This window comes from Brachycentrus maculatus, unplaced genomic scaffold (genome assembly GCF_059751285.1).
Source record: "Brachycentrus maculatus isolate JH-2025_06_01 unplaced genomic scaffold, ASM5975128v1 h1tg000261l, whole genome shotgun sequence".
In the NCBI taxonomy this organism is placed as follows: domain Eukaryota; kingdom Metazoa; phylum Arthropoda; class Insecta; order Trichoptera; family Brachycentridae; genus Brachycentrus; species Brachycentrus maculatus.
The window spans coordinates 1,505,543-1,568,862 of record NW_028281012.1 but is presented as its reverse complement, the minus strand read 5'-3'; the positions used below and the strand labels follow the sequence as shown (position 1 = coordinate 1,568,862).

At 32.6% G+C, this 63,320-nt stretch overlaps 3 protein-coding genes across 3 annotated transcripts; 2 read left to right on the top strand and 1 right to left on the bottom strand.

Moving 5' to 3' along the window:
* Nucleotides 1-8,804: 8,804 nt before the first annotated feature.
* On the top strand, nt 8,805-59,534 carry LOC148305818 (sodium-coupled monocarboxylate transporter 1). The gene is made up of 14 exons (XM_088266075.1): nt 8,805-9,192; nt 9,697-10,146; nt 24,117-24,282; nt 26,795-26,906; nt 29,495-29,562; nt 31,069-31,223; nt 32,319-32,459; nt 48,117-48,219; nt 52,045-52,160; nt 53,181-53,280; nt 54,001-54,171; nt 56,312-56,487; nt 58,050-58,239; nt 59,146-59,534. Exons 2-14 carry the CDS (start codon nt 9,764-9,766, stop codon nt 59,383-59,385), a joined length of 2,121 nt encoding a protein of 706 aa, XP_088122201.1. The 5' UTR covers nt 8,805-9,192; nt 9,697-9,763; the 3' UTR covers nt 59,386-59,534.
* On the bottom strand, nt 36,443-37,896 carry LOC148305820 (uncharacterized). The gene is made up of 2 exons (XM_088266076.1): nt 37,408-37,896; nt 36,443-36,917 (listed from the first exon to the last, which is right to left on the bottom strand). Exons 1-2 carry the CDS (start codon nt 37,888-37,890, stop codon nt 36,582-36,584), a joined length of 819 nt encoding a protein of 272 aa, XP_088122202.1. The 5' UTR covers nt 37,891-37,896; the 3' UTR covers nt 36,443-36,581.
* LOC148305819 (uncharacterized) lies at nt 41,202-42,809 on the top strand. The gene is made up of 2 exons (XM_088266077.1): nt 41,202-41,735; nt 42,332-42,809. Exons 1-2 carry the CDS (start codon nt 41,268-41,270, stop codon nt 42,656-42,658), a joined length of 795 nt encoding a protein of 264 aa, XP_088122203.1. The 5' UTR covers nt 41,202-41,267; the 3' UTR covers nt 42,659-42,809.
* Nucleotides 59,535-63,320: the final 3,786 nt, after the last annotated feature.

The following is a 63,320-nucleotide window of genomic DNA, read 5'->3' as shown; positions in this document are numbered from 1 at the left end:
GGGACTTGCTTTTTGACCCATATCGGTCAATCAGAGAGCTAGAATAGGTAAAAAATTAAGATGACGTCATTATCGGTTTGCGTCTCGTGTTTTTTTTTTTCAAATACTGAATTATTTTCTAAAAAATGGGAAAATTCTCTATTTCATAATATGTTATCAAAAGATAGACAAATATGAAATTGTAAACATTAATGTTACCCGGAGAATTTTGCATTTTTTTTGTAAAATCGACTAACGTGGATCTGGCGGATTTTGAAAGTAGGCGACACATATGTTCACGATAATTCATGTGAAAAATGGCATTTTATGAAAATGTTGCCTATTTGAATTGGAATGCGTTCCTAGCCCACAATTCCTTTATGGACTCACACAGCTAAGCAATATTAAGCAATTCATACACATTTATATTATTGTTATATTTTAAAAAGAAATAAAGAGTGTCATTCATAAAAAAAGTATTTTATTTAAATATTTTTCCCCTACATATTGACGGGTTAAAGGACCTTCTACTCGTCCTGTTGATGAGATTTTGTAAGCTTTTGGTAGTTAATGTGTTGAAACGGATCTTGATAAGAAAGGACTAAAATTTAAAAACATAAAGTTATTCACTTCTTTGCAGGGGAGGTACAAATGGTACAAAACAAAGCACACGTCAAAGACTCAAGGTGGGGACTGACCGGAACATTTCGTCGTAACGTAACGTCGCTAGCGGCGAGCGCTCCGACTATGGATGGAGCGCTCGGCTCGCAGTACTGACTATAAGAACGCTCGCATGACGAAATGGCTGCGGTCAGTCCCTACCATTAGAGTACGCTCATCGCATTCTAACGTCATTAAAAAAGAAACGTGCGTGTAAACAATTTACTTGAACAATGCAGTAAATACTATGCAAATAGAAGTACGATACAGAATATCGCAGGGTCGAAATCAAATTCAAGAGTACTTAAAGGTGGAGACTGACGGGAGCATTTCGTCGTAACATAACGTCGTAACATCGCTCGCGGCGAGCATCACTGAGCATCCAAAACTATGGATGGAGCGCTCGGCTCGGTGTACTGACTGCCTGAATGCTCTCATCGTAACGTGTTACGTTACGACGAAATGCTCCGGTCAGTCTCCACCTTAAAAAATAACTTTGGTGCCTACTTTTTCTGATATAGAATCTTTGTAACTGTATGTAATCTTTGAATCTCTGCAGCGTATCGTCCTGAACGTTCAGGGCAATAGCAAGTTCAACGAGCTAGAATGTTCGACTATCAGAAAAAGTAGGCGCTGAAGCTAAATTTTTAAGTACTCTTGAATTTGATTTCGACCGTGCGATATTCTTTATCGTACTTCTATTTGTATAGTATTTGTTGAATTAAATTGATTACACACACACGTTTCTTTTTTACTAACATCATCTTCTTCGCCCAGTAGTTGGACGCAAAATTGTTTTCATTTTAACGCTTCTCAATTCATTTTCCATAGCGATTTGTTTGAGTAACCAGTAAAATGTTAAAAATATAAATACGACCACACTGCGAAAAATGCGGACTATAACTGAAATCGCCTCATACGATTCAATTTGTATGAAAATTTGAATGTTTTTGTTTGTGATTCCTTCAATATTTTCGAATATTTGTTTCCAGAGATTTGTCTAATATTAGAGTACCTACGTGAACGCGTACCTATTTGAAAATTAATATCCAACGTACTTAGCGGGAGTGTGTAGTATAAAGTAAACAGAAAAAATACAATAAATTCCCTTATCCAAGTGGTATTTTGTAAAATTTTAAACAATTTACTAATACATATGTACTCTCAATGACAATACAAGTCAAGTAAATAAACAACTATAATTGGCACCCGTTATATATATTCGATATAGCTTATATGATACATTGACAATTTTAAGCTGTCAGGGAGTGAATTTCTGCCGAGTTCTTAAAATTTAATTTAATTGAATTATTATAATTAAATATGCTAAATAATTTCTTGAATAAAAAAAATACACTGGTCAACATGATTTATTTCAAAAGTATTTATGTTTTAGCCCTAGGGTTTTCTTTGACAGCGTCATTAGGATGAAGTCACACAGACTTTGTTGTAAAATGTGGGTAAAATAAAAATGCAGTCTAAAGTATGGTTCGGTATGAATACAACCACAGATGGCAGTACAAGTGCCATTTTAAAAATACATGTCCACGGGCTTTATGAGCGCGGCCGTTCATGTGCACCTCTTGAGAAAACTTTTGTTTGGAGGATCATGTACGGCCATACTTCTGAAAAGGTTAGCGGCAGCGTCCCCCGAGTGATTACCAGCTAGAGCTAAATAAGTAAACAAACTCGATACGAAGATCGTATGTATCGAAAGGGACAAGGTGCTGATATGGTGGGTTAATATGAATATCTTTTCTAGTCCCTTTTTGCAATATACCATCAACAATAGTTCAACTGGGCTGGTCACAGAATTAGGTACAAGAGATTTTTTCCCCTAATACCTAATTCCTAATCCTGAACGGGAATGGAGAACCTTTTTGAGCCTGAGTGCCATTTTTAAAAAAATATAATAATATTACATGTCGCGTGCCACATGCCACGGAAATAAAAATGCATCAAATGTTTGTTCGATTCAGATTTTTAGTGTAAACAAAGCATTAATACATCGAAAAAAGTAGCTAAGTAATAATTAATGGTAAAAAGTATGACTTAATCAAAGAAATGTAAAACCCTTAAAATTTCATAATTATTAAGATTTTGGTTGTTGGGTGCAAGATGCCAATTTTTTTTTATTATATGGGGTTCATAGCCGGTAGCTTTTAATGGAATACAAGCAGTAGTAGGTAGTTTCGTCTGAATAATAATAATAATAAAATTGGATAACTTATATAGCGCCATTTTCGTAAAAAAATACCACAATCAAACGTGCAGCCAATCGAAACGCATGATTTTATTACCACATTTACATGCTTGCATATGACACAAATGAAAAAAAGTGTTAGTTTGGAAAGGTTTTCAGGCGACCAGTCTACCTGCACAGTATAATACAGATCCTTATAACAATATTTCTCATTTCGTATCATACTGGTGTTACTTTGTTTAGACACACACATACACATGCACACACACACACACACACACACACACACACACACACACGTGGCTATATTTGACGAACACGTGTATAAGCTATAATTGGCCACTTTTTTTAAGCCTAGCAACTCCTTACAAATTCCGCTGAACGGAGCAATTAGAGCGAAATCATAATTTCACCAGGTAGCCATACATTCCTTTAGGAAGATTCTACGGCTTAAGAAGTTGCTTTACTGTATTTGACGAACACGAGTATGACGATGTTATTATCCAGCTAATCCTTACACATTCCGCTGAAGGGAGTCAATTACAGCCGCCGAGGGTTGGGACCCGTTAGTTTTGACTGGTAATATTGAAAGGTTCTCCTTTCTGACTATAGCCAGATCTAACCGGTTGAATTCGGTACACGAATTTTGGGTATAATCCGGTTCAACGTGCTCGCATTTTATATTTCAACAATTGACAGCCCTTTATACAAAATCAACCCTGATATTAATGCCTTAACAATAAATTCAATCTACTCGCTTTTAAACTAAACGCATCATCAAGGTTAAACATGTCCTAATGAAAATAATATACCAGTAAGAAAGTGGTTAGTAAAAAAGTTGTTTTATTTTAAGAAAATTATAAAATGTTCCACAAAGTATCTGCGATAAAAGTTCAACAAAAAATACATGTTTTTTTTCAAATCGAGCATCGCTAATGTTTGATTAATGTACCTGAAACACAGGACATAGTTCATGATAAGTTAACACTGCATAGAGACATCCTCTATTGACCTTGCTCACTATTTCTAGTCGTCCTTTGGTTGCTTCATGCATAAGGTCTGCCAATTTACATTAATTTTCAGTTTAAGAAATTGCATCAATAATTTCGAAACGATAAATGTCTTTAGTTGTTTAAAACATAATGTTGTTTTTACTCTTTCCGGTAAAATAAGCCCGGATAAACCGCTTGTGCACTACACCGGTTTTCAAAAATTAAAGCGACTACGACAATCGAATTTACGACGTGTTACGCACCGATCAAGAGCACCGATCCGAAGAAAGATGGACAAAAGCGCTGTTGGCGCTTGTCCACTACCCGTAATTCCGTGTAATTTTACCGTCCGGCACGTCAGTTAACGTTTTAAAACGACGATGGGCTTGGATTGGCTTGTGCTTTTGTCCATCTTTCTTCGGATCGGTGCGTGAACACGTTGTGCGTAAATTCGATCACGCTAAACTGTCGTAGTCGTTTTCATTTTTCCAAACCGGACTGCCGGACGGTGAAAACCTATGGGCGTTTGTCCACTACACGGAATTACACCCGACTGAGGTTTGGTGCTTAATGGTCGATTTTCGGGTGGCGGTCTATTTAAGAGCGCGCGGAGGAAAGAGGAACATTACCCTAAAGCGCGCACCGTGTAATCATCAATGTCATTTTATTGGAGATCGAAATGCCGAACGATTGACTCAATTATTAAATTGCGTCAATATTTTCTATCTTAAAAAGATTGTTAACTTTGTAAAAACGTAGTAAAACACTCACCTTATCATTTTTTATTATATTTATTAGTTGCCTAAGAAAATTCTCCTTGCCTATAAGGATTTATAGTTTATCCAGTTTATATATCTTTAACAAAACAATTTTGTAAACATGGGAAGAAAATTTTCGTGATTTTACCCTGGTTTGCTTCTTTATGTCAACTATTCCAAATAAAAGGCCATATAAAAAGTATGTGCGGTTTTTGCCACTAGATGAAGTTGATGCCCATATATCAGGCAACACTCACCCGATTGCTTTCAATGAACATGTGCTTAAAAGGGGACATTTTAGTCTACATTAAAAAAAAGATTTCCAATTCATTGTTTTTGTAAAATGTTATATTAATTTGAAAATGATTGAAATATCTAAAGAAAAACGCTATGTGATGGTTTTTTACTATAAAAAGGGTAAAAACGTTTCAAAAATTGCCGAAAACTTTGTGAAGTGTACGATGAGAATGCTTTGAGTAACTGAAAGAACCAGGAGTTATTTGCTAGATCCCGTTACTGAAATTTCGATGTCAAAGATGCATCTTCTTCTGGTCGGCTAGTCATAGAAAAAGTCGATGAAATTTTGAAACTGGTGGAGCAAGACTGACGTGCAAGCTGTCAAGAAATAGCGGAGACACTAAACATCAACAATATGACAGGTTGAAATCATTTGAAAAGAGCAAGCTACAAAAAAGTGGAATGTTTGGGTGCTACGTGAGTTAACGCAAATAAATTTTATTGACCGAATTACCATTAGTGAAGTGCTGCTGAAACACAACGAAACCGAACCATTTTTGAAGCAAATCATTAAAGACCGTTACAAAGTGGGTGAAATACGAGAATATCAAATGCCAACGAAAAGAAAAGAATTGGCCAACAGAATGGTAGTTGTGTTCCATCGTGACAATGCCCGGCCACACACATCTTTGATGACTCTGAACTAATTAATGGTACTTGGTTGGAAAGTTTTGATGCATCCAGCATCTATATGCTGGATGCATCATGCTGGACAGTGCAAGATCAGGATTATTCCTGATCTTGCACTGTCTGATTACCATTTTCTTAGGTCTCTGTAAAAATTTGGTCGACCGAAGAGCCGCTGAAAATCACTTGGCCAAGTTTTTCGGTGATAAACCACAGAAGTTCTATTCCGATAAAATTATGAAGTTATAAAAAATGGCAAAAGGTCAAAAATAATAGTGGTCAATACTTTACAATAATAGTGATTTCTTGCCTCTATCCTTTTTTAATCAATGCCTTCTTTCCATTATTTCAAGATTTACTAATCTACAATTGTAATAAAATATAAAATATTTTTTGACATATCATGAAAGATGAAGAAGAATATGGAAGTCTGGGCATTTACTTAACTCATATAATTTCATTTCATAACTCCTGTAATTGGAGATAATCCAGATTTTGTGAACAAGTATTTGGACACACTCAAAATGTTGTAAATATTATTTTCAAAAACCTTTAGAATATATTTGAATGACATTCTTGCAATTATTTCAGCTTGAAACACGGAAGAAAAGCCATCCAATTTTATATTTCGGGTTGATAAGACAATATTTTTGTAAATAGGCACTTACATTTGAATTCCGCGCGTACATTTTAATTCCGCACGTACATTTTAATCAGAAATAGTGCCATCTGTTTATGTTTTAAATTCCTCCGGGTCTGGTTTTGGGTCAATTTTATCGAAACAAACAAAGTAATGGTGAGGCAACAATCAACTCTATTATATTCAGTTCATATCCCAGCTCTATGCGTCAAGTTATTGATATCACCAATACGTGAAAATTAAATTTCATGTAATGATACAAATATTTACTCACATTCATGGGGGGAGTAACACGAATTATTTACAAAGCAAAATGGAGGGTAAAAGCAGCACAGGAAGAAGGCGCATATGTTGGCTCGACATCTTGAGAGAGTGGTTATACTGTAGCACTTAGTCACTGTTTAAGGCGGCTGCAGACATAGTAAAAATTGTCAGCCTCCAGCGGTTACTTTATTTTTTATTATTTAATAATTGCTTTTTTTTCTTCTTTTTTCTTGGAATTACTCTTTCATTTTAATTTTAATATTACATGTATCCAACTTAATTAATTTTATGTCTACTAATTACTCTAACTAACGAATTATATTTACAATCCAGTTGTAAACAAATGAACTCACTCCCTAAGCACGCTGCTTTAGAGAGTTTATTTCAAAATACTGTCAAATATATTTAAGCATGTATCATGAAATAAATAGACAATCAAATTTATTTCAAAAAATTGTTTCTGTTAATGTGTTCATTTAGACAATTTGAGAGTTGGCTGGTGCGATTCCCGCCAATTGCAAAATAAATTCAGGAAATATTTATTTTCTGAATCCTTTCGTCTGGGTGTTTGTCAGGTATTTTCAAGTCTTTCTTCGTTATCCTTTCCTATCCTATCTGCAGACAAGCTTTAAATATGAACGAATTTGAACTACTTTTTCGACATTTTTTTGTTAAAACCTAATAAGACGACACGTAGGTATTTGTCTGGTTTTCTGGATTTCAGAAACCGTTAATGGAGAAAATTCGTCGGCAGCTAATGATTGTTGAACACTGCCATAGTACTTAATAGATATCCATTCTAGTTTATCCGAAAACTATATCTGCATTTAAGTACGTATAACCGGTATTTTCATTGTCGCCAATAAGATAAATATATTTATATTTTTGTGATAGGTCATGATCAATGTTCTTCCTTATGAAATGTAACCATTCTTCTAGAAGAGTATCAGCTAAGGACAAAATTTAAAAATAAAAAGATTTGTAATTTTAAATTCATCATTAATATTATCGGCTTAATCCGCAAAGTTTCTAACTCTATGGGCGTTTGTGCACTACCCGTAATTTTACCATCCGGCAGTCTGGTTTTGAAATTGAAAGCGACTACGACAGTTTAGCGTGATCGAATTTAAAATTTCGTGTAGTGCACAAACGCCCTATGAAAACGACTACGACAGTTTAGCATGATCGAATTTACACGCAACGTGTTCATGCACCGATCAAGAGCACCGATGCGAAGAAATATGGACAAAAGCACAAGCCAATCCAAGCCAATCATCTTTTTAAAACGCTAACTGACGTGCCGGACGGGAGAATTCCGTGTAATTCCGGGTCGTGGACAAGACTAAGGTAATGGTTGTCTATTAAGTGGAGACTGACCGGAGCATTTCGTCGTAACATAACGTCGTATCATCGCTCGCGGCGAGCATCACCGAGCATCCGAAACTATGGATGGAGCGCTCGGCTCGCTGTACTGACTGCCTGAATGCTCGCATCGTAACGTGTTACATTACGACGAAATGTTCCGGTCAGCTTCCACCTTTAAGTTTCTGAAATTAAGAAAACCAGACAAACACCTGCATGTCGTCTTATTAGGTTTTGACAAAAAAAAACAATTTAACTAAAAAAAATTATCGACTTTTTTTATGACTAGCCGACCAGAGAAAGATGCATATTTGACATCGAAATTTCAGGAACGGGATCGAGCAAATAACCCCTGGTTCTTTTGTTTACTCAAAGCATTCTCACCGTACACTTCACAAAATTTTCGGCAATTTTCGCAACGTTTTTACCCTTTTTATAGTAAAAAAAACCATCACATAGCGTATTTCTTTAGATATTTCATTAATTTTCAAATCAATATAACTTTTTACAAAAACAATGAATTAAATATTTTTTTAAGGTAGACTAAAATGTCCCCTTGTAAGCACATGTTCATTTAAAACAATCGGGTGAGTGCTGCCTGATATATGGGCATCAACATCATCTAGTGGCAAAAACCGCACAGACTTTTTATATGACCTATTATTTGGAATAGTTGACATAAAGAAGCAAAACAGGGGACAATCACGAAAATATCCTTCCTAAGTTTACAAAATTGATTTGTTAAAGATATATAAACTGGATAAACTATAAATCCTTATAGGCAAGGAGAATTTTCTAAGGCAACTAATAAATATTATAATGATAAGGTGAGTGTTTTACTACTCTTTTACAAAGTTAACAGTGCTTTTAAGATAGAAAATATTGACGCAATTTAATAATTGAGTCAATCGTTCGGCATTTTGATCGCCAACGAAATGACATTGATGATTACACGGCGCGTGCTTTAGGGTAATGTTCCATTTTCCTCCGCGCGCTCTTAAATAGACCGCCACCTGAAAAGCGACCACTAAGCACCAAACCTCAGTCGGGTGAACACGCGCGAGCGTCGCTTTTTACTTTCGGAAATATTTCGTCAAGATTCGAGTGCACACTGCAGTTAGAGTTAAAGCCTAGTTTACACTAAGGTCCAGAGAACTAGAAGTCTCAGAACTTCGTTCTAAAGTCGCATTACGCGAATGAAATACTTAAATAGATCTAACCGACAAATTTTAGAAATTCAATTCAGAACGTTTTTATATATGAAAAACGATTTGGATAGACCGTAGAGTGTAAACCTACAAATACTCGGTACAAAATAAAGGGATAATTATTTATTTTAATTTTGATCGTATCGATCGAATTGGCTCTTTTTAAAAAATAATCTGTGATACTACTCTAACTAAGAAAAAGGTAAGATATTTGTATTTTTAATAAAGTAACCATTTTGTATTTTTTTAACGCCTTCCTTTAATAAGTGTAATTTTACATATATCTTTAATTGCAATATATTTCTTCCTGAAAATCATTTGAAAGATTAAAATAAAATCGATGCTGTAAGGTACAAATTAAACTGTCCCTAACATTAAATATTATTACTGAAAACAATAATAATAAATTACAGTATGATATAAATAAATGACTACTCGATATAAATTTATTTGATATATTTTTAATTTAATTTTTATTTTATTTTATTTATTATATTTTTTTATTTTTTATTAAGGAATTGTACAAGTTTACATTTAGTAAAAGTATATAATAAAAAAATAGTTACATTAATAAAAATAAAGCCAATTACACATTTCCACATATATACCACGTTTATAACCATCGCATCATTTTGGATGGACAGATTTCTTTAGAATAATTATTACGTTTTCAATTTCACGTTTGTAACGAAGCCTCCCTTTTCAGGTTGTCGTTGTTGATCGAACGGAGCGATTGCGACGGACGAGAGGCGAACATATAAAAAAACTAAAAAATGACTATCCCAAGCCCCCGCTTCATTATAAAACTTTGTATATTCATCTGTCTGGTCGCTGTTCGGGAATCCCAAGCGATCGGGATCCACCGAGACTCTCCGGGTAGCCTTTATAAGTCTACCGAGAAGTTGGATTACGTATCCATAGCCGCGCACTCCAAACCGGCGCCTGAATCTGTTCTTCGTTCCTGCGATCCTGGTAGTAGAGTTCAGAACGCCTTCACCTGGGCGGACTACGCCATCCTCGGGACGGTCCTTGCAGTATCCTGTGGGGTCGGCATCTTCTACGGGTTCTTCGGAGAGAAGCAGACCACCAGTGACGATTTCCTGCTCGGCGGCTCCTCCATGGGCACGTTCCCGATGGCAATGAGCTTGGCGGCGAGGTAAGATACCTTTTTTAATTTTATCCGTAGTCGAACAAAAGGTCTAATATTATTGTCAGAATGCTAAACGTGATTTGTTTTATCAATTATTCGCAATGCCACGGTAATGCTGAATGAAATTCGTATTTGTACCGTACCGTATTGATATGTACTGATACTCACCATACTCATACAATTATTTCAATTTCTCGTATGGAATAATTATAAGGCTAAGCCTTATTATTTTGTCATTTATAGAGGTTTGTAATAATAATATCTACTACCTTGACCATTGGATTGTAATGAACATGATATGTTCGTTTTTTTTAAAGATTTCCATATAAAAGTCAACGCAAATGTATGCAATAATTTAAAATATAGATAATATTCAGAAAATAATTGTAAATATTATTTATTATGAATGATACATTATATATATATATATATATATATATATATATATATATATATATATATATATATATATATATATATATATATATACATATTTATTTGCAATAAGGAGGGAATGCAAAGCTGAGACAAGCATTATCGAAAGGTGTATTGATATGGTTTGGACATGTAGAACGAATGAGTGAGGAAAGAACGGTAAAACAAAAATGAGGCAAATGTAATTGGAAAAAGGAGTAGAGGAAGACCGAAAAAACTTGGCTCCATCAGGTATGCCAAATACTTGAAAGCGGTCAGGTTAGGAGTCGAAACAATCGGTGGGTGTGTATGAGGAGATGCATGAACGTGGAAGAGGCGAGGAATGTTTGCAAAGACAGAGTGGTGTGGCGTTCTATTCTCTCTGCCTACCCCTGTGGGGAAGCGGCGTGTTGGTTAGTTAGTTAGTTAGAAATTGTCATCTTAAGATAGAATTGGGAGCTGGGATTGTTGGTGGGCTAATTTGTTATTAAAATTTTAAAGGAGCATTCAAACAATTTTAAATATGTATCTTTTAATATCTGTTGAATATGGAGAATAGAGAGTACATGTTATTAGTTTCAGTAATTTCGGAAACGTTTAGAAATGAAAATTACTGGTTTATTAATGCGCGTAATTTTATTTTAATAGAAAGAATGCCTTTACTATACAAGTACGTAAAAAAACAACGGTTTGATTGTTGAGTTTTGTTTGCTGACGATTCTATAATACCTGCTAAGGCGCTGTTGTCAAAGGTGTATAATATCTGCAAAGAAAGTGATTTCCTGATGAATGTTGACGTATCCGAAGTCATCGTTTTTCTGAAGAATGTTGGCATATCCAAAGTCATCGTTTTTTAAATAAAAGAATGTAGATCTAGGTGTAAAATAGTTGTACATGTGAAAATTTTCAAACAGGTATATGATTTCGTATATTTGGAAAGTATGTTTTCTAGGGATGGAAAGATAGATAAAAATATAGAAAGGAATGTGAAGGCTGCTAACAGTGAGAATTGTACACTAAAATCAGTTGAAACAGTAAATAAAAACCACTGTGTACACAATGAAGAATAAAAGTACTGGTACCAACCCTAATGTATAGTAAAGAGCAGAGTAGATATAAAAAGGATGAAGAATGGGTTTGTGTTTATTATATATATATATATATATATATATATATATATATATATATATATATATATATATATATATATATATATATATATATATATACACACATACAAGTATAATTGTGTAAGTACATATGTACGTGTATAAGTAGCATAAAAGTGCTTAAATGCATAAACCTTCAAATACTTTTATTTATTCACCTTTTTTATTAAATAAATAATTAGAAAAACATTTATGCGAGATATTTACCATTTTACGGACAACTCCTGATAATGTCGATACATTTTGTCTTTATTTGAATCCTTAGAATATGTGTATTATAGTAAGAAAACTATCATTTTACTTTTAATCAGAATTTCAAGCCATATAATCGTAATAGTAGCGCTTTAAGGACTATCGCAAAACCACTTCTTTTTTCGATCTAGAAGTAAAAGTTTAATCGTGACGTACAAAACATGCTCAGACAATTCCGAGAAAACACGCTTTGCTTTGATCGAATTCCAGTTATCGGTGGTATGATGCACACGATTGTTTATGCTATCATAATTTGATGTTATTTGAATAACATCCGTCATCTGTATCGGGATAATCCACTTACTTTTTGGAAGTGAGATTTGAGATTTGAGATTTCACACCGTAACTGGATACAACCAATCGTGGCCCGTACAAACTAGTATGCGTCGGACGAATCGTCGTCCGATGATTGCCTTGTTGTTCATGGGATATACCATAACATGTATAGTATATGTTTTGTTCTTACATCGATTAATTGACATCGTTAACTTACCGACACGAGAGAGAAAGAGCGGCTCCATCATTTGACGATTCCTACAATTCAATACATTTAATACAATTCTTGATTTGCGATTTATAAAATAAATAAACAAGTTCGCTGTTTTCGTTACAATTCTATTCCGGAAGATTATTTTTATCACCTTTACATCCCTTATTATGTTCAATATGTGCCTGCACTATGTCCTTGTCTTATACACACACACACATATATATATATATATATATATATATATATATATATATATATATATATATATATATATATATATATATATATATATTGTATATATAAATATCAGTGGCGTGCCTAGGGTTTACCAGTAAGGCAAGCCCATTATTTTTCACATTCGTGAATACATGATGTACCTATAATTTCTTCACCTCATATTATTCCCAGAATAGTAAGCACCCAGAAAGTATTATAAATATAAACAATGTATTGTAATCATTATAAAAATATGCACACATGTAACTTTTGTAAGGTATAGCCATCACCTTTCAATAAAGAAAATGTTCACTGTAACAAAATATCTTCCTCAGATATCAATCATCACCATATAATGGCATGCATAGTGTTTAATAATCATATAAGCGCGCGATAATTTAAAAATAGTCACACATTAATTATGTATTTTTTAATCATTTGGTCTAGATTTAGTCATTTTTTATTTGAAGTTGTTAGACAAGCCGGGCTTTTGGGCTTCTAGGGAAGTACCGCCCCTCATATATATTTATATAAATATATATATATATATATATATATATATATATATATATATATATATATATATATATATATATATATATATATATATATATATATATATATATATAAAATGCTTCTCATTACCTCTTTCATTAAAAATAAGTCGTCCAATTATGTAATTGAATTATTTAATGTTTTTAATTGCTTGTCAACTATTATAAATTAGTCGTAATTAGCACCCACCGACTGTTAGTCAGTAAAAACATATCAGCTCATAAAATAGTCAATTACTTTTAAATTAATTAAACGTGTGCAGTTATTGTTGAAGTCAATAATGGTTAATTGAATACATATTTTCCTATAGGTCCAAATGACACATGGAAGAGATGAATCAATTGTATTTGTTGTTGAACATGAAAACTCATGACAGTCCTCCCAGTTATTGAAAGTTGTGATTTCAAATACGAATATTATCTGATATCACGCATAATGAAGTTTGGGGAATCATATTTTATGACTTAAAAACACTGCATACATTCGTAGCCAATATTGCTATCCAAACGTTTCTTATGTTTGAGGTTACATGTATACTGTTTTTAAATATTATTTTGCCAAATATATTTTTTATATCATTTATTAAAAGAAATCAAGATATCAACATTAAATTATTTTATTATTATTGTTTTTTTTAATTTATTTTTTATTTTTTGACATCTCATAAAAGATGAAGAAGAATATGGAAGTCTGGGCATTTACGGGGCTGACGACCGTCATCGGCTGGTTTAAGTGATCACTTTACACACGTGTAACATTCACCAATTCTACCCATTATTGACAACCACACTACTCAAATTCTTGGAAGTTCTTTATACATGAACCAATTTAGAAACCTTGTTCTTGAATCACTAGAACTTCACTTGAGACATCTATTGGTGAGATGTAAAGAAGCTTTTTACTAAGCAGAAACTCTTATATTAGTATGTGAGATCCGAATCCTGGATTATAATCATACACATGAGAAACGCCAGAAAATACCATTTTCATTTTTATTATTTAAGCTTATAATTTGACCAGATAATTTATTTACAACATTTTGAGTGTGTCCAAATACTTGTTCACAAAATCTTTATTATCTCCAATTACAGGAGTTATTTTCATATTATTTTTTGACATCTCATCAAAGATGAAGAAGAATATGTGAAGAATATTAAATTATTACGTGAATATAACTAAATAAGAAAAACGACCTTCTTCACTGTGTTGGACATAATATTTTTTTTACTATTTTGGTATGGATAAACATTATGCTTTATAAAACTAGACTTAATTGCCTGCAATTTTTATAATTATTGTAAAATATACAGAAATAGCCCTAAGTGTAAATTGCACAAGCCACTTCAGAAGTGTCTCGCTTTTCTTTTTGGAACTTCAAGGAAGTTTGTTTGAGATTAACATTTTAGGGACAGCTTTTTCGCGTAGTATACTTACCCTACTGGACCTTTACCCAGTAACCGGTCCTCCGACAGTTAGTACCCTGAAGCAAGTCCCTGCAAGAGTGCCGGAACGTTGGTAGAGATTATATTATTCCACGTTTTAATCCTAAAAATCTCACATATATTGTGCTTATAAATCTGTTAAAAGCGTCTCACAATTATCTCAGCATGTCATATAGTTATATTAAATTGTAAAGTTTAGATTTTTTATCATTTAACGTTATATAAACGAGTATAATTATGATCCTAGTCTAATTAGCTATCCCACTAAATCGAATGTTAGAAAGCGCTCTTGTTTAAAAAATGTTTTTCTTGGTCTTAATAACTGCATCAAAGACAATCCCCCTGACTTAGAATGCATATTTACGGTCAATACGTCTTATAAATAAGCTTAGTGTTTTTTTGTTATTTTAGAAATAGGGATTAACAACTTTGTCTCATTATCTCATGTCATCCTATAATTGCGGTAATTTTTAGCAGAGGGACAAGGTTAAATTATACATTGATATTAACGGATATTTCTGAATACCGCCATGTGCACAAGTGTGTTTTGATTAAATGGTATCAATTTAAATTTACTTCACGCGTCACTCTGTCTGTAATTGTCGGCATTTATAGGAGCGTAAGACGGAGCTGGTCGCAGATCGCGAATCAATATTACTCCGTTGGGAAATATACCCCCTCTCCGGTGAGCAGACTTTCGAACAAACTGTAAGCTCCATCGCCTTAGTGCCTTTATGTTATCCAGAATCAACCAGAACGAACTGAACTGCGTCTGCATGTACCAGAAACAAACAGGATCTCGTATCCCACTCTTTTAGTTTTATACAAAACGCCTTCAAAATTATAATATCCACGTAGCGGATCCAATCCTAAGTACGTGTGTGCGTAACACTTTTAAATCTCATTCATGAATAACATTTCATAATTTTCTAATGTAAATTATAAAATCGCTCGCGACATTAGACACGGAGTTGAGATGTCAAGTAGTAAGGTAATATAAAGAGAATTTATTTTTCCATGCTTTCAAATTGTCGCCAAATACATCGATCTGTTTAATATTCCCGATATAATATAAAGCGCGTTTTGTTCGCTACAATATTTAATTTATGATTTCTTACACAAATATATTCCTAATCCATTTTAGTTTTGTTTTATAATTTAGTTTAGGCAAATTTTGCAAAAGAGTTATATTGATGTTTAATGAGATTCTCGAGACCATTGCAAATAGTATTTTTTTAAAATCATGTTCTAGTATTCGCTTTCGTAAATTTTTTGCATTGTAATTTGCAATATTTATTATTTTTTAAGTAAGATGATTTATTTCGCATATTGTCAAGCTAGTCATCTAACCTACAAACATATGCAGACGTTTTAATATAATAACTGCCAAAGTTCATACCATAATGTACAAAAGCGTTGGTTCATTTGTTCGATGCCTATAATCTCGGAGGCTACATGCTTAATTGACACCAGATTTAAGATGTGTGTTGTAGGGCTGTAATCGGGTTTCTGTAAATTTTGGACCCAGTAGGTAGCGCTGTAGTCGAAATATGAAAAAACCGTTATTACTCTGGAACAAACGGACTAAAAGACATAAAATTTCAGTCTGACTCAAATTTTATATTTGTCAGTTATACTTGTATTTATCAGAACTGACTGATAAGACATATTACATATTATATATATATATATATATATATATATATATATATATATATATATATATATATATATATATATATATATATATATATATATATACATATATATACATATATATATATTTATATACAAATATATATATATATATATATATATATATATATATATATATATATATATATATATATATATATATACATATATATATATATATATATATATATATATATATATATATATATATATATATATATACATATATATATATGTATATAAATAAATATATATATATATATATATATACATATATATATATATATATATATATATATATATATATATATATATATATATATATATATATATATATATATATATATATAATACCTGTCAGAGACGTAAACACACACGTTTTATATGTTCGTTGAGTCAAAGTACCAAAGCAATCAGTGAATAACTTTAGGAGATTTAAGATTTTTAACAAACGAACATTTAACCTTTTCCACTCTGACCATTTTTTCACTTAACTGATCAGCTACTCTGATAAAGGAAATTCGACGTTTTTCTACCATTAAAATAAATATTTTGGTTCCCTAATTTTGGGACACTCTATCTGGCAATTCAAATGACCATGTTAATTAAGATTAACTCTATTTATCTGAAATATTTTTTGGTAGAATATACTTGGGTGATAGAGAAATCAGTGATTAAAGTTATACCTGCGCTGGGCCAGACATTGTGGCCCACGGAGCTGCCTACTAGAATCATACGGGTCAGAATGTCTGGCCTACAGAGTGGTAAGAGTTAAATAACGTTAGTGATGTTAGTATATAGCCACTCACCTAAATTTAGTCTACCGGTTTCGAGATATAACCGTCTCTTCGTCAGAACAATCACTCCATCAGTATTCAAACAATACTACACGTCACTTACATTCCGTTCGAGTACTAAAGGTCGAGTGCATGTTACGCCTTGGCCAATACCAAAAACGCATGTGATTAGTATTTTGTGTAGTTGTAAGAGTGTGAATAGTGCCATCCGAGCCATGATAGTGACATGCAGTATTATTTGTATGCTGAAATCAGCATACAAATATTGGTGTCTTCGTCAGAACAATCACTAAATAGTGAATGTTCTGACGAAGATACCAATATTTTAGTCTCGAAACCGGTAGACTAATGAGAGGTATACCAACATTTTGTAAAAATAACCGACCACAAGTTTAATTTTATAAATATTAATAATAGAATAGTTATATATTTATTTGTATAAATAAAGCGAAGGAGATCTGCCTCCATAGTTGTGTGTGTTTTTGCCTAGAATTTTCACTCATGAATTACATGAAATTATAGTAACAATGATGAAAACACTTGTTTTTTTAGTTAATGCCGAAACAATAAATAAAATTATAGTAACTTCAAACATAGAGAGTAAATCACGAGTAGGCATAGGCTATGAAACTTATAAAGTTGAAGCCTGAGTAGGGACATGGTAAGCGGTGTTGCATAAGCCGTAGCTAGATTTCAGAGTCACTTGGACGTTAGGTAATTCAAAAAAAAATATTCCTCCACAGTACAGTGAATAGATAAACGCTTTGGCTATTGTGCGTGATGTTTTAGACACAAAGTGCCATCAGGAAAATAACTACTAATTTCCTTTCATTGAGGATTTTTGCAAATAAATAATACCTTGAAATCCATCCTTAAACTTAAAGCATATGCAGACTCCTATCACATGTCGCTCACTCCTTTCAAGAACGTCATAAATCAAAAATCGTCAATTTTCAATTTTGCGTCTTTTCGGAATGCCCAGAAAATGAACTATATCCCAGCAAAAGAGGCATATTTTTAACTTAATATTTACCCGCTACAGGGCAGAAAGTGTTGTTTTTGCATTTTGAAGAAATGGTATTTTTTAATTATTATTTTAAATATACTTCATGTTTTTCAAATGGAGAAAAAACTTTCCCGTTTTACCTAAAAAGATCTGATGCACAGTAAAAAGTTCAATAAGTGGCTTGATATTTATTTTTAATACATTTCATTATATTCTTAAACTTTAAAAACGATCTCCTGAAAAATCAAGTTTTTTGATTTATGACGTTCTTGAAAGGAGTGAGCGATGTACGTACCCTTTAAAAACCAGTTTTTGTAAAAATGTTAAAAGTATTAAAAAAAAAGTCGTGTAATGGTTGAAATATTTATTTATATTATTTTATATTATAACTGGCTCAGACGAGAAATAGCAGTATAAACTAGACAGATACTTAGTAAACAACTTGCTGACAATGCTTGAACATAAAATGTTTTCGTTTCCCGAAAATTAGGCGAAAATAATTAAAATAATAAGTCTGAAGGAATCTCTGTTGCAATTACGTGTGAATTTATTTATTCATGAAAATAACTTGGATCAATTTTATGATATCTTGATTCGGCATTAATTTTGTGAAATTACATGTTGATTATCGATTTGTTGACATAAGATTGTCATCATGGGTAGAATTGGTGAATGTTACACTCGTGTAAAATGATCACTTAAATCATTCTATGACAGCCGCAAGCTCTGTAAATGCCCAGACTTAGCCCGTATTCATCTTCATCTATGTTGAGATGTCAACAAATAATGTTAAAACTTACTAATTTCAAGCACATATGTCACCGACGATTTAACATGCAGTTGGTCTAGTTTGAATGGAACCATAATAGGTTGCTACAACTTGAAATTCGAGTAGTGTGGTTGTCAATCATTATGTCAAGCATTATGTAAAACATAGGCATTATTTATAAAACAAAATTTATCATTATTTAAAGAAAGTTTTTCTACAAGAACATTGACCGTTGGTTTAGTAATTGCGAAATAATTCATTGTTATTTTATTAAAATTTAGTTATTAGTTTTAATTTGTACCAGAAGATGAAAACATCTGTCGTTATTATTTTTATTAATTATAATCCTTACACAGGTAAACAATACAAAATTTTAGTAAGCATTTACTTATTATTGTTATTTTCATTTCAAAACTATTTTATACAAACGTAAAGTTCATATTCTTCTTCTTCTTCTTCTTGGTGTAGGCCTTGTGGCCTGTTTTTAAGAGGGATTAGCCTCTTGCGATGTCGATTCCCAGCTATCGATCCATCTCTTTGGTGGTCTGCCCGGGAGTCGCTTACCATGGGGTTTGCCGTACAGTGCGATGAGGGGGAGTCTCGATAGTTCCATTCTCCTCACATGCGCATACCATTGTCTCCTTCGTTTCCTTCCCCACCTTACGACATCTTCGATCTCGCATATTTCCCTGATCCTGGCGTTTCTTATTCTATCTCGAAGACTCTTGCCTGATATGCTTCTTAGAGTATTCATTTCTGATAATCTAAGCGCATTTTTTGCGCCAACGGTGTCCGCTCTACTACCGATCACGTACGTCATATTATTTAAAGAAAAAAAAATATTTGTTTCTCATATTTGACTCCAATCTACGTATAAAAAAAATCATTATAAATTTCCAAGAGTATAAACATATACACCCTTTAATGTAGCATCAATACATTCTTCATTATTTTGCTAAGTGATTTGCTCTTCTGGAATGTCCGGCTCTCGGTGCGAAATTCCTCTCCTCTCACCTTGGAAGTCCCAGTCTTCCCGGGGAATGTTTATTGAGGCATTATCAGGTCTATCCAACTTCTTCAACTCGTCCACTTGCTAGTTTAGTCTATGCTGTTCTATAACTCTACTCGTCTTTTCCTGGCAATATGCCTAACGTATTTTTTTTGCATATTGTAGAGAGTCTTTCCATTACTAGTTTCTGGAGGATGCAGAGGTTTATACGTTTTGTACCAAAGTATACATAGTAAACCCTCCAATAACACACTCAGAACATAGTTTTTTTTTATTAATTCATGTCATTCATGAATAAATATCTTTTTTACTCACATCACATCTGATAGCGAACAATTTGTTTGTTTTTTTACATAGCTATTTGGAATGAGTAAAAAAGAATTAGATCAATAATTCGCAACACCATAGAGAGGCACTCAAGGTTGAATAACCGTAATTAAACTAGGTTTATCACTAAACACAATGCTATTTGTAATGAGTTCCTTAAAAAAAAGTACTCCATTGGTTAAAATTATTTTATCTCCACACATCATAGAGAACTAAAGTGTTTTTAATTAATTTAGCTTGTTTCGTGTAATTTAATGGGCAAAAAGACATTTTAGTAACCATCTTAGGGGTTCTGAAGGGTATATATTAAAAAAATGTTATCATAGATCTTTAATGCAAGATTTTTTTAGAGCTGAAGTAACTCATTTCTATCTGGGACATACTTTTTTTACCGGATTTAATACCAGCATAAACCAGTAATAGTTGTAGTAGGTATGGTTTCCTTTCTATGACAGAATATTTCGTGCCGAAATAATTCGCGATATTAAATATATGTAATATACATATGTTATCCCCCCCACAATGCATGTCATTTATTGTATAACATAGATATTCCAATTACATAACTTAAAAATGAAATATACGGTACATACCAAGAATTATTTCATTGCATACTGGTTTAAGAGTTTATTAACCATTATATTTGATAAATAAGCATTAAAGGAAATACATTTTGAAATATTTTATTTGACTAAAAATTTAATGATGTAATTACTAGCTTTACCTTCGTAGTAAAATGATATATATCGCTCACTCCTTTCAAGAACGTCATAAATCAAAAATCATCAGTTTTCAGTTGTGCATGTTTTCAGAATGCCCAGAAAATGTACTATATCGCAGCAAAAGACGCATATTTTTAATTTAATATTTACCTGCTACAGGGTAGAAAGTGTTGTTTTTGCATTTTGAAGAAAAGGTATTGTTTAATTATTTTTTTAAATATCCTAAATATTTTTCAAATAGAGAAAAAAATGTTTTATCTAAAAAGATCTGTTGTAAAGTGAAAAGTTCAATAAATGGCTTAATTTTTTTATGCATTTCATTATATTTTTAAACATTAAAAAGATCTCCTGAAAAATCAAATTTTTTGATGTATGACGTTGTTATGACCTATGAATGTAGTGAGCGATATATCGAAGAAGAAATAAAAAGCAAACTAACGAATATAATCATTATCATTCTAAACCTCATTATACAACACTATCATTCTAAATCTCGTGGTTCAAAAACGGCTTGGACACCTAAACACATTTTGAAACTGATCACAATGATCACACTGAACTATCAGGGTCATAGTCACATTACGCGGACAATAGCTATTTCATTCGGAAAAATACAATTGATTTATTTAATCACATATTCATTATAAAATAAGTAACAAATGTAACAAATCCGATCCCTTTCGGGATGTGGCACACTTTTCAAAATTTCTTATTTTGATAACTGTGGTGATATATTATATCCTATAATTTCTTATGCGGCAATTCGATAAACGATAAATGGACAAGAATTAAGAGTTTCACAACTTCAAGGATGCGTCACGTTTATTAGGGACATTTCGTTACATGAGAGAGAAAAAAATATATTTGAATAAGTCTGTCAAAAAATTATAAGAATTTGTAAAAAATATGGATATTACTAAAAATACATTTTAATAATTATTATTGTTTTGGTCGTAGAAGACTATCAATGTTCTCACCTTTTTCGATCCTAAGAATCCGACGACGACAATTTAATCCAATCCGACGAAAATAAGACGGAAAAAAACACATGACAGAAAACAACATGAAATACATTGACGTTTTCTTAATTAAAGATTTTAGTTGGTCTGACTAGTCTGAAGACGTCGGTAACAACGAAACCCGGTCACTGGTCAAATGAAAGATATCGCTCACTCCTTTCAAGAACGTCATGAATCAAAAAACTTGATTTTTCAGGAGAACGTTTTTAAAGTTTAAAAATATAATACAATGTATTAAAAATAAATATCAAGCCGCTTAATAAACTTTTTACTGTGCAACAGATCTTTTTATGTAAAACCTGAAGGTTTTTTCTCCATTCGAAACATATTATGGTAAGTATATTTAAAAAAAAATTAAACAATACCTTTTCTTCAAATGCAAAAACAACACTTTCTGCCCTGTAGCTTGTAAATATTAAGTTAAAAATATGCATCTTTTGCTGGGATATAGTACATTTTCTGGGCATTTCGAAAACATGCACAACTGAAAATTGACGATTTGTGATATATGACGTTCTTGAAATGAGTTAGCGATATTTGGAAAAAACTATATAGTTATTATTTTATCATAAAAATGAGCATTTGTACGTTATTTTAATAAAATAAGAAGTAGAGTTTAAAGACCCGATGACATTGAATGATTTAAAATGTCATCTTCTATGATAGGCATAACATACATTTGTAAGATGATTTAGTGCACCATATTAATTATCCTTGGCAAAAGCGGCGCTACATCTAAGAATTCGTTAAAAATTGGTTTCATTGTCATGTTAAATGCCCACGACAATAGTCACTTCTTACGGGTGTTAATGCATCTAATCGTATCCCACGCTTATTTATGAATATTTTTGCCATATCACTCACTCCTTTCAAGAACGTCAAAATCAAAAATCGGCTATTTTCAGTTGTGCATGTTTTCGGAATGCCTAGAAAACGAATGAATCAAATGCCCCAGCAAAAGAGGCATATTTTTAACTTAATATTTACCCGCTACTGGGCAGAAAATGTTGTTTTTGCTTTTTGAAGAAAAGGTTTTGTTTAATTATTTTTTTTAAAAATAAACTAAATATTTTATAAATGGAGAAAAAACCTTCAGGTTTTACCTAAAAAAATCTGTTATACAGTAAAAAGTTCAAGTGGCTTGATATTTATTTTTAGTACATTGTGATATATTTTTAAACATAAAAAAACGTTCTCCTGAAAAATCAAGTTTTTTGATTTATGACGTTCTTGAAAGGAGTGCGTGATATATGAAAAATATAAGAAATTTCAGTATAAATAATAATAATATTTAATAATTTGTGTTATGCATATCAATTGAAATTTTATGTCAAAGTACATATTTGAAACCTTATACTGTTAATTTTTTCATTTTTTCACTGGAATTATTACTATCCATCATTAGAATCCTATCTTTCCATCAAGCCTCCTCCCTTAATCTTTCCCTCTACCTCCTTCCCTAAACTCTCTTTTTCCTTTGTCTTCCTTACTATCATCAATTTGTAATATATAGCTCACTCCTTTCAAGAACGTCATAAATCAAAAATCTTGATTTTTCAGGAGAACATTTTTAAAGTTAAAAAATATAATACCATGTATTAAAAAAAAGATATCAAGCCACTTATTGAACTTTTTACTGTGCAACAGATCTTTTTAGGTAAAAATTTAAGGTTTTTTCTCCATTTGAAAAATGCTTAGTATATTTTAAAAAAATACCTCTTTTGCTGGGATATAGTACATTTTCTGGGCATTTCGAAAACATGCACAACTGAAAATTGACGATTTTTTATTTATTTATTTTAAATGTTCAAGTACTATTTACGTTTTGACCAATCTCACTGTGTCTGTTTTTGGTTGGTGGGAAAACATTGCTTTTTAGCAATAAGCCCGCCAATGTACTTGATTATTTTCTTAACATGAAGTTAAAAAAAAAAACAATGATAAGATTTTGAAATTTATGTAAAATTCAATTCAGGTAAAAAAAATGCGTTACTCGGGGAATTATTTTCCCAGAGTAGACAATTACTGATTTTATGTTACATCTTTGCAGCTTCATTCGTTATGGGAAATTCCTAATCGTGCTTGTTATTTCAGCTTCATTACCGCTATCGAGCTCTTGGGGAACCCAGCTGAGATGTATTCGCACGGCTCCCAGTTCTGGGTGATCTGCTTGACATTTTTCTTTATCGTGCCCATAACCAGCCATCTCTACCTTCCCGTATACATGAAACTTCGGCTCACGTCATCCTTCGAATATTTAGTAAGTATTAAACAACATTTCTTGAGGATTATTTTTTCGGACCCACTGCTTTGGGTTTTGGTCCAAGCCATTAAACTACACAAACCAACTTCTCGTAGAGAATTTAATATAACTTTTTATATAAAATATCTTTTTTTATTTAAAAAAAATATATTTGCGATTTTATTATTTACAAAAATTCTTGAATTTCATACTATTTTATTTCGTGAGCCTGAGCGGCTCATAATTAGAAATAGGAATTAATGGTCTTTTCATCTCACCAATAGATGTCTCTAGTGAAGTTCTACTGATTCAAGAATAATGTTTTAAAATTGGTTCATATATATATATATAGAACTTCCAAGAGTTTGAATAGTGTTGTTGTCAATAATGGGTAGAATTGGTGAATGTTACACGTGTGTAAAGTGATGACTTAAACCAGCCTATGAAGGTCGTCAGCCCCGTAAATGCTTAGACTTCTATATTCTTCTTCATATTTGATGAGATGTCAAAAAATAATTAGAAATAGGTATCAAATTGTGGTAGAGCGGGTTTGAATCGGTAAACTCTGACTCAAGAGTCCCCGACATACACCACGGGACCAAAACTTGACACATCTATAGATGTAGAAGTGTGTTAGTGTAAAAATAATAACTATTTTTATGACAATCAAATCCAGCATATCTCGCATCGTTAGGCAGCAGTGCTATTATTACACTGTGGATTAACCTACACCGTTTAATTGGACGTGCTCATGGAATATTACTGTCCAGTATCATTGTATTAATATGTGGTTGTCGGGGCAGTTAAATAATTGCCAATGAATGAAATAATTAAATGTCTCTGAATGTCATATTGCAATGTAACTGGCAGAATTATAATATTTTGTATTGATGACTCGGCAACATGAGTCAATATATCAATTTGACGACTAAATAACTATATGTTAGACATTAATTATCAAGATTTGTTTCGATTTAAAATTTTGCTTAAATTATTTATAAAAAAAACAGATCTCAGAACCTTCTTTTTATAACTCATATAATAATAATAATAACAATTTGGATAACTCGTATAGCGCCATTTTCGTAAAATATTACCTCAAGGGCGCTTATAAAGACATGGATAATAATACTAATAATAGGATAATGATGATAATGATGTACAAAAAATTAATGGATTAAAACGTTGTCAATCGTTCTCGGGCCGTCGAGTCTGGAGCGGGGAATAGATGAGCCGACAAATTAAAACGCCTTCCTCTTGATCCAATGGACAAGGTGTTGGGCAGGACGCCTTCCTGAGAGATGGTTGTCACGTTGGAGGGTAGCTTGTTGAGCTCCTCGTCATTGTGGATGGCCAACATTTAGTACATAATTGCTAATTTTTTCATTTTCATCTTTTTGATTTTGTGTTTTCTGTTAAAGTTTTTTTTTATATTGGCACTTTTAATCTAATTTTATTTCTGGTAATATCTTTTGTATTCTTGACAGCGCGTTTTATTATAGCCTAAAATATAATGTGTACATACACACAGGCCATGCCTTTGTGGTATCTTTTTTTGTATCAATATTTAATATATATTATTGTAGTTGAAATTATAATGTAATGCAAAAGAATGTAATGTAATGTAATGTCTGCTCAATAAATAGCTTCTTTTCATCTCACCAATAGATATCTCTAGTGAAGTTCTAGTGATTTAAGAACAATGTTTCTAATTTGGTTCCTATATATAGAACTTCCAAGAATTTGAGTAGTGTGGTTGTCAATAATGGGTAGAATTGGTGAATGTTACACGTGTATAAAGTGATCACTTAAACCAGCCTATGACGGTCGTCAGCCCCGTAAATACCCTGACATCCATATTCTTCTTCATCTGTGATGAGATGTCAAAAGATAATGATGCAAAAGAATAGAAAATATACATTTTTTCTTCATGATTTATATGATATTTTGCGTATTTATGCACTGAATATCTGTTCATTTCAAGAGCATCTACATGTTTTTTCCTTGACTTTTCGGTCCGTCCTCTCGAAGGCCTCGACCGGAACCTCCTTCAAAGTTCGTTACGCCCGGTTGAAGAGTGCCAATTCTGCCAAAACGTCGTCCTTTGAGTGGCCGTCCAGATAAAAATGTTCATCCACTGTTTCCGAGCACACCCTGAACTTCTCCACACATATTAAAACTTATTCATACGATTGAAAAGACTGCTCGAGTTTCGACAGTTTTTTCGTCAAATTTTGTGAAAACTATGATAGCCCAACATTATTTCGCAATCTCGAAACAAGGGTGCACAAAATCAATCTTGATTCTATTGATATTCACAGTAGCTGAATTTTCGAAAGCTTGGAATCTCCCCCATTTCTTACAATCAGTTCGAACATGCTTAAAACAGTAGGGTTGCGGCAAAAAAATATATTTAATGACTTGTAGAACGGACACACTTATAGAACTGAAACCAAAGAGTTCTCATCACGATATTTGACGGAGTGATGGTACATTTAAGTTGTATTAAAAATACCTTTCATTGTTTCAGGAACTGAGGTTTTCAAGCAAAGTACGCATATTTGCTAGCTTTCTATATATCGTGCAGATGGTCATCTACACGTCAGTGGCCGTTTACGCACCTGCCTTAGCACTTAGTAACGGTAAATATAATTTTGACACTTTCACAATATTAAACAAAAATGGATGGTTGCATTAATAAATCTCCTTGAGCAATGAAAATGATGTTAAATTATACTGGTAGTTACTTTTATTTTATTTTATGTGATATATTATATATATCTGCACAAAAAAATGCATTTCTTCGTTGTGGTGTATTATTTTACCTTATTTATTGATTTGGCGTTTAATTTGTAGAACTCCATTTTAATTTATATATTAATTGTTAAATCAAATACAGATTTTATGAGTATACTTAGTTGTATTTGATTAAAAAAAAATACAAAAAATGTAAATTGTGACAATTGTTTCGCCTAGTTATGGTTTTTGAAAATGCCATAACTAGGGGAAACAATTGTCACAATAGTAATTTTTATATGTTTTTAACATTAAAATGCAACTAAGTTTTTAACATTAAAATGCAATTAAGAGTCTTCTTAAAATGTGTTTTTGATTTAACAAGTAATACGTAAATTATTTTACCTTTATAAAAAAATACTAATGTTACGTACTGTACATTGCGAATTGAACACTTTAGCGATCTATTAAATAATGTTCTTTTGAAAGAATTTTTATTTTTATATATTTCTTTTCATTTACTGTAAATAATGAATTAAAATTGACCATTTTTTGAACACATTTTTGATGAAAGAAATCGTTTTACACTCTAACCATGTTTAAAAAATGCTGCGAATATTTGGTATTTTTACACCACTCGAAGGTTTTTATGCTGCATTATTGATTATTGGATCGTTTAGTGATAGGAGGTACCGGTCATTTAGCGGGAAGGAAAAACCCTCCATGCGAATGTCTTGAAGGAACTCAAAGTAGGAATAGGGGTACAGTTATAATGTACCTGATCGGCAGTTGGATCCTCCACTTCACACGCGCATAACGAACAAGTTAATTTTTTGAGGTGGGATGCTAGTACCTACAGTATGTCTTATCCTCAACCTGCATAGAAGGGATACATTTAGTTTTGGTATTTTATTTTTATTGCAGAGCAAGAAGATGAAGGTATCACGGGTTGAATTCATTTAATGTAAGATATTTATAAAAATATTTTAGTTCACTCATTGCCCAGTTTTGAGATTGCTTAATATCATTTTAATCAGGTATCTAATCTCAATTTAAAATGTCGCATCTTTGTTCTCGGGTTTGCACTTTTTTTTTTAACAGAGCGCGAGTTTTGTGCTTAACCACACGACCATTTATCATTTATAATATTACCAGCTTATCATTAATTGACTCAGTGCTTAACGTAAACAATAATAATAAATATTTATTAACCCTCCCATCGTTTCCTAACGAAAATTAAAACAAGACACGTTTTTTATCGTTCGGCATTCACTTTGTGGTAAGAAATTATTAAATAAGATATAAGACACATGTTATTTACCACTTGAGTATTATATTGTAACGTAGATGACTCTATCTACGGGTTTGAATATTTAGTTATTCAATCCCGTAGTTGGAATAATTTGAAGCTTCAGAAACTAGTCGTAATAATATAATACTCAAGGGGTAACAAAACAAGTGTTTTCTTTATAATTTTATGTAGTAATAAAAACTTATCTAGAATAAACAAAAGTTCAATTAATGATCTATAAACCTTGTACATACTATGCGAGGTTATTAATAAATGTAATACCAATCTTAATAAACACTTCTGATTGTTTTGACTTACTTATGTGTATGTAAATATATTAACGAGCGTCATGTCAAGGTTGAGTATGTTCCTAAATGCGATGTGACATAGTTGGTTTATCTCTATTCACAATTATCTACACAAAAATATATAACTCTGATCCCTACCAGCTGTATCCTACCCTTATACCCATGTGCCAAAAACCTAAAGCGAATGCAATCACCACCCGTTTGACGAGGTTTCCAACAACAATTTATATCCGTTTCATATTCAGTAAACAACTGATTTTTCTATAACGAAATTCTATCAAACGCACCTATGATGTTGTCATTCCAAAGCCAGCTGATATATCGCTCACTCCTTTCAAGAACGTCATAAATCAAAAATGGTCAATTTTAAGTTGTTTCATGTTTTAGGAATGCCCAGAAAATGTACCTACTGTATCCAAGCAAGAGCGGCATATTTTTAACTTAATATTTACCCGCTACAGGGCAGAAAGTGTTGTTTTTGCAATTTGAAGAAAGGGTATTGTTTATTTCTTTTTTAAATATATTTAATATTTTTCAAATGGAGAAAAAACCTTCAAGTTTTACGTAAAAAGATCTGTTGCACAGTAAAAAGTTCAATAAGTGGCTTGATATTGTATTATATTGTTAAACTTTAAAAATATTCCTCCTCATTAACTCCTGAAAAATCAAGTTTTTTTTATTTATGACGTTCTTGAAAGCAGTGAGCGATTTGTCATTTTGTTTGATCGCTATCAATGTACGATGTGTTGAGAGAATAAAATAACTCAAAAAACGTAAAATAGGGGATTTTCTGAAATTATACTTTGTGATCAAATCCAAATAACTGCGAAAAAAATAAAATTTTACACATGGGTCCCAAAGTCTGTATGATTTAATTGGTTTGTATCTGTTTCAGTTACTGGATTGAACACATATATAGCTGTTACCCTGGTTTACATCGTTTGCATATTCTACGCTTCTTTTGTAAGTTGAATCTTTCCATATTAATAAATTGTCTCTCTCTCGAATGCGTATCTCCCGATTTCTGCGACCAGCTCTTGGTCTTCCTCCAGATTTCTAGGTATGCGGACCGCCCGTTCCCATTTTCCATGGTTAATTAACTTCATCTGCAAACCCTTCATACAAATGCAATGTTATCTTGATCGTTAAAACATGAAGGAAAGGTGATCAGTCCCCGCTCCAGGTACCAGTCCAGGGTAGTATTGAATAAATATTAGAGTGGAAAAAATCACTTCTATTTATTTGACCCTCCCTGTGAATCGGGACCCGGGACCTCCAATACAGTAGCCGAGCGTGCTGACCATTACACTACGGAGGCGGACACTCGAATTAACTACTTGCACATATTATGTTTTCTCATCTCAACATAGATTGAGAAGAATATAGAAGTCTGGGCATTTACGGGGCTTACAACCGTTATTTACAACAGTCTGGTTTAAGTGATCACTTTACACACGTGTAACATTCACCAATTCTACCCATGATTGACAACCACACTTCTATATACATGGTTTAATTTAGAAACATAGTGCTTGAATCTATGCACCATCACATGCGGATAAAGATTAAGGTTATAACAAATCCAATATCATCTACAAATACATCTGTATAGAGATCATTGCGTGGGTTTTCAGAATACCGATTGCCGAGTTAAAGTGGCGTCGTGAAGTATATATTTTTTTAATTAACGGCAACCGCTATTCCTCCCTCATTTCCTTTAGACAGTAACGTTCTTCATCCTAAACTCATTTACTTATCATCAGTATCCTACCAAATATATGCCACTCCCAGATTCGAGAATTCGGAACTCAGCATTGATCACCTTACCTTCGTGTAAACATAAAATTTAATTTCTTGAATGTTTTTCGCAGATACTTTGTGGCACATTTTATAAACTTTATAAAATAAATTAATTTTTTTTTAACCACTTTTTTATTGGTACAGTTTTTCTCCAGCCGGTTTCGACAAGAACCTCAGGGTTTATGAACTAATTCTGAAGCATTGAAATACTCATAGTTAGGTGAGTGGGCGGATTTAACCCTTCCCTTACGATGCCAAAAATGTAAATACTCCTAAATGTTGCGTTTATTGAGCATTGTTGAAGTTGAAATCCATCAATTTTGTAGTGTTAGCTCTGGTAAATATCTAAAAAAGAGGAAATACATATCTATTTCCGTCGAATTTTTCCCGTTTTTTAAATAACATTTTCATATGGTGTACAGAGCGCGCGGAAGTTTTTGGCATCGTTACAAGGGAAGGGTTAAACCCACCCACTCACCTAACTATGAGTATTTCAATGTTTTAGGATTAGTAGATAAACCCTGATCATGACAAAGTTCTTGTCGCGAACCGGTTGGAGAAAAAGTGTACCAATAAAAAGTGGTTAAAAACAAAGTTGTTTAATTTTATAAAGAAAATTTAATGTTAAAAAATATGAGTAAATTGTACAATTATTATTATCTTTCGTAGGGTGGTATGAAGGCTGTTATAATGACGGATATGTTCCAAGCACTCGTACTTATTGGATCGATAATAACCATCCTCGCACTGGGTGAATACATGGTCGCAGGAGCTACTACAGTATGGAATTTGTCATATGAAACCGAGAGACTGGAAATTTTCAAGTAATTATTTACACTTAACTATCTCTCACATAAAAGAATGTGTGTGTGATGTTTTGATAAATATTCCCGAGATCGACGGTCAAATCCATCGATACTTGATCTAATGGTCGAACGGTCCTTGTCATCTTGTGCTATTTATGTTTACGTGAGATATTTTATTTCACTCTAACAAATGTGTGGAAGCGAGACAGCAATCATGAACTGCATTTTTCGATCATTCACGCCACGATTAAAAAAATCGTTCTGTGAACTGACTGTCCCACTGACTGCATTTTCGTATTAATAAAATATACAATAATTCTATGACCGAAAATGACCGTAATGAATATGACCGAAGTTTTGAATCTATTCGGAGCAAGCGTAATTTTTATATATTATACAATCAATCAAGAAAACATACACCACGCCTCGCTGAAATTGTGAATATCAATGACTGTATAACTAGTTTAAAATTTTGTACTGACATTTTTTGATAAAACTGGACTTTGTGTAAAACAACAATTACATAGTTTTTTCACTTTTATTTTATTTGACCAGTGACCGGTTTTCATTGTTATCGACATCATAAGACTAGTCTGACAATATAGGATCATTGGTCCGATGTCAGATCAGTCTGATGATGTCGGTCACGATGCGAAAACCATATGGTTGTTGCTTTATATATTCTGTATCCGTGCTTACATTTTGGAATAAATATAGCCATTTATAAAATAAAATAACAAGTATGAAATTTTTTCTCAACACGAATTTTATTTGACCAGCAACCGGGTTTCGTCGTAACCGACTTATCAGACTGGATGTCGGTTACGACGAAACCCGGTTGCTGGTTGAATAAAATTCATGTGGAAAAATTACATGGTTCTAATTTAATTTTATAAAATGCAGTTCTACCAAGAAATGTCAGTACACAACTTTAATCTAATGGCCATTAATGATTTCTAGTACAAGAAAAAATACAAGTAAAGTGAAACTTTTTGTTATGCGTTAAATCATTTTAAGACTGAATTAAGGAATTTGTGGTCGAAATGAGCTTGATTTTAGCACTGCTAGGTGTCGCCACTAAATTTAATATTTTTTTATTATTTTTATATTTAGCATGGACCCAGATCCCACTGTGCGTCATAGCTTTTGGACTGTTGTGATTGGTGGATCGTTTTACTGGACATCCATGTTTTGCGCTAATCAGGCGTCTATTCAAAAATACTTATCCGTGGAAAGAATCTGCCAAGCCAGGAAGTAAGTGATAAAATACTATTCATTCATATTCCGTTATTAATTTACAACATTTTCAGTATATCCAAATACTTGTTTACAAATCTGGATTATCTCCAATTATAGGAGTTTTTTTTTCATATTTCTATTTTCAGACTTCCATATTTTTTGTAGAGAAATAGTTTTCATAAAATCACAGGCGAAACCAGTTAAAAAGACTACTTGTCACAAATTTATGTCCGTTCTTATTTGAGTCAACGGCTTTAGTCCAGACAATACTGATTTAGGTATCTATTGGAATACAATACTCTTGTAGCAATGCTGGTGTTAAGGTGGAAACTGACCTCCACATTTGGTCAGTTGAGTTTCAATGAGATACTTCAATAGCGTATAGTCGTTTCGATAAATGCTCTATTACATCAGCGATGACAAACCATGAAATATTAAGCGTATCAAATGATATTTATGCCAGTATATAAATATATAACAAATAAGTACTCTCATCCGAATACCATATTTTGTTCCAGTTAAAGGACATTAAATTCATTATTTAAAAAAAATCTTTGAAGTAAAACCTCCCCTAGACAGTCAGGTAAACGGGACATTTAGGATCTTTATTCATACAATGATCCTTGTCAGACGGGAGAAATATCTAATTTAACATACTCAACCCATAAAGAATTGTATTAGACTAGTGAAGTGTTTATAATAGCCGATATAATTAATATTTTCATTCATCATTTTCTTTTGGAAATTTTGCTTTCGAAAAAACGTTATTTTCGTAAGTTGGCAATGAACGACGTCATAGAAACGATGGAGTTATATTAATATTGGTGGCATTGCTAAATTATTAGCGGCTCTATTTGTTGATGTCTATGGTCATCCCTCCCACCCCCTCTCCCCTCATATTTGCATAACACAAATGGTAGTGTAGTGGTAAACAAACAATCCACACTACTACTACATATAACAGCTCTTTAAACCATAGACAATAAACCATATGACGTCATAAAACGTTCGATGACGGAAATTTGATGACGAATGTGAACGCACGTTTTTTAAAAATATCTTAAGTTTGAACCTTCATATATCCCTTATTTCTTTACATATTTCAATAGAATGTTATCGATAGTTTTGTGATTTTTATATTAATTTATTAGCCAATAATCACACATCGTGATATTTATCCATTGTGTCGCGGACTTTTAAGTCAGAGTTTCTCGGTTCGAGCCTACTCTACCACAATTTGATACCTATTTATAATAATCAGTCGCTTAGGCTCACAGAAATAGTTTGAAATTGAATTATTTATGTAAATAATAAAAACACATCATTTTCCCTTTTAAAAAATATATATTAATAATTACCAAAAATGAATGAAGTGGTATAATCACCATTATTGTTACAATGAGTCCTGGGGTCGTTTTGACATTTGACAAATTTACGCAATTCGAAACTGTCTTAATTCATTATCAATGAAAGGTCACAAACGATAATCGCTTTAATTGCCCCTCTTAACTATCAATCAGTCAAGTGTACTGACGTAAAACTGACATAAAAAATAAATATTTCCGATTTTATTATGACCGGTAGGTAACCTTAAACCACCAGAAATGTTTTTTACAAAAAAAGAGAATGGTATTATGTATTGTTTAAATTAAAAAAAATACAGTTATCTATGTTTTCTTTGGATGGGTGTTTGTTTTAGATTTAGCGTTGTAGTTCATTTAAAAAAAATACCATTTATTCGAATTGCACATATTTTATAAAATTAATTAACTTTGTGTAAACCACTTTTTTTTATTAATACAATTTAACCTAGCGGTTTCGACAAGAACCTTGTCATCATCGGGTTTTATTTTATTTCTAAAACATTAAAAACATTAAAATACTCTCACCAAAAATTTCCACACACTCCGTAAAAATCCTAATTTAGGATAATAATGATTATAATGTTTATAAAATGTGCCACAAAGTATCTGCGGAAAACATGCAAGAAATGAACATATTTTGTTGATATAAGCTTTTATTCCAGACCAAGATTCATATTGGTCATTTGCTAGGCAATCAATTGAAGTATGACGTAAATCAAAAACATTTCGAAACGATTTTGACGTAGGTATGTATATTACGCTCGTATAAATAATGAGATCTGTCCAGACAATAAATTGGGCATAAATCATTTACATTGGACTTGTAAATAGCGAATTCTGAGTTTCATTATACCAAATTGATGCTGAACTTTGTCGCTGTATCAGTCGTCATTAAAAAAAAACAAGATTCCTGAGATTAAAAAAACCCTATCGCCTCATTTTTTGACAAATCCAACGTTTATGTTTGCACAGCACCTATTTATCTTGACTGTCGAAAGTCCAGGCTTCATCACACTTAAAAGAAAAAATATCCTCTTATTTGTAATCACTGGTGCTTTTATCGAAAACCTGAGACATCTTATTCTCACTTTCAATTAAATGGTTGATAAGAAAACTCTTTACTAGTTTTTCATTTTCCTAGAGCATTTTTTACTTGCAAATCCAAAGATTGTGGGTTTCTTGGATTGACTGTTCTCATATCGCTCACTCCTTTCAAGAACGTCATAAATAAATAAAAAAAAAAGATTTTTCAGGAGAACGTTTTAAAGTTTTAAAATATAATACAATGTATTAAAAATAAATATCAAGCCGCTTATTGACTTTTTTACCGTGTAACAGATCTTTTTTGGTTAAACCTGAAGGTTTCCTCCATTTGAAAAATATTTAGTATATTTCAAAAAATAATTGAACAATACCTTTTCTCCAAAATGCAAAAACAACACTTTCTGCCCTGTAGTGGGTAAATATTAAGTAAAAAATATGCCTCTTTAGCTGGGATATAGTACATTTTCTGGGCATTCGGAAAACATGCACAACTGAAAATTGACGATTTTGATTTATGATGTTCTTGAAAGGAGTGAGCGATATGACAAAATGTACTAATTTTGTGAAGAAACTAGGTCCCTTCGTGCCATGCTAAAAATAAATTTATATCTCTGATATAATTAAAAAGGACCTTTGTTTTAAAATCACTATAAATATTTTATTATAACTTAATTATTATATCTACCGGTTTCAAACCTAACCGCTTCTTTATCAAGACTGATTAATACTATAATTATAATAAAATATTTATAGTAATTTAAAAAAAATTACATTTCAATTATAAAATAGAAAATCACAAAGTTAGTGTTTCAAATATAAATTAAAATATGACTGATTTTATGAAAATGGGACACAGAATAAGAAGAACTCACGGTTATGTAAACTTGTAATGTGAAATATATTATAAACAAAAACATCAAATTAATTAATGATTACATACAGGGTCATTAATTTTTCGGTTTCGAAAGAAAAGCTAAAAAAACGCACACAGCGATACATTTTTTATGAAATTTTTATTTCATTATAAAGTTTGGACTTTACGATTAAGTGTGAAAAACAATATTATTCAAATGGCACCCCGGGAAGATTTGATGCATGCGATTCTTTTGAGGTAATTTTTTAACCACTTTTTTGCACATTTCGGGCGGTATCTTGGTCATAACTTGAGTAATGTTGGTTTTGAATGTGTTTAGAGCTCGGAGATTATTCGCATAAACACGATCTTTTGCGTAGCCTCACAGAAAAAAATCAAACGGTGTCAAATCGCACGATCTTGGTGGCCATTTGATATCGCCAAAAAGTGAAATTACGCGACCAGGAAACTTTTCACGCAACAAAGTCATAATTGGTCGTGTTGTGTGGTTTTGTTGGAACTACATACATATATGTGGAGCACAGATGGGGGCTGGACATGTGGCGGCATTGGAGCACAGTGCTGCGTTTGCCAGCGAGCTAATGTTTATCTACATCTCTTCAAATTTATTATCATTATTATTATTTTCTTTCACTCTCTTATTTGTTTATTATTTTTAGTTTCATTGTAAAAAAATGTTGTAAAACATATATGGCTGGCTAAGTATTACACCCACCACTTAGTCAAGCTGGAATAAAGAGTTATTATTATTATATCATCCAAGTCATGATCTTCAATCACCGGCCAAAAAAAAATCGGTTATTATTTGGCCATATCGCACCGAATTGACTGTAACCGTATTGAAAGTCGGGAAGATTAGGATCCCTTGGATACGATATAGACCCAAAGGATCAAGCCGTAGAACACACTCAGCACTGACAAGACGGTCGCTACCAGCATGAGGCTGAACACGTTGTACTCGTTGAGGGCAAAGTGCCGCGGGGTAGAGCGGTCGGTGGTGGAGCTGACGGGGGTGGGTCTCGGCCGGGGGCGGGGGCTGTGGAGGAGCCGGTAGCGGGTGGTGGTGGTCTCGGACTTGCTCGGACCAAACAGCTTGATGTAGAACAAGTGCAGGCACTCCAAGTTCTCCGGGTACTTGACCACGTCGCATTCTGGACTTTCTATCAATCCGCAGCGAACTTTCAATTTAACCTTAAAACGAAACAAGGCAATTCATGATATATAATAAAAATAACAACTATGTAGTTTTTTCCACATTCCTTTTATTTTATCAGCAACCGAGTTTCGTCGTAACCGACACCACAAGACTGGTAATGTCATAACGTTATTTTATTCTGTAAAATGCAGTTCCATCAGTTAATGTTAGTACAAAACATTTCATGACATGTGGAATATAATTTCAACATTATTTTTTTTCATTTTCTTTAAAGGAATAACCAGAGAAATATTTTCCAGAAGCTTGTCTGCTTGTGGTTGAAATAGAATTGGGAAGAGAATATGACATAATATGTCTCTACACATCGCAACATTTTATATCGATATCGATTTCTAAATTCAGTCACATCATTCCACTACTTCACGAACTGTACTGGTTTTGCTTTGCCAAAATGTAGAGTATAAACTCATGGCTATTACTAGCCATATTACTATCTATAGCATATCATACTGAACCAATAATTACCCTCGATTTCATTAACGTCGTAAAGTTAAAGTAAGCGAAGTCACTGAGTAGACTATACCACTTTAACTTTTCACCGTCTGGCTCCACTCCAAAGTAATTGGTGTGAATGCAGGAGCCATTCCGCATCCAATATTGACCTTCCTCTATTGGAGGTATCAGTGTTTGCTGAAAGTTGAATTGGCTCACATCTCGACCCTTTTTTAGCTTTACGTGTAATTCCACGTGCGAGAAGACGCCACTGGTATTAAACAGGAAACAGCTGGAATTCAGCACATTCCAATTGTAATTTAACTTGTTTCTCTCAGGTCCTTTATAAACTTGGTGGCTCAAATTGACGTAGTAACATTCCTCGTCAATTTGCGCCGGGAAATGTGGTCCTACACAAGCCGATGCAAGCATTTTCAAGTTGGCGGTGAAGACCTCCATGTAAAATAATGTGCATAATAATACCAATTCCTTAAACATTTCTACTGAAAGTAACATAAACAATCCAAAATCCAAAATGATTGTCAGAATGCATAGATATTTTCAAATTAATATAATACTTTCCACAAAGGAATTTCTGTATTTAAAAAAAAAAAATAGTACTTAACAAGATATGTTTTGAATATTGAAAGCATTAACTTTGTGGATCATATTGATATATTATTTCGAGAAATAAAAATACTTTGTGTTTTGATCCACTCACATTTTTATTAACGAACTAGTTTCGGCAACAACCTGTTGCCCTCTTCAGGGTTTAATTTATGACTAAACATATATATATATATATATATATATATATATATATATATATATATATATATATATATATATATATATATATATATATATAATTATATAAAAGAAACAGTGTACAAGTTGTTGGGTTTCAAAAGGGTAGGGGTGTGGGTAATGGTGTTTTAAGGAGGGGTAAGAGCAAGGAAGGGGATAACTCTGTTTAGGTTGGGTTTGATTTTATGGGAAAAATATTAAAAATGGGACTTTGACTTAAGTTTATTTGATTGTTAATTATATTTAATTTTTCTTCTTAATTCTATTATTACAATGTAAAATTTCTATCCCATCTTCAAAATTGAATGAATTATTATTTGATAAGATGTGGTCTGCGAATTCCGAAAAATTGTTATTGTTATTATTATTATTCCTCGAAATAATATACTTAATAAGATAGTTTGAACATGTACCTACCTAGTAACTGTTAATTAACCAAAAACTAGATTAAAAGTTAATAATGTTAAAAATATTACAAAATGAAAATGAATGATCTCGTAGATGAAATTTCATTGAGGTATCCAAGATGTATAATAATTTATTTACATCATGCTTTTGACGTACCGTAAAGTGGGTATACATTGCACCAAAATACTGCATTTTTTCAAAAAATTGTCTATTCAGATCAGGTTTTTTACTTTTTCTGAGGTTTCAACTATTGCAATGTAATAACACATATACCTGTAACATGTCTGATACGTTTTTAAATTTTTATCTATTTTGCCTGTATTTTTTTTTTATATTTATATTTTGGTGCAAAGTATCCCGGGGTAAAGTACAACTTTGCACCATGATATTTTCTCTACACTTTTCGTACTAGAATCCAAATTTATGCAAAGTAAAGACTATCCTACAAGTTTTGTTGCACCTTATGAAGGGTTTTGGCTCACAGTTCACTAAATGCAGATTATAATATTGTATAATTATGGAAAAATAAGACACTTGATAGAATTTTTTTTTTTTAAATATTTAAAAATCTAACAAAAATGTTTTTTTTTTCAATACTGAAGGTTTAAAATTATATAAAATAAAAGGTGAATATTAAAACATATCGTACTACATATGTAATAGGAATTAAAATTAAATTAGGTCTAAATATGGTCAAGTTCCGGGACGGTAAAGAAACCTCTTTTGGATTGCATTTTCGGTTCTTTTATGAAACCCGCTACATCCTTCCAAGAATATTGAAGAAAGTCATCCTTCATCGGCCACTTCCACGATTTGAGACTCTCCTGCGTGGATTTAACAGCTCTGTCTTTCTTTATTTCCAAAATCTATCCCGGAATTTTTTCTCCTTCATAATGAAAAACGACATATTCTCCCATCTTCTTTTTTACTGGTCCTAATGAAACGGAAGAACAAATACGATAACTGGTTTCAGTCATCGTTTTTGTTCTTCTCCCTCTTCCTCAAAGCTTCCGTATGAACTATAATCAGTTAATGCTAGATATGCTGGAAGTTTCGATGCGGAAGGTGGGATCATTGATGTAGTTGGTTCAGGTAGCATTTGTGTCTCGTCAACGTTCATTTCGACATTTGGATCGTGAGCAATGCTCTTACCTGGATCTATCGGTATCGTTTTCCTGCGTTTTAAGACTGAATTCTTTGGGTTGAATCTGTTTTCTTCCAAAAACTGTTGAAAACTCTGGCGCACGTCATCGTCATACGCTTTTAATGGCAACCGATTAAGCAACTGACTAGTTTTAGCAACAGTCTAGGTTTTATGTCTTTGCAAAAATGATCTTATCCATTCAGAGCCTGGTACGTTGTTCTTTAATATTCGTACTCTTCTGCCAAATCTATCCAAATAGGCTATTAGAATGTAGCGAATGTTAAAAACACTCACTGGGAAACCGTACTCACTCATGTCTACTATGCAGTTAATGAAGGATTGCTCTTCGCCCTTGTCACATATCGGAGGTTTTCCCACAGGTTTTGTGTGCTGACCTTTGAGCTTATAGTTAATCGTCCTTCTGGGGATTTCGAAAATTTCTTCAGCCTTTCTTTGACTGATTGTACCATTTCGAATGGCCTCCAAACACTGCTCCACTCTCTTCGGTGTAAAATCGCAGTATCGTCTGGCATAAGGCCGCTGTTTGTGTGTTCTTGACATTTTTGAAAAAAATATACCATCAGGAATTAAGTAAGTACACAAAACCAATAGATATTTAGCAAACATGTCAAGTTGTATAAGCCGTTTTAAGACTTTTCATCAAATTAATTAACTATGGCCTTTTGTGGATACTTTGCACTTGGTGCAATGTTACCCCAAATGTGGTCAATACAAGTCAGTTCTTAAAAAAATATTATTTTTACATAAACTTGACAACGTAACTAAAAAATACAGCATTTGAGAAAAGCAGGGCCTATCTACCTACGATTTAGAGACCACTCACTTGTTGTAACTAGTTTCAGTATACTGATTCCACTGGATTTTTTCGGACACAATTTTCAGACAGAAAACTTACTTTACGTTCGGACAGGAAAAACGCATTGAAGCAATAGCGACCGACTGTTACTTCTGTAAACTAAAAAGTAGATTGAAGTGCCATCTATCAGAAACAATAGAAAGTAGAATGAAAAATGACATGTATCAGAGATGACCAGCTCTACAATTTCTTTACAGAAGGTGGTGCAAAGTATCACCCATGGTGCAAAGTATACCCACTTTACGGTACGTCTGGTGCTGTAAAATGGTATTGGTCCAAAGGGACTTTTATGCAAAAAAATCAAAAGCATTTATAGTTGTTTAGGTGTATTGGTCCAAAGGGACTTTTATGCAAAAAATCAAAAGCATTTTTAGTTGTTTAGGTGTATTGGTCCAAAGGGACTTTTATGAAAAAAAAAAAAGCATTTTTAGTTGTTTGTGGTTGATTGCTTAAATTGCGAACAGCTTCCTCACACATATAGGTATTTAAGTAATATATACTTTATTACCTAGTTAAGTACCAATAAATATTTTATTTGAAAATAATTCCTTTGTGAATAATAAGATAAAAGAATGATAATAATAACAATAATGTAATGTAGTTTATTATTCTGACAATTATTGAATTTTCGCATTACTTACGTTGTTTTCTGTAAAAATGTTCAAAGAGTTGGTTTTATTGTATACTTCGTTTTACGTGGAGGTTTTTTCGATTTTAGAGCAAAAACTAATTGCTGACGCTTGTTTAGGACCAAAGTTTCCGGTGCCGATGTACGAGGAATGTATGCACGTCAATCTGGCCCACAGTTATTTCGAAGATTCTCACAAGAACAGAGGATTATACTATTGGAAGGTGCAAAATACGAGTTGTTTTCTATTCAACTCCAGCGATGTTTTCTCTCATCTATTCATCTACACGATGTCGAGGAAGGGTCGCGATGTGAGAGAATTCAATTTCTCGCAAACGGAGACACCGCTACTTAAAGACTGGCAAATCTGGGTGCGCAACGATACTTGCATTCACAACAACTATGTCGGAGTAAAAAGAGAAGGTGAAGACATACATTGGAGCAGTCTAATAAATGATACCGGACTTTATAACATATCAATAACGTTGTCATCTGTGGTAATTATTTCTGAAATATAATATGTAATAGTGGCTTTCAGATGGAGTAGTATCTCACGCCACGAGAACGTAACTAAAAATAGGGTACATCGAAGATTTCCATTGCCTCGCCCAATGGCATACTTGAATACCATAAACTGTAGAACTAGCTCCGCCGGGGCGGGTTTGCTGTCAGTCAATCGCAAGCTAATATTTGCGTTTTTATTATACAAAAATCCAATACTATCGGCCTAAGCGGCGTTAGTTTGAAAATAGGAAATAGGTCGTGACAGGGTGGGGCTCGAACTCGGACTCAGACTCAGGCTTTTGTCTCAGTCGGAAGTATTAACCACGGGACCACAACCCGAAATTAATTTTTAAAAAGTTTTTAAAATAGTTGCTTCCATAAAAAAGATGGACTCGGATGTTGTCTTCAGTCGGATAATTTACACATATGTGTATATGTTTTGATGGATAAATTCGTTAGTTTAATTTGTCTTCCCAAGCCTCTGAAAAGAGATTTTGGCATGTTTACCATTATTAAAAAATAAAATAGAAACGAGAAAATGAATCAAGACACAAGGCCCCTCATTTCGCTGAATTTTCTTATTCTTTAGGTTAAACTCATAATAGCCTGCGGAGTGATAGATAGTCCAGAATGTGACGTTGAAAAATACCCAGAAAACTTAGACTGCTTGAACGTGTTCTACATCGTGTTGTACGGGCCGGGGCGAAGGACCAAAACCACCCCTCGCTACCGGCTGCGCCACACCCCTGGACCAGACATCTTGATCCGCAGCACCAGCGACCCGTCCACTCCGCGCCACTTCCTCCTGGACGAGCATAACAGATTCCAGCTCATGCTGGTGGCGACCATCTTGTCCGTGTTGAGTCTGCTGTACGGCCTAGCTCTGTGGCTCTATGTTGTGTCGAGGAGGAGATAATGCCTGCTAGACTGTTCCAGTGTGAGCGCTTGTGCACTACACGGAATTTTATCGTCCAGCCATCCGGTTTAAAAAAAATTAAAGCTACTACGACAGTTTATCGTGATCGAGTTTACGCGCACGGAGATAACGCATCTATCAAGCGCACCGATCCGAAGAAAGACGGACAAAAGCACAAGCCAATCGTCCGTTTTATGATGCTAACCGGGCTGCCGGACAGTAAAATTCCGTATAGTGCACAAGCACCCTATGGATTTTTTTTCGATATCGACAAAGTGTACCGTGACTCTTGAATTTTAAAAAATAAACATATTTTTATGTCGTCGTACAATAACATGTTGAGGTCCTCACAGAAACTTTACATTTCCATTATAAATGATTTGAAGTAAACAGGAATTGTTACTTGTGAAATTGTTACGTTTGGCATGATTTAATGATTTCATATTGACACAGGATTGATCACGTTTTGTCGCAACTTTAATTTATATTTCTATAAAATACAGTACACAGAATAGATTTGCATTTAAAGGATTTTTTGTGCAATATTGGAAATGTAACTTTTTGGTGAGGGCCTGGTATGAGACACGTGAAGTGTTGATACATACCAATATTACGACAACCAAAACATAATTGTTGTTTAAATATCTTAGACCTAGACATGTGCGTCCCAAAAGTCGTAAAATAAATATATTCAAAATTAACTAATTTTTATGTTGTGGTACAATAATATGATCTACTATTTATCTTTGAGTGCTTGGTATGAGACACGTGAAATATTGATATAACCTCCTACCAATATTTTATTTATTGTTTCGGCAATCACTTTGTGGTAAGACTTGACGAAATTGTAAAAGAAAATCACTTGTTTTTTACCAGTTTATTTTATTATAACGATTTTTTTCGGAAGCTTTGCTTCCATCTTCATGTCTGAATATAAAATATGTTTATATGTATTTAGACCTAAAGATGAAAGCATAGCTTCCGAAACTAGCATAGCTTCCGAAGCATCGCTTCCGAAATAAACTCAAGTGGTAAAAAACAAGTGTTTTTTCTTTTACAAACCCCTAATAATATTACGACAGCCAAAACATAATTGTTATAAAATATCTTTTTAACTAACTAACTAACTAACCATCACGCCGCTTCACCGCAGGGGTAGGCAGAGAGAATAGAACGCCACACCACTCTGTCATTGCAAACATTATTTGCCTCTTCCACGTTCATGCATCTCGTCATACATACCCGCCGATTGTTACGACTCCTAACCTGACCACGTTCAAGTATTTGGCATACTTAAATATCTTTCTTTATCCATATAAAATATGGACCTACACAGGTGCGTCCTAAAAGTAAAAAAATAAATATAAATTTTAAAAAAAATACTGATTAACAATACCGGTACAAATTGTAAATAATCTTCAAATTACTCTCTACGACTATCATTTTTTCCAACGACTCTCGTGTCCGGTGCACCCTCTTGAAGCCTCGACGAAAGCCCCCTTCACAGTTGTGGTCACGGCTGCTTGGATAGCTAGATAGATACTGATGCTGTGATGCAATGATGCAATTATGCAATGATGCCGTTGAAACGGCGTCCTGGGAATGCGGTTTTGACCCTCGGGAACTAAAATGATTCGGCTAGAGCTATGTCGGGACTGCGGGATGGTTGCTGTTCCGTGGCCATTATGAGCTTATACTATTAAGAACTCGTAAACGTGCAGAAGCGGTGTCATGATTGGGATTAGCTTGGCGCACATCTTTTGCAAGATCAAATCGTCCGTAACGATACCATGCACAACAATTTTCGGAATGTTCAGAGCGTCTGCTTATAACCGAACACTCATTCTCCGGTCAATTTGATTAATTAAATAAGATTTTCATCGGATTGGCTTGTTGTTGGCCGTCCAGGGCACAGGTCATCGTCCACCCCTCCTGGTTCTCTTCAAACTTCTTCACACACCTTGAAACTTACTTCCTATAGGGTTGCTCGAGCGATTCATGAGTTTCGACACCTTTTTTGTGCACACTTTGATCGTCTCACGTTGTTCCGCCATCGGGCGTCGTGACGTCTCGAAACAAGAGTGCACTATATCAGTTATCCTGATTTTACTGATGCAGAGCAGACTGAACCTTGGTGCACTGTACAGTTGAGAACCTCCCACACCTCACCCGATTAGTTTACACCCTGGGCCTAGTGAAGTTTCGGCAAAAAACTAATTTCGTAATTTTCGGGACACACCTTGAAACTTATACCGTTTATCTTCTAAGTAAGTTCTCTAGTTGCGCAACACAGAATGTCAGACGATCGGTCCAATGGAATCGATTTTTCTTTCATTTAAACAATTATAATCAATAATATTTTTATGGTAACGTTTTTTTTTACCAAGCAATTAATAGGAACAGGGAGTTTAAGAATTGTAAACAACCGATCGACATTAACATTTGTCTGTTGTCTGACCAGAATACATGTTTTCGGAGGTAATGCTTATGGCTTAAAAATCACGAATGTGGCGAATTTCAAACTGAATTCAAATGATTACGTTTTGAAATTGTCATCTTAAGATACAATTGGGAGCTGGGATTGTTGGTAGGCCAATTTGTTATTAAAATTTAAAAGGAGCATTTAAACAATTTTAAATATGAATCTTTTAATGTCGTTACAATTAAGTGTTTTAATTAGTTACAGTAATTTCGGAAACGTTTAAAAATGAAAATGACTGGTTTATTAATGCGCGTAATTTTATTTTATTAGAACGGAATGCCTTAACTATACAAGTAGGTACGTAAAAAAACAAGGTAGGCCCTTTTTTCAATGCTGGACACAAGAAGAAGGCTGAAATAAGTAGTATTAATAAAAAATACGCAATCCATAAATTGTTTATTTTTAAGCTAAAGCCCAGACAGATCAAATATTACATATTAAGTTACCCGTTTTTGTTTAGAGAACTATTGTATAATTTTTAATGTTGATTTATTTTCAAGTAAAACGAAATTGCCATATCATTATGAATTTTAATTTTTTAAATTCAGAAAGTCTATTATTTTCAATCAACACGTTAATTAGTTGTTGGTACTGTTTCCGTTATTTCGGTATTATAATGCACTGGATATTTAAAAAAATGAAGTCATAGATTTATGGAAATTATAAATTCATAAATTTCAGTCGCAACTTTCACTAAAGACTTGATTTATCGGATAGAGGCGTAAAAACAAATATTATGTAAGAAAAAATGTTATTTGTTGAAATAAAAAGTGATGGGGAGGTAAATCGTGATATTTTTCCACAATTAACACGACGTGATCATATTATTATTAAAATTTTAAAAATAATAATTTTGTTGGATATCTTTTTCTTTTCAAAGTGTCATTAATTATTGTTCTCTGGATTATTTTCAGAGTTCAGTATGTGGTTGTAAGTTACTCCCCATCCCACAATACCATTCTGTAGTAGTAAATTTACAATAGCATAATAAACTCTTTTTAGGTTGTCATACGCAACATATGTATTTCTTTTATTATTAAAGATTAAAAAATATCAAATATGTCTATATTTTGTAAAATTATTATGAATAGAAAATCATTCTGATTCACAATACCATATTGTGTTCTGAACGACGAAGTGAAAAAAACCTTGAATTAGTTGAATCATCGTGTTGATTGATCGAGGATTCGACTTGGGATGGCCAATAGGAAAGTGTAACCGTGGGAGCGGCCCTATATGTTAGTATGGATTTGATTCCGTACAATTATCAAGCATTATAGACAAATACATGGTTAAAAAATGTTCATAAAATATTAAAATTGTATACATAAAATACTGCTCTTTGGTATAATTTTTTTTTCACATCTAAATAAAGTGAGGAAGAACATGGAAGTCTAGGCATTTACGGGGCTTACGACCGTCATAGGCTATTTTAAGTGATCACTTTACACGCGTAAGATTTACCAATTCAACCCATGATTGACAGCTACACTACTCAAATTCTTGGAAGTTATATATATTTGATCCAATTTCGAAACACTGAGTTTGAATCACTAGAATTTCGCTAGAGACATTTATTGGTGAGATGAAAGAAGCTCTTTATTGAGTAGAAACTCTTTCATTTGTATGTGAGGTCCTATAATTGGAGATAATCCAGATTTATGAACAAGTATATGGAAACACTCAAAATGTTGCTCTATGTTAGTGAAATTGTCTGTATGGGAATTATATGTCTTTTTTGTTACTAAACACAACAATGATTAAATATAAAAATTAAAGTATTTTTCTACCCTCAGCATATGCCCATGGTGTCCATAACCAAGGATTTAGTTGTAAAAAACTTTAAAAGTAAATATTACTGTTTAAAGCCCCTTTCAAACGATTTAAACCCGGCTACGCAACTGAGGTTTAACTTTATATCTTCTATAATTTTTTACACCAAATGGTTTATAGAGCCTCACACTCAATTGATGCAGTGTGATCTTAAAAGATAATTACATGAAATAAAGGTAATATATGTACTCTGCACGTCAGTCGTGAGACCAAAGCACCAAAATAAATAAATTCTAGCAGATAACAGTCGGTTGTCATTGACTGCAATATACTACGTTTCCCCTTAAAATAGGGTGTTTTTTATAAGGGTTTGGTTTTTAAACTGCCAACATTGTTTCTATAGACTCAATTTGACAGTTGACAATTGATTTGTAGTATTTTGCCATTTCACCATTTTGAAACCGCGTGACCATTATGCGCGTCGTAAGTTCGGTAAATGGGCCGAAAACAATATTCAGCTTGATCCTCTTTTTCAACGCAAATATTTTTCACCGATGAGGTACATTTTTAGTTAAATGGTTATATCAATAAGCAGAAGTGGAGGAAACCCAGAACCCTTTGTCAAGACGCTCTCCACGTCCACTTAAAGTCACTGTTTGGTGTGCTTTATGAGCAGGTGGAATCATTGGCCCATATTTTTCAAAAGACGATGCCGGCCAGAATGTTACGGACAATGGAGAGCGTCAAAGAACCATGATTACTATTTTTTTTGTATCTAGTTGAATGGCATTGATGTGACAGAGCTGTGGTTTCAACAAGATGGCGCAACATGCCACACGGTGGTACCACCCTCAATTTATTGCGGGAAATTTGCCTCTAAAAAAACAATCTATATTATATTGAATCAGCTCCTTGGGCTTACAGTTCTTGCATAGCGTTAACACATGTTTTTAGTTGTTTTTGTTTTAAACTATATGCTTGAAAATACTATATCTATGTTTTCGTTTTTAAAACGTCACGTCTTGTCCACTCGGTGATTTTTATTTATTTATTATGCACTTTTCTATAACTACTATTATTTACGAGTATTACGCACATGTTACCACATATCGGGATAAGTGGCATTAAATAAAACAAATGTTTATAATTTTATTTATCTAGCGTTTATTTGTTTTTTCGTTAATGTTACCGTTATTTTTTTAGGGCCCTGTGGTTTTCCTGTTTCGGATTGGTGTTGATTTACACTGCCAACTTCTACACTGGAATGATTTTAGTAGAACATTACAAGGACTGCGATCCGGTTAAGGTATTATTATTTTTTTCATTTATTGCAAATATTCCAACACAAACAACATGTTATTTGAACTATTGATTAATTTACATTTGTTTTTTAGTATATTATTTTTAATGCAGTCGTCGAAAAACAATGCCAACCTTTTTATTACAATCATTTTAAATGTTGGCATTATTTTTCGATGAACCTGTATAAAACATAAACTGTATAGTCCAGAGACTGACTTGTGCTGAGGATATATCCAACAAATTACAACATCATGAGACCTACACAATTAGACGCTAAAACAATGCTTACACACGCATTTACAAATTACTCACTAACCACCAATAACACACTCCATGAAATTACAACATCATGAGACCTACACAATTAGACGCTAAAACAATGCTTACACACGCATTTACAAATTACTCACTAACCACCAATAACACACTCCATGAAATTACAACATCATGAGACCTACACAATTAGACGCTAAAACAATGCTTACACACGCATTTACAAATTACTCACTAACCACCAATAACACACTCCATGAAATTACAACATCATGAGACCTACACAATTAGACGCTAAAACAATCCTTACACACGCATTTACAAATTACTCACTAACCACCAATAACACACTCCATGAAATTACAACATCATGAGACCTACACAATTAGACGCTAAAACAATGCTTACACACGCATTTACAAATTACTCACTAACCACCAATAACACACTCCATGAAATTACAACATCATGAGACCTACACAATTAGACGCTAAAACAATCCTTACACACGCATTTACAAATTACTCACTAACCACCAATAACACACTCCATGAAATTACAACATCATGAGACCTACACAATTAGACGCTAAAACAATCCTTACACACGCATTTACAAATTACTCACTAACCACCAATAACACACTCCATGAAATTACAACATCATGAGACCTACACAATTAGACGCTAAAACAATCCTTACACACGCATTTACAAATTACTCACTAACCACCAATAACACACTCCATGAAAACATTCATGGAGTGTGTTATTGGTGAATCTGTATAAAACATAAACTGTATAGTCCAGAGACTGACTTGTGCTGAGGATATATCCAACAAATTACAACATCATGAGACCTACACAATTAGACGCTAAAACAATCCTTACACACGCATTTACAAATTACTCACTAACCACCAATAACACACTCCATGAAATTACAACATCATGAGACCTACACAATTAGACGCTAAAACAATCCTTGCACACGCATTTACAAATTACTCACTAACCACCAATAACACACTCCATGAAATTACAACATCATGAGACCTACACAATTAGACGCTAAAACAATCCTTACACACGCATTTACAAATTACTCACTAACCACCAATAACACACTCCATGAAATTACAACATCATGAGACCTACACAATTAGACGCTAAAACAATCCTTACACACGCATTTACAAATTACTCACTAACCACCAATAACACACTCCATGAAATTACAACATCATGAGACCTACACAATTAGACGCTAAAACAATCCTTGCACACGCATTTACAAATTACTCACTAACCACCAATAACACACTCCATGAAATTACAACATCATGAGACCTACACAATTAGACGCTAAAACAATCCTTACACACGCATTTACAAATTACTCACTAACCACCAATAACACACTCCATGAAAACATTCATGGAGTGTGTTATTGGTGAATCTGTATAAAACATAAACTGTATAGTCCAGAGACTGACTTGTGCTGAGGATATATCCAACAAATTACAACATCATGAGACCTACACAATTAGACGCTAAAACAATCCTTACACACGCATTTACAAATTACTCACTAACCACCAATAACACACTCCATGAAATTACAACATCATGAGACCTACACAATTAGACGCTAAAACAATCCTTGCACACGCATTTACAAATTACTCACTAACCACCAATAACACACTCCATGAAATTACAACATCATGAGACCTACACAATTAGACGCTAAAACAATCCTTACACACGCATTTACAAATTACTCACTAACCACCAATAACACACTCCATGAAAACATTCATGGAGTGTGTTATTGGTGAATCTGTATAAAACATAAACTGTATAGTCCAGAGACTGACTTGTGCTGAGGATATATCCAACAAATTACAACATCATGAGACCTACACAATTAGACGCTAAAACAATCCTTACACACGCATTTACAAATTATTCACTAACCACCAATAACACACTCCATGAAAACATTCATGGAGTGTGTTATTGGTGAATCGCAATGGTGAAAAATAAATGAAAGATAAATCAAAAAACTTGATTTTTCAGTAGAACGTTTTTAAAGTTTTGATATATAATACAAAGTAATAAAAATAAATATCAAGCCACTTACTGAATTTTTTACTGTGTAACAGATCTTTTTAGGTAAAACCTGAAGGTTTTTTCTCCATTTGAAAAATATTTAGTGTATTTAAAAAAATTATTAAAAAACACCTTTTCTTCAAAATGCAAAAACAACACTTTCTGCCCTGTAGCGGGTAAATATTATGTTAAAAATATGCCGCTTTTGCTGGGATATAGTACATTTTCTGGGCAGTCCGAAAACACGCAACACGCACACAACTGAAAATTGACGATTTTTGATTTATGACGTTCTTGAAAGGAGTGAGCGATATTATGAAACAAATTACATATACCGTATTTCGTTAAAATTCTATAACCTGCTCTTACTATCCATTTAATATAAAATAATGTATTTTTTATGAAATAGGTTCTTATAATTGAATAATGGAGTTGGGAGATAGATACCAAAGAGATCATTTCATTTGATCTATTAGTGCATGACTCATAACAAACTAATAACATTAAACAATAATGGTAAAATATGCCCACGATACGACAAAACCCAATGACGTCACAGTAATGTACACTCAAAATTATAATTTTTATATGATTAATTATTTAAAAAAATCAATCAAAACACGATTCATTATTCTACTAAATTGATTAATTTTTATGGCAGCTATTTCACCTCGAGTGGGTGTAGAGTTTTCTAATTGTCGCAAGGTGAAATAACTGTTGCAACATTTTATAATTTCACTGAAATAATAAATCATGTTTTAATTTTTTTTAATAATAATAATACTATTTGAAGATGTCATTTTTTTTATTATTAGACAAATTTTTCCTGTATTTTTCTGTACTGTTAGATTATTTTTACCCTTCTATGTACACAAAATTTTGTTAAATTTATACTTTTATTAAATATCAAATACATATGTGTATTACACATTGACACTACTTTCTGAAATGAATCTCCGACAATACCAAAAATTATGTGTGTATTTTATAAATGTATTTTTTTCCACATAATTGTAAAAGAATGCTTTTGTCAAAATATAAGTAAACTCATTTAAATAATATTAATTCATGTATACATTCACTGTAAATTTTATTTTTAACGCTATCATTTGATGGATTTTCACAAAGCGATTAAAGGTTGGTAAGTATATTTAAACATAAGAAAGTTTAGTAGCAACTACATAAATATTCTCTCCTTAGTCGTGGATTTTATACTATCCTGTTGAGACCTCTTCAGGATATTTTTCAAAGGTTTTCAGAGTCCAAAAATATTTATCAGGGGGGTGAAGACTTTTTTGCAAATTACTTTCTTGAAAATTAAATTCATTGTATGAAGTTTTATTTTTTTTTAATTGAAACATTTATTTGTATATCATGGGTGTATAAAGTTTTCAACTGTCAAAATACACTAAAAAAATTGTTGACATGTTTTTATTTTACAGAGCGCATTTATAACTGCATCGGACCAGCTTTTACCTCTGTATGTTATCAACGTTTTGGGCCAGTATAAAGGAGTTGCCGGATTCTTCGTATCTGGAATATTTGCTGCTAGTTTGGGGTAAATTATTTTTACAATTTTTTTATGTAAATAGTGATGAGACATATATGGACCTTTGATTATTTTAGTCACAATGAGTATTTTTTTAATCGTGCTTGGTATTTTTTCAAATTGTTCTACATCATTTGCAAAAAAAAATATATTCCTTTTAAAAGTAGAAATTATTGTGGGTGATGATTTGTAGTGAATATGGATTTCTACCCACAAAGAGACATCAGTTTATATGTAGATCATATCGCTCACTCCTTTCAAGAACGTCATAAATCAAAAATCGCCAATTTTTAGTTGTGCATGTTTTCAGAATGCCCAGAAAATGTTCTATATCCCAGCAAAAGTGGCATATTTTTAACTTAATATTTACCCGCTACAGGGCAGAATGTGTTGTTTTTGCATTTTGAAGAAAAGGTATTGTTTAATCATTTTTTTAAAATATACTCAATATTTTTCAAATGGAAAAAAAAACCTTCAGGTTTTACTGAAAAATATCTGTTGCACAGTTAAAAGTTCAATAAGTGGCTTGATATTTATGTTTAATACATTGTATTATATTTTTTAACTTTAAAAATGTTATCCTGAAAAATCAAGTTTTTTTTAATTATGTCGTTATTGAAAGGAGTGAGCGATATGATACTTCACTACTCTTTCTGAAACAGGTTTTTGATATAAAGCTTACGATCTATTTAGTTTTTTTTAACTTTAAAAAACAAAAAAAATAGTTATATTTCTTATATAAATTTTCTTAAAATGATCTTTTTTTACTGTTATTGGATGTTCTTCAATGTTAACAATGTTGCTTGGAAACAGCGAAAGGGGAAACCTGGGTATAAAGTAACACTGGTTTAAAGTAGTGAAGTATTTTTGTATTATAATACTTTGTCAACTATATTTTCTTCGACTGATATATTAAGATTTATGATTTATTTTACTAATACATTTTTATAATTTTAGCTTCTTCTTCTTCTTATTCCTCATGAGTGCTTTAATATAAAAAAACGCTTTTTTTTCTTCTTTCCTTTTTAGAACCGTGGCGTCAGCTTTAACTTCTATGGCTGCTGTGACTTGTCAAGATTTTATAGTCGGTGCCTTTGACTTCAAATTACCCGAATCAAAGGGTGCCGTGGTAAGCATATTATAATCAATTTACCCTCGTAATAAACAGTCTATAATTCAGCCCTTAATTTCGACCAATTACAATTGTACCTATTTAATATACTGAATTTAAATAATAATTATTTTAATAATAATAATAATTTAATAATACTTTATGACTTTTAAACTGAAAAAATATTTTCAATAAAATCGTGTAAATACCATTTGGCTCTATTATGACGGCTAGGACGTGTCACTAGTAAGTCTGTAATTGTGTAATACTTTTTTTTGTCTTCTAGAGCGCCAAAATCCGTTTAATTATCCAGGTAATACTCGTGATGTTAGGTTTTGTATGTGTACGAAAATGATTATTCTTTTGACGAATGTAATAATAAATATAAATAATGCAGTAATCCATCAGTAATGTATTTAAACGTAGCACTGTGAGAACATATCATATACTCTTTACAGAGATTCATGATCTGAATGCTTCTAAAGTCAGATAATACATGGTGAAGGAGAATATGGAAGTCTGGGCATTTACGACCGTCACCTATGATTGACACCATATTTCATATTCTTCTTCATCTATGTAGAAATGTCAAAAAATACTATAAAATAACACCTAATCAGAGAATGCCAGATTTGTTAACAAGTATTTGGACACACTCAAAATGTTGTAGATAATAACTGTCCTTATTTTCCTGTGTCAATAAAACAAGTATATTTATTTATTTAATTTATGTTTCAGGTGGCCAAATGGATTTCTCTGTTATTCGGAGTGATTTCCTTTGCTTTGGTGTTCATTGTGGAACAACTCGGATCAGTGTTGCAAGTGGCGTTGAGCTTTAATGGAATGGTTGGTGGCGTGACTCTGGGCCTGTTTACTTTGGGGATGTTCTTCCCTTGGGCCAATGCCAAGGTATGCATTGTGGCCTTAATTAACTTCAAAAAGTAAATGCGTCGAATATGCACTCTTTTCTCTGACATTTAAAAAATTAACAAGGGCTCTGTATAGCGCAACCACTAACGGTAAACTGAATAAAATGTTAGAAAAAACCCTCCTTTATATGATAGAAAAACAACATTAAGAACAACTGTTAACACAGTTGGTAAAGAAATATGCCACAGCTACATCAAAATACGACATTATATATTTATATATGTATATATGTATATATATATATAATATATATATATATATATATATATATATATATATATATATATATATATATATATATATATATATATATATATACATACACGCACATACATAAATGTGAATGAAATATAATAGATATGTAAAATTCTATTGTGTAAGAAACAACATATACCAATATAATTTAACATATAATTTGTCAATAACATATTACGACCATAAATATTGAACATTGACAAGCTTGAAATGAATGCCTGTTATATTTTGACGAGTATATTATTCTTTTGTGAAAAATTGTCTTGCCAAACAAAGACATTGTTTAATGAAATGTGTATTGTTTTTTACTATTTGTCGTACTTCCAATGCGAATCAAATTTAATGTATTCTTTAAAAAACATAATGAATATTTTTTTTGTATGCGAAACGATTACTCATTGTAGATACAAATAATGTACTTTTTTTTTTAGTTTATTGATATCAGAAAAATTAACTATGGGTGTTTAATAAAAAATACAAGAAATATTCATAGTATTTGGTGTTGAATTGAAAATAGACGCGTTCATACCCAGTTTGTGAAATAATTATTTTAATGAAACTCACATGCATACGTAAAGGTTTCTGCTCACAGACTTGTCGTTATTTTTTTTATCTTGTCGTCTAAAATTAACGATTAATCTCTCGATAGTTTATTGTATTACTCTACGCAAGACGAAAATGAAAAAAAGCAGAAGTGGTTTAGATGATAAATGCTCTATCCACAAATTTATTTGACGCTTGGATAAGTCATGTACAAAATATTGCATGGAGTAAATACATAAATTACTTTTTTTTAAAAATCATTAAACAAAAAGTTTTGTCAGTATGGATTTCATTTTTTTTTTGTGTACAGAGGTACATTTGAAGTTTTATTTTATTGTGTTTTAAAAACGAAGGTTGTCACCGTCCTCGTCAATACATTGAGTTAGTCGAATTTCGACATTTTAGTCAAGTTTTCCAGCATATTTGTGCCTTTGTCGGCAACAGCATCACGAATATGTCTCAAGCTGTATTTGGACGATTCGTGTGAATCAATGTTTTAAGGTAGATCCACAGGAAATAGTAACAGGGAGCTTAATTTGGCGATTGCGCTGGCCAGTGAAGATCGCCCCAAAGAGAAATAAGCCGTTCGGAAAAGTGTTTCCTCAAAAAATTAATTGAAGTTCGCGCCTCTCCTTGTTTTTAATATTTTAATTTGATTGAAATTATTTCAATATTTTCGTGACTTCGTGTATCTCCATGTCTAGCCAATTTACAATACATGCATTTGACAAACAACGTTCTTCGTTTTAATGGGGTTTTGTCACTCGGGAGGAATATCTAATTTGACATACTTAACCTATAAAGGATTGTGTAAGACTCGTTTTGTGCTTATAACAGCCGATATAATCAATATTTTCATTCATCACTTTCTTTACGATGGACTTATTTTAATATTGATGACAATTCTAAATTATTGGCGGCTCTATTTGTTGATGTCTATGGTCCACCCTAACACCCCCCTTCCGTTCGTACCAGTAAAACACAAATGGTAGTGTAGTGGTAAACAAACAATCCACACTACTACTATTATAGCTATATAAAGCAGAGACATTTTGGGATACACCGCGTAACACAGCCGATGACGTAAAATTTGATGACGGATACGGATGTCCGTTTTTTGTTTTATTAAAATATCTAAAGTTTAAACCTTAATATCTCCCTTACTTCTCTACAGATTTTAATAAGTATGCTACCGATAGCCTTGTCATTCTTCTTATTAATCTATTAGCCAATAATGATAATAACACATCGTGAGAATGATCCATTCTGTAAAAAAGTATATTATTTTGTTTTATTTATTATTATATGGTTTTCTTCACAGGGAGCTCTCACGGGCGGACTAGTAGCCCTCAGTCTGGTAATGTGGATTGGGATTGGTGCTCAAGTTGCCATTGCCAATGGTCAAATTCACGAACCGACGAAAGCTCTATCCACCGAAGGGTGTCTTTGCTACAACCAATCGGACACAGCTTATTTGACACAGAAAATTCAGCAAACGTAAGTTTCAAATTATCATTGGCCTCCTAGGAATGTTTGACGGGTGTTTTTTACGCCTGCCGACCGCTTGCGACGGGGTTTGATAATTCGCTCACTCCTTTCAACAACGTCATTTATGAAAAAACATGATTTTTCAGGTGATCGTTTTTAAAGTCTAAAAATATAATTAAATGTATTAAAAATAAATATCAAGCCACTTATTGAACTTTTTACTGTGCAACAGATCTTTTTAGGTAAAACCTGAATGTTTTTTCTCCATTTGATAAATATTTAGTTTATTAAAAAAATAATCAAACAATACCTTTTCTTCAAAATGCAAAAACAACACTTTCTGCCCTGTAGCGGGTAAATATCAAGTTAAAAATATGCCGCTTTTGCTGGGATATAGTACATTTTCTGGGCATTCCGAAAACATGCACAACTGAAAATTGTAGATTTTTTATATATGACGTTGTTGAAAGGAGTGAGAGAATTGTGTTCCTACATAGAGTTTAGACTTTCTCAAAGAGATTGGTACATAATATTCATATAATTTTTTGACATCTCTACATAGATGAAGAAGAATATGGAGGTCTGGGTATTTACGGGGCTTACGACCAACATAGGCTGATTTAAGCGATCACTCAAACCAGCCTATGACGGTTGTAAGCGTCATAAATGTCCAGACCTCCATATTATTCTTCATCTATGTTCAGATGTAAAAATTTTTTTACGAAAAATAACTCCTATAATTGGAGATTATCCAGATTTGTGAACAAGTATTTGGACACACTCTAAATGTTGTTCATATAACATTAAAAAAATCCATCTTTTCTGACTTTGAAACTAAGCCGGCGCAGAAGGTGAAAAATACCCTTCCCGTCCTTAAGCATTAATCGATCGAACGGGTAGAAATACCTTTCTCGTCCTTAGGGCGCTTGTTCACTACACGGAATTTTACTCTCCGGCATGCCGGTTAGCATGATAAAACGGATGATTGGCTAAGATTGGCTTGTTCTTTTTGCTGTTTTTCTTCGGACCACTTTCTTTGCTAAACTGTCTTAGTCGCTTTTATTTATTTAAAGAAAAACCGGACTGCCGGACGGTAAAATTCCGTGTAGTGCACAACCGCACTAAGTGTGTTAAAATACTACATATATGCTCGTAGACTACATGCATACGTCCGTTAAATCTAATAATATTTACCGCATGGTCCCTTCGTGGGACCTGTGAAAGCTTTCAGACTTCCATTTTATTTATATTATTTTTTGACATCTCATGAAAGATGAAGAAGAATATGGAAGTCTGGGCATTAACTGGGCTGATGACCGTTGCAGGCTGGTTTAAGTGTTTACACACGTGTAACATGGACACACTCAAAATGTTGTAAATCCATTTTATTATTTTTATATATTTTGAGAAATCTAGAGTGTCTTAAAAAAAGCTCTATAAGGTTAAAAATAGTGTACGTGTAAAATTATTCAAAACATTTAGATTTTTTTACCTCAATTTTTTTATATCCTCAAGAAAGAATGATCGTTTTTAGGAAAATAATAAATAATAATGAAGGATTTTTTTTTCAGTGATGACGAAGTATGGCCTTTCTATAAAATATCATACATGTGGTATTCTGGGATCGGTTGCATGGTCACCATAATTCTCGGCATGGTTGTTTCATTGTTTACCACACCAACGGACCCTGCCACGATCCCCATAGATCTACTTTCACCTCCGATCCTCAAAATTTGTGACAAGCTACCTGACAGGATTAAGGTGAATTACCAACATGTATAATTACATTTATTTTTGTTTGTGTTTATTACTAACTAACTAACCATCACGCCGCTTCCCCGCAGGGGTAGGCAGAGAGAATCGAACGCCACACCACTCTGTCTTTGCAAACATTCTTCGCCTCTTCTACATTTGTGCATCTCCTCATACATACCCGACGATTATTACGACTTCTGACCCGGCCGCTTTCAAGTATTTGACATACCTGATTGTGCCAAGTTTTCCTCCGTCTTCTTCTGCTTCTTTTTCCAACTACATTCGCCTCATAAATTTGTTTAACCGTTCTTTCCTCACTCATTCGTTCTACATGTCCAAACCATCTCAACACACCTTTCTTAATTTTATCGATAATGCTCATCTTAGCCTTGCATTCTTTCCTTATTTCATCATTTGAACAACTATCAAACACCATTTGCCACCCATTCGTCTGAGGGGTCGCATTTCGACTGCATTCAGTCTGCTTTAAATGTTAAAATAACAAAAACCTACTTAAAACACGACAGATAATCAGTAGGGTATATCGTGGGTATACTTGCAAAAAACTTTAACTCTTAACTCCCTGTTATTTAAAACTTTTAGCCTGAACAAAATGTCGGCTATTAAATTTTAATTTTAATTTACTTTTAAAACCATTATGTATGAAAATTCAAAGTACTTGGTGTATTTTGCCAGTTTATGGAACGTTGAAAACTTTATATTACAGCATAATTTAATTTAGTCTAATTGCATTTTTGCGAGTTCAACGATATGCAGTATTATTTTATACAGTTTTATTAATTTAATTAATACAGTGTCTAATAAAGTTGTTTTGTAAGTTCTTAAATGAAAAATCACAATGTTTGTGTTTTAAATATCAATAATACTAAGCGTGTTTATTTGATTTTTTAGGGATGGCTGCACCTTCCTCGTAAGATTTATCTGATAAGTGATAGAAGGCGAAGCAGCATTCTGAGGTCCATTCGAAACACTCCTACCAAAGATATGGAGAGGAAACGAAGACTGTCTGAGAAGAATGGAGGAGTATTTTACGGAATCTGGGTAAAGGGCAAGTACACGGCTAACGAGGGCAACGTGAATCCGGGATTGAGCCTATCCGAAAAACCCGCCATAAAAGATGATGTTGTCTAAAAACTTCGACATTTCACTCCTTTCAAGAACATCATAAATCAAAAAACTTGATTTCTCAGGAGAACGTTTTTAAAGTTTAAAAATATAAAACAATGTATTAAAAATAAATATCAGCCACTTATTGAACTTTTACTATGCAACAGATCTTTTTAGGTAAAACCTGACGGTTTTTTCTCGATTTGAAAAATATTTAGGATATATATTATCCACTGACACTTCGTGATGGAATTGCATTTTTAATATATTATTAGATTAAAACCAATATTTTTAGCTTTTCCAATTTATATTTTATTTGACCAGCGACCGGGTTTCGTCGATACCGACATCATCAGACTGGATCTGGATAGACCAGTCTGATGATGTCGGTAACGACGAAATCCGGTCGCTGGTCAAATAAAAATAAAGTGGAAAAGCTAAAAAGATTGGTTTTAATCTAATAATATATTATTTAGGATATTTAAAAAAATAATAAAACAATACCTTTTGTTCAAAATGCAAAAACAACACTTTCTGCCCTGTAGCCGGTAAATATTAAGTTAAAAATATGCCTCTTTTGCTGGGATATAGTACATTATTTGGGCATTCCGAAAACACGCACAACTGAAAAATGACGATTTTTCATTTATGACGTTCTTGAAAGGAGTGAGAGATTTAACAGCAATTTCAATGGAAATAAAAACCTAAATAGGGTCTTTTCGCAATATGTACTTTTAAATAATTGAATTACATTTTTATGGTTCTAACTTTTGAATGGAGTGCAATACTTCGGCCATTTTTTTGACAAACTCTCTGGGAATGTTAACGATTGATAAGAATATCGTAGTCATACAGGAGAATGTGACCAAGTACATTTTTTTACAAAAACGTGATCGTTGACTATTTGATATCTTACTAGCTTAATATTGCCCTGAAAAAAATCCCAAAGGATTTTAAATTTGGAAGTATAATTTATTGACTTGTTAAAAATGACTAACTGCATTGATATTTATTTTCTTGCCAAGCAAAAGTGACTTAAATGGCCCTCCTGAACATTTTACATTTTGTTAATTAGTCACTTTCTCCTGTACGACTACGATATGTTTTATATATTGTATAATTTGTAATATATGTTGCCCTGATTTATCATATATCGTCAAATCCATAACTTTTAAATGATTATGTATTTTTTTAAATTCTGCATTTTAAAAGATCTGTATTTTATAATTTTTTCTTGTGAACGAAGAAACGAATATCTTTTTTTCTTCTTCAATTTTTCTTTGATGATGTGAAATGAAATACGTATACAGAAGCAATCTTTTAGAATTTCTTATTAAAAACTATTCATTATTAAATTGTATTCGACTAAGGCAGAGGTTCCCAAACTCTTTTATCTCGTAGACCCCTTGCCTTACCTGATATTGATTTTTATCAAATTCATTAACTTCAAATGTATTTTTGACAGCCGGTATATGTAGTGTTATTCACTTTGAACCACACATGTTAGGTTTTATACATTTATATTTTATATTCAAATTAAAACATAGACCCCTTGCAAGTTGTCATAGACCCCTGGGGGTCGATATAGACCACTTTGGGAATCACTGGACTAAGGTATACGATGATGACAGGTCATTGTGCGCCAAATATCTTCTATCCATTTAAAACTCGTAAACTTTTGTAAATTTTAAAAGTAATAAAAATAGCCTTGCCATTATAAGTTTATAATTGATTTTTTAAAAAATAGAAAAGGCTCTAAAACCTCAAATTAATTGCCAAAGTGAATTTTAGAATAGTAAGAACGTTTGAAAAAAGTGTACATGTAAGAATTTTTTTTAATGCCATGAAATGCGGAATTTCAAAGCCTGAAAACTTTTACTCTTTGTTTCTGATCTACAATCTGTAAAGTTAATTCAAAATTTTAAGGAAATGTTTAACATTTTCAATTCGATAATGTTTTCAACTTTGTAAATAACGTTTTATCTTTCTGTATCGTAAACTGAGATCGAGGGTAAATCCCATGTTATTTTTAGCAATCTAAAAACGAGAATTAAGATGGGAGTAAAGGCAAATTCTAACAATAAATGTGATAGCAATTAGGTAGCAATATAGCAAGGTAGTAGCAATTTATTCAGATTTTTATGCATATCTTATACAGAATACACGATTAAACTGTTACATTTGAAGCTCAAATATCGCAAAATTGTTTAATGTATAAGGGTTCGAAAATGTGTGATGAGATGCCTGAATGTATGAAGAATGAAAGGAGTCTGAAAGAATTTAAAAATAGATATATATATATATATATATATATATATATATATATATATATATATATATATATATATATATATATATATATATATATATATATATATATATATATAAATATGATGTAAATAATAGTTTGCATTAGTTGTAATATAAGCTTACTAAATACATTTAAAAAATACTAATAAGTATCAATATACACTAACTGAAAAATATCTGATTCTTTTTCATTTCAACATATCTACATATATTGTTTTGTCGATCACTAAATATTGCTGCATTCATTTCTAAACACTTTTTAGTTGTGTATTTGTTGAGAGTTTAGGAACCCAAAACTGTTTTTTTTTTTTTTAATATGTGTTTCCGAAATTTGTCGAAGGACGCTATAAGAATAAAACAATATTTGGTCCATGTTTTTGTTCGTACAATTCAATTTCAATTTATTCAATAATTAAAGTATACATTACAAACTAACATTTAAGGCGTATACATAAAAATATTAATTTTTTTTTTTTTTTAAAGTAAGCAAGAAGACTCTTGTTAAATGTGTAGAAGAATCCCGCTTCGGAAGACTCCTTCGGACACATGGAACAGATCAATATCCAATGTGATATAGTTTAACATAGCGGTAGCTCTTCCTACTGGCGTAACCATTGGCAGGTTGGTCCTGTGTATAGGAATTACAATGTACAACCGTGTCCTATATTCATTTTTGGCGAAATCTAGACTGAGAAAATAATTATTTATTGATTTGTACGTTTAATTTGTAGAACTCCATTTTAATTTATGTATTAATTTTAAATCAAACACAGATTTTTTGAGTCTACTAAGTTTAGAAGACTCAAAAACTAGTAGACTCACTAACTTAGTAGACTCAAAAAATCTGTGTTTGATTTAAAATTAATACATAAAAAAATTAAAAAAGAGAAAATAATTTTTTAACATTTTTATTTTTATTTCATTGAACGTAGATAAACATACATACTGGTCCTATGAACAATTTAAATTACCCATTTCAATATCCAATATACAAATCCTGGTAAAATTTTACGTGGTAACGAAGACACTACACAGGGCCGGTACTCTCACTTGAAATCTGCTTTCGCTATTGGTTTTTGTCACGTGAGTCTAAAACGACAATAATTTACAGGAGAATGTGATGATTTAAACTGCACGATGCATATCCTTACATCGCGATGTAAGGATAAGGAAGGCGAGGAATGATTTTATATATTTTTTGTTCAATATTTTCTTACCAGGATTTTTGAATACTGGTAAAATTAATAATTTATAACAGTGTAATAATTTATATAATATAATGTAACAAGTACAACAGTCAACATGTTTTATGGATCGTAAAATGTTACTGATTAATGGTTTGGTTAGGATTGCTCAGGATTGGTCTGGTTTGGTCAGAATTGGTCTGATTTGGTCAGGATCGGTCTGATTTGGTCAGGTTTGGTCAGGATTGGTCAGGATTGGTCTGACTTAGTCAGGTTTTGTTAGGATTACTTGGTACGGAAGTGAGCAGTAGATTCTTGTACAATGGGTACGGGAACAAGTACTTCATATTGTGGAATACAGGCGCTAGCTTATAACATCCCCGTAAATTGTACCTTAGGGTACAATTTACGTGATAATATTAAAGTGATAATGCGTTTTGTATTTGCAAAATGAGCCACGTGGAA

Excerpts from the sequence above, each read along its gene's own strand:
- LOC148305820 (XM_088266076.1), bottom strand. The coding sequence starts at position 37,890 with ATGTTACTTTCAGTAGAAATGTTTAAGGAATTGGTATTATTATGCACA. Across the intron at positions 36,918-37,407 it reads CGACGTTAATGAAATCGAGG|GTTAAATTGAAAGTTCGCTG; the intron begins GTAATTATTGGT and ends TTTCGTTTTAAG.
- LOC148305819 (XM_088266077.1), top strand. The coding sequence starts at position 41,268 with ATGTTCAAAGAGTTGGTTTTATTGTATACTTCGTTTTACGTGGAGGTT. Across the intron at positions 41,736-42,331 it reads CAATAACGTTGTCATCTGTG|GTTAAACTCATAATAGCCTG; the intron begins GTAATTATTTCT and ends CTTATTCTTTAG.
- LOC148305818 (XM_088266075.1), top strand. The coding sequence starts at position 9,764 with ATGACTATCCCAAGCCCCCGCTTCATTATAAAACTTTGTATATTCATC. Across the intron at positions 48,220-52,044 it reads AGGACTGCGATCCGGTTAAG|AGCGCATTTATAACTGCATC; the intron begins GTATTATTATTT and ends TTTATTTTACAG. Across the intron at positions 52,161-53,180 it reads ATATTTGCTGCTAGTTTGGG|AACCGTGGCGTCAGCTTTAA; the intron begins GTAAATTATTTT and ends TTTCCTTTTTAG.